This window comes from Schistocerca cancellata, chromosome 1, assembly GCF_023864275.1.
Source record: "Schistocerca cancellata isolate TAMUIC-IGC-003103 chromosome 1, iqSchCanc2.1, whole genome shotgun sequence".
In the NCBI taxonomy this organism is placed as follows: domain Eukaryota; kingdom Metazoa; phylum Arthropoda; class Insecta; order Orthoptera; family Acrididae; genus Schistocerca; species Schistocerca cancellata.
This window is the reverse complement of record NC_064626.1, coordinates 15090756-15162844: the sequence shown is the minus strand read 5'-3', so window position 1 is coordinate 15162844 and position 72089 is coordinate 15090756.

Sequence of the window (72089 nt, the reverse complement as noted above, 5' to 3'; positions counted from 1 at the left end):
CTGGCGTAGCGGTAATTTCGTTTATAGTCCACTGTTCAGAGTCATAACTAAAATTCGCAGAACAATATTAGGTAACCGATTATCATCAGTTTCATACACTGAAGAACCGAAGAAACTGTTACACCTGTCTAATTTCGTGTAGGACCACCGCGAGCACGCAGAAGTGCCGCAACACGACGTGGCATGGACTCGACTAATGTCTGAAGTAGAGCTGGAGGGAACTGACACCATGAATCCTGCAGGGCTGTCCATAAATCAGTAAGGCTACAAGGGATGGACATCTCTTCTGAACAGCACGTTACAAGGAATCCTAGATATGCTCAATAATGTTCATGTCTGGGGAGTTTGGTGGCCAGCGGACTGAGAAGAGTGTTCCTGGAGCCATTTTGTTGCAATTCTAGACGTGTGGTGCGTGGCATTGTCCTGCTGGAACTGCCCAAGTCCTGCGGAATGGACAAGGCACACGAATCGATGCAGGCGATCAGACAGGGTGCTTACGTACGTGTCCCGTGTCAGACTCGTGTCTACACGTATCAGGGGTCCCATATCACTCCAACTGCACACGCTCCACACCATTACAGAGCCTCCACCACCTTAAACCTTTTCCTGCTGACATGCAGGATCCATGGATTCATGAGGTTGTCTCCATACCTGTGCACGTCTATTCGCTCGATACAATTTGAAACGAGACTTGTCCTACCAAGCAAGATGTTTCTAATCATCAACAGTCCAATGTCGGTGTAGACGGGCCCAGGCGAGGCGTAAAGCTTTGTGTCTTGCACTCATCAAGGCTGCACAAATGGCCTCCGGCTCCGAAAGCCCATATCGATGATGTTTCGTTAAATGGTTCGCACGCTGACACTTGTTGATGGCCCAGCAGTGAAATCTGCAGCAATTTGCGTAAGGGTTGCACTTCTGTCATGTTGAGCGTCGTTGGTCCCGTTCTTGCAAGATCTTTTCCCGGCCGCAGCGATGTTGGAGATTTGATATGTTACCGGATTCCTGACATTCACGGTACACTCGTGAAATCCCCACTTCATCGCTACCTCGGAGATGCTGTGTACCAACACTCGTGCGCCTGCTATGACACCACGTTCAAACTCATTTAAATCTTGATAACCTGCCATTGTAGCAGCAGTAATCGATCTGAAAGGTGCGCCAGATGCTTATATAGGCATTGTCGACCTCAGCGCTGTATTCTGCCTGTGTGCATATCTCTGCATTTGAATATGCATTCCTAAACCAGTTTCTGTCGCACTTCAATGTATAACTTAAACGATTAAGCAATGTTATATCTATCATAATTAAATGTCGAATGGTGCCGGCCAGGGTGGCCGTGCGGTTCTAGGCGCTACAGTCTGGAACCGCGTGACCGCTACGGTCGCAGGTTCGAATCCTGCCTCGGGCATGGACGTGTGTGATGTCCTTAGGTTAATTAGGTTTAAGTAGTTCTAAGTTCTAGGCGACTGATGGCCTTAGAAGTTAAGTCCCATAGTGCTCAGAGCCATTTGAACCCTTTATGGTGAATGGAGTGACATCTTGTGGCAGTAATTGGAGCTGCGAGCTGCTGCGAAATCCGGTTCGCCCGGCTATAGCGCCAGTTCGGTGCGAACTACATTTTCTGTCTGACCTTTCCCCACATTTCCCTTCGAACTCCTTAAACATTAACCCTAGACCAAAAATGTGTCCTTATCGGCCTAATGTAAGACGAATCATGCAGGACAATCTGTTTCGGAAGTCAGCGGCAGCTCGCGCTGGGCGTTCACTAGTGGTAGCTCACGCCAGTGGTGGTCTGACAAATACCTACTGTGTCCACAAACTTTGTTCGTCAATGAGTCTGTCTATCAGTGAAACCAATATTGAAATTCCTATGATGGTTCCTGAGGTTAGCCTGAATATACAGACAGAAATCGTGACAGGGGGCTTTAATTAGTACAATTATATCAAATAAAGACATGGTTGGAGACAGTGCCTGTTATATGGAATACAATGTTGATGATGTATGGCAACCACCTGCAAAGAGGTTTCAGGTTACTTTATTCAAAAAATACCATTACCAGTTTCGAATTTATGAAATAATTGTCAGAGAGCTTTCATGTTCTCGTCAAAACATGCGATGTATTGATTTACTGGTGAGCTGCCCGTAGGATAAACTATAGTTCACAGTTACAAATGTGAAATGAAGATGTTTGCACGATAAACTTGTTTTAGAATTCAAATTATGTGAAATATCTGTCTGTAGCATTTCTTTCAACGGTTTTCTTCCAAAGAATCATATTTGCAATGTTGTTTGTATATCTATTATCATATACATCGGTTTGCATTACTGTACACTTTCATTTGATCGAAAAACGACTTTCCCATATGCACCACATGTTTTGATTCACAACGTATGAAAACAGAGTTTACAAAGTGTATGAGTATCAAAGGTGGTACAATACAACGATAAAAAGATATGGCATTTTTGGGAAAGGAAGAGTAAAGTACAATTGCCTTTAACTAAAAAAATATTTTACACTATGTGTTGGGCATTGAATACAGAAAAATAAACGATATTTTGTAAATCACAGCGTTACAAACTTATTTTAGAAAACAATAGAGAAACAATGTGCATAAGAAAGTGTGTGAAATCCTTACGTTCTATTTCAACAGTGATGGTCATAGGACACTAAAATTTATTCATGTTTAGTGTCATAAATAACATTGACTATTACAGATACATACAATATTATAAGATGTGTTGCCTGACCTGTCGATAGGTGTAGAAACAAGTGTCGCTGGGATACTATCTGACATTTACATCAATCATACAGAACAAATATACTTCTCAACTAATCAACAAATGACAAACAACGTAATGTACTACAAAGATATGTTGATGTCACAATCTTGTTTTTTGATGATGCAGACAGCACAACTGATGCATTGGCAGCAGAACTCAGCAAAATGGATACAAATATTAAATTAGTTGCTGAGCACAAAAAATGAGAGCATCAATTTTCTCGATCGTAATATAAACCACAAACATTAACTTAAAGTCTATAGAACACCCACCGCCACAGATGTCAGCATTGGCAACTCATCATGCCATCCCACTCTACACAAAATGTCATGTTTCAGAGCCACCGACACAGACTGCAAAAATTAGTTATCAATCATGAAGATCAAGAGAATGAAATCACTGTAATTAAAACAGTTTCTCATAACAATGGATATTACCATATAATTATAGACAAACTCCCCAACGAAATAAAAACAAAATGAACAGTTCACATGACATTCACTCTGAAACAAATCACCCTTCCACAGAAGCCAGATCTAAATATACAGCTGTCCCATATATAGGTTCATAATAATACAAAATAGCAAACTTATTTAAAAAGAAGAATATTAAAATTAGCTTCTCTACTAATAATAAATTGTAGCAAAAAGAGATCCATGATGTAAAAACTTCCAAAGTCCGCTACAGTAAAATTGGAATATACAAGCTCCATTATGATTTGTGCCCAAAATTCTACACTGGTCAGACAGGTAGAAGTTTAAGATTATATTCAAAGAACAACTTGATGCTTTCAGGGTTGGCAACTTGAACAAATCTACAGTTGCAGCTCACATTGCTGAAGTTAACCATTCAGAGAGAAACATGGAGAGAAACATGAAAACTTTGCATTTAGCAGAAAAAGGAGCCACAACGAATCTGACAGAAGAAATCGAAATACACACAGACAAACGCACTTCCCCTGATAATATCCTTAACTAGCAGACTAAGCTGGCTAACACACCTTTCCTGAAAAATTTCTAGAAATTACCTTCGTCATTCACATATTTCATTAAAAAATGTTTCTACCCCTATCTGCATATGAAATACCAAATCTTAGTGCATGTATCAACAATAGTCAGTATCATTCACTGCAATAAACATAAATAAATTTTAATGTACTATCATCGTCACTGTTCAGATAGCACATAAGAATTTCACATATTTTCTTATCCATATTTGTTTCTCTCTCATTTAAGTTTGTAATGCTGTAGATCACTAAATCGCATTTATCTGACCGTATTGAATGCCCTACATGTAGTGTAAAATATTTTTTTTCAGTTTAACAGAATGGTTATTTACGGTTCCTTTCTCGAAGTGCTATATCTTTGCATCACGGTATCACAGCATCTTTGATGCTCATGTACTTTGTCAATTGTGTATGAGTTTTCGTATTTTGTGAGTCAAAACATGTGGTGCATGTTTCAAATTTGTTTTGTGACCAAACAGAAGTATTTAGTAATGTAAATTGACTAATGTGGTAGTGAAAATACAACATTGTGAATATGATACGTTGGAAGAGAACTGTGGAAATAAATGCTCCAGCCGAATATTTCGCATAAGTTGCATTGTACGAGGGTCACTCCAAAAGAAATGCACACTATTTTTGTAAAAATACAGTTTTCATTCTGCATGTATGAAAGTTTTAAAGTGTGTAGATACATCCTGCTTGTTTTCAAACTTAGTTCAACATGTTCCCGTGAGTGGCGCCGTCACAGCATGTCTTCAAGATTGCTGCTACACTTGACGTTCGTCAGAAGCAACGTGCTGTCACAGAATTCCTGTGCTGTGAAAACTAGACAGTGGGAAACACCCACAAGAGGTTGAAAAAGGTGTATGGAGATGCTGCTGTCGATCACAGTACAGTTAGTCGGTGGGCAAGCAGGTTACGTGATGAAAGCGGGCACTGCAATATTGAGGATTGTCCTCGCAGCGACAGGCCTCGTACTGCACACACTCCAGACAATGTGCACAGAGTTAGCGAATTGGTGACTGCTGACTGACGCATCACAGTGAACGAATTGTCACGCTACGTTGGGATAGGGGAAGGAAGTGTTTGCAGAATATCGAAAGTGTTGGCGTTAAAAAAGGTTTGTGCCAGGTGGGTTCCCAGGATGTTGACAGTGGCTCACAAAGAAACAAGAAAAACGGTATGCAACGAAATTTTGGAGCAGTACGAGAATGGTGGAGATGAATTTCTTGGAAGAATTGTGACAGGTGATGAAACATGGCTCCATCATTTTGCACCAGAGATGAGGAGGCAAACAATGGAGTGACATCGTGCAAATTCAGCCAAGAAAAAAAAAATTCAAAAACACACCTTCTGCTGGAAAAGTTATGGCTACGGTGTTTTTCGATTCCGAAGGACTCTTGCTTGTGGGCATCATGCCAAGTGGAACCACCATAAATTCTGATGCATATGTGACGACACTGAAGAAACTTCAAGCTCGAATGAGCCGTGTTCGACCACATCGGCAAAAGTAGGATGTTTTGCTGTTGCACGACAATGCACGGCCACATGTCAGTCAAAAAACCGTGGAAGCAATCACAAAATTCGAATGGACAACACTGAAACACCCGCCTTACAGTCCTGACCTGGCCCCATATGAGTATGATCTCTTTGGGAAACTGAAAGACTTTCTTCGTGGAAGAAGGTTTGAAGATGATGACTCCCTTGTGCCTTGTGCACGATGCCAAACAGTGGCTCCAACAGGTTGGTCCAGAATTTTACTGTGCGGGTGTACAGGCGCTGGTGCCAATATGGCGTAAGGCAGTTGAGAGGGATGGAAATTATGTGGAGAAATGAAAAAAAAATATTGTTCCTGAAGGATGTATCTACACACTGTAAAACTTTCAAACATGTAGAGTAAAAGATGAGTTTAAAAAAATAGTGTCCATTTCTTTTGGAGTCATCCTCGTTACAGAAGTCTGTGGCACAACCATCTTTATTACACACTTGTAATTGTGAATTACTGTTTATCCTAGGGCAACACATCAGTAAACCAATGCATCATATGTTTTGACGAAAGCTTGAACGTCGTCTGACGATTAATTGTATAAATTCGAAACCAGTAAGGGTATTTTTTGAGTGAAGTAACATAAGACCGATTTAGGCTGGTTGATGTACACTACAACATTCTACTTTAATTAACGTACTTATGTAAGAAGAAGAAGACAGCTTGCCATGTAGGCTCTTTTTGATATCGATACACTCCGCCCGTTATTAGCGTCTTTGGCCGCAATAGCTTCTCGAGCGGTTTGCAGCCTGCAGAGGGCAGGTGTGTGGGTCAGCGGGTGCACTCTGGAAGTGGCGGGCCGTTGAGCGGTGTGTGTTTGACAGCGGCTGGACCTGCAAACGCCGTGACGTCGTGGCCGACCTATCCTTGGCCCTCTCCTAAAAGTTGCGTTTTTGGTCACTGCTGGTTCGGTGGGATTGAGTGTCGGCTTGGGCCGTGAAGCTTTCTCGTCGGAAAACCTAGCTCTGCGGGACGGACGGAACCCGACATGTTCTCGCCATTTGAATTTGCAAGAAGCCTGTGCCCACTGTGGTGCGCGGTTGGGTTCCTGTCTGCCGGGTTCAAGACCCGGGAGCAGGGGCGTCCGCTGAAGAGCACTCGTCTGCTGTCGTCAGAACACCTAGTTGATGGCAGCCCGTAGCCGAGCGGTTCTCAGCTCGCTGCGAGGAATTACGGTGAGCGTCTGATTATGTTGTGCCGCGCACTGGCTGTTCTAACTAGCCATCCTAGTTATCCATCGTGACATGTAAACATCTTCATTCACGAGTGCTTTAAATGATCTCACTCAGTTTACGTTTCTGTCAGTGTGGCTAAACTAGTGGTGTTCGAGGTGTATCACTAAATCTAGCCTCATTTACAATTAAAAGTTGTTGTTTATTTTGGAATCGGGTCCTTAGTGCGTAACGTTCGCCTTTTTGATGTGTATTTAGATTACCTATTTGTGTTGGAAATGAGAATTGTTAATTAGTGGTTTGTATGTTACAGGATAGCTCGAGGTATCTGTTGTTTACATTGCTGGTCCGACCGAAGAGGCCTGTGTACGATAAATGACTCTACTGACAGTGCGTGTCTCTCTAGTGGCGATCGCCACGACACTTGGCTGCTTGATTCAGCCACTCCCACTTGTACCATACTGTGAATTCAATATTGTCATGTTATTCTGCTTGCTTGGACCCAGAGTTCTTTCTTCTAATTATCTTGTAACAGTAACGTGATTGTCGATGGCTGATGTTAATGACTTATTAGCTATTTTCAACTAGTTTGGATAAGAAGAGAATAGAAGCTTTCGAAATGTGGTGCTACGGAAGAATGATGAAGATTAGATGGGTAGATCATATAACTAATGAGGAGGTATTGAATAGGATTGGGGAGAAGAGGAGTTTGTGGTACAACTTGACTAGAAGAAGGGATCGGTTGGTAGAACATGTTCTGAGGCATCAAGGGATCACCAATTTAGTACTGGAGGGCAGGGTGGAGGGTAAAAATCGGAAAGGGAGACCAAGATATGAATACATTAACCAGATTCAGAAGGATGTAGGTTGCAGTAGGCACTGGGAGATGAAGGAGCTTGCACAGGATAGAGTAGCAAGGGGAGCTGCATCAAACCAGTCTCAGGACTGAAGACCACAACAACAACAACAACAGATATTTTCAATGTTTTTGAAACTTGTAATGTGGAATATGAAGGTTAATTTTATAGAATTCTGATCTGATTAGACCTCTGTGCTAAACATCTACTAATTTTGTTTTACTTAGTATTATTCTCAAAAATTAATTTTTTAAAATTTAATTCAGTCATTTATGAAAGTCGTGTAACATCTATCAAGAGTTGCGTTGTTGGAAATTAATTTAATTAAATCTGGTGGTGGGCGCTCAGATTGTCTTGCATCATTTTCTGTGATTTAATAAAATGGTTCATGTTTTTAATAAATATGTTAACAAATTTGTGGCCCAATATCGTTCCACTCAACACCAGCTCGCTGCCACATTGCAGGGACATGCATCTAGACAGATAGGTGTGCAAAGAGAAAGTACTTGGAAACGCAGCATGTACTCCTGTTGTACCGCCGGCCGATGTGGCCGAGCAGTTCTAGGCGCTACAGTGTGGAACCGCGCGACCGCTACGGTCGCAGGTTCGAATCCTGCCTCGGGCATGGATGTGTGTGATGTCCTCAGGTTAGTTAGGTTTAAGTAGTTCTAAGTTGCAGGGGACTGATGACCTCAGAAGTCAAGTCCCACAGTGCTCAGAGGCATTTGAACCATTCACACTTCCAGAATTCAGACAGCCTAAATGTAAGTGACGTCATATCACCGACGTGCGGTCCGTAGAATGAGGAAGTGTTCCCCACTACACTTGACTTACGTCCCTCTTGGCTACACGCCACACAGAGCACACGGTGGTAGTCGTCCCACACCTCTAAAATTGTGAATCGTGTTGTTTGCGGATCGACGGCAGCAGTACGGCTCCGTGTGGCGACCTAATTCTGGCCGCCTATCGCCGCAGAGTGCAGAAATGTGGGTTATTGCCAGCCGCTGCCGCGACGGTCGTTAAAAAGGCCAGCTCCGCTGTTCCACGGCAATAAACGCCGCGTAATTAAGCTCCGCGAGCAGTCGATAGCTCGTTCCGCACGTGCGCTTCCGACAGCCTCGCCAGAATCGCAAACTCCCACCCACCTCACCGGGGTAAGCAGCTGAGGTTTTTCTTGTTTCTTGGCTAGATCGGCAGGGACTGGTTTTCGCAAACAGAAGCAATCGTATGAGAATTGGAGCAACGAACTGCGCTGGATATCCTGTCGTCATACAGGGGCTTACGAATAACCCTATTGAACACTGTAGTACTGTATCAAATGCTAAATGCCTATTGCCTATTGCACTGTAAGCGAAGTTAAGCGTATATTGAAATTAGTTAGATCGATTTTAGGTTCAAAACAGGGTACGACATGAAAAATATAAAATGATGTTGATGGTCTGTGACCGTGGAGAGCAAGGCAGTGGCCGAATACACGAAGGGGACGAGCTGCTGGGGCAAGTTGACCCCTTTACCGACCTTGGAAGTATTGTTACCAGAACCTAGAAAGCAGAAAGTAAACTGTAGAAGTGGTCGTACAAAGATGGGTGTAATGCAAGTGAAGAAGATTCTGATATCTAAAATTAACAGTCTACATTTGCGGAAAGGTTTCTGGAAGCGCGCTTTTTAGAGTGTGGAAATGAGTGGATGCGAGAGCTGAACTTTGGGGACTCAGGGGGAAAAATGTTTTCTTTTGGGGTGTTGCAGGTGGATAACTCGGCCCGAACAGGCCTCGGAGGGTCCAACGGTAGCGACTGGCCGCCGTGTCGTCCTCAGCCGACAGGCAGCACTGGGTGCGGGTCGGAGGGGCCACACTGGCCAGCACACCGTTCTGGTGGCCGCAGTCAGTTTTCGTAGCCGGTGCCGCTATTTCTCAGTCAGGTGGCTCCTTCCTTGAAATTGGCCTCTCAAGGGCTGAGGACACCCGGTTTGCCAGACCCGGACGGTCACCCATCCAAGTTTCATCTACATCTATGTGATTACTCCGCTATTCACAATAAAGTGCCTGGCAGAGGGTTCAATGAACCATCTTCATGCTGTCTCTCTACCGTTCCAGCCTCGGAACGGCACGCGGGCAAAACGAGCCCTTAAATTTTTCTGTGCGAACCCTGATTGCTCTTATTTTGTCGTGATGATCATTTCTCCCTATGTAGGTGGGTGCCAACAGAATGTTTTCACAATCATGAGAAGATCCCGTCGCAACGAGAAACGCCTTTGTTTTAATGATTGCCACTCTCTTTCACGTATCATGTCTGTGACACTATCTCCCCTATTTCACAATAATACGAAACCAGCTTCCCTTCTTTGTATTTTTTCGATGTCACCCTTCAGTCCCACCTGATGCGGATTCCACACCACACAGCAATACCCCAGAACAGAGCGAACAAGCGTAGTGTAAGCAGTATCTATGTTGCACCTGCCAATGAATCGCAGTCTTTGGTTTGCTCTTCCCACAATATTATCTATGTGATCGTTCCAGTTCAGGTTATTTGTAATTGTAATCTCCAAGTATTTAATTGAATTTACAGCCCTCAGATTTATGTGACTTATCGCGTAATCGAAATTTAGCTGATTTCTTTTAGTATTCATGTGAATAACTTCACAGTTTTCCATATTCAGGTTCAATTGCTACTTTTCGCACCATACAGATATCTTATCTAAATCATTTTGCAAGTCGTTTTGATCGTATGATGACTTTACAAGACGGTAAATGACAGCATCATCTGCAAACAATCTGAGACGGCTACTCAGATTGTCTCCATGTCGTTAATATACCGAGTGATCAAAAAGTCAGTGTAAATTTGAAAACTTAATAAACCACGGAATAATGTAGATAGAGAGGTAAAAATTGACACACGTGCCGGGAATGACATGGGGTTTTATTAGAACCACCCCATATTGCTAGACGCGTGAAAGATCTCTTGCGCGCGTCGTTTGGTGATGATCGTGTGCTCAGCCGCCACTTTCGTCATGCTTGGCCTCCCAGGTCCCCAGATCTCAGACCGTGCGATTATTGACTTTGGAGTTACCTGAAGTCGCAAGTGTATCGTGATCGACCGACATGTCTAGGGATGCTGAAAGACAACATCCGACACCAATGCCTCACCATAACTCCGCACATGCTTTACAGTGCTGTTCACAACATTATTCCTCGACTACAGCTATTGTTGAGGCATGATGGTGGACATATTGAGCATTTCCTGTAAAGAACATCATCTTTGCTTTATCTTACTTTGTTATGCTAATTATTGCTAGTGTTATCAGATGAAGCGCCATCTGTCGGACATTTTTTGAACTTTTCTTTTGTTTTTGGTTCTAATAAAACCCCATGTCATTCCAAGCATGTGTGTCAATTTGTACCTCTCTATCTACATTATTCCGTGATTTATTCAGTTTTCAAATTTATACTGACTTTTTGATCACCCGGTAATCAGGAACAATAGAGTGCCTATAACACTTCCTTGGGGAACGCCCATATATTGCTTCTGTTTTACTCGATGACTTTCCGTCTATTACTACGAACTGTGACCTTTGACAGGAAATCACGAATCCAGTCGCACAACTGAGGCGATACTCCGTAGGCACGCTGTTTGGTTAGAAGACGGTTGTGAGGAACGGTGTCGAAAGCCTTCTGGAATTCTAAAAATATGGAATCAATTTGACATCCCCTGTCGATAGCACTTATTACTTCATGAGTGTTTCACAAGAACGATATTTTCTGAATCCGTGCTGACTACATGTCAATAAATCGTTTTCTTCGAGGTACTTCATAGTGTTCGGATACAGTGTATGTTCTAAAACCCTACTGCAAATCGACATTAGTGATATATGCCTGTAATTCAGCGGATTACTCCTACTTCCCTTTTTGGATATTGGTGTGACTTGAGCAATGTTCCAATCTTTAGGTACGAATCTTTGGCTCTGAGCACTATGGGACTCAACATCTTAGGTCATAAGTCCCCTAGAACTTAGAACTACTTAAACCTAACTAACCTAAGGACATCACACACACCCATGCCCGAGGCAGGATTCGAACCTGCGACCGTAGCAGTTCCGCGGTTCCGGACTGCAGCGCCTGAACCGCTAGACCACCGCGGCCGGCGGTACGAATCTTTCGGTAAGCGAATGGTTGTATATAACTGCTAAATATGGAGCTATTTTATCAGCATACTCTGAGAGGAACCTGACTGGTATACAATCTGGACCGGAGGCCTTGCCTTTAATAAGTGATTTAAGCTGCTTTGTTACACCGAGGATATCTACTTTTATGTTTCTCATCTTTGCAGTTGTTCTTGATTGGAATTCAGGAATATTTACTTCGTCTTCTTTGGTGAAGGAGTTTCGGAAAACCGTGTTTAACAACTCTGGTTTAGTGGCACTGTCATCAGTGACTTCACCGTTGTTATCGCGCAATGAAGGTATTGATTGCGTCTTGCCACTGGTGTCTATGACCAGAATCAGTATGGGTTTTCTGCCAGATTTCGAGACAGAATTTCGTTGAGGTAGTTATTCAAAGCATCTCACATTGAAGTACGCGCTATATTTCGAGCTTCTGTAAAACTTTGCCAATCTTGGGGATTTTGCGTTCTTTTAAATTTGGCATGCTTTTTTCGTTGCTTCTGCAACAACGATCTGACCCGTTTTGTGTACCATGGGGGATCATTGCCATCACTTATTAATTTATGTGGTATTTGTCTCTCAATTGCTGTTGATACTATCTCTTTGAAAACATTCCACAACTTATCTACACTTACATGATCAGATGGGAAGGAGTGCAGACTGTCTCTTAAAAAGGCATTAAGAGCATTTTTATTAGATTTTTAAAAATAGATATACTTTGCGTTTCTTTTTGATGGTTGTAGGTGTTACGGTATTCAGCCTAGCAGCAACTGCCTTGTGGTCGCTAAACCCTGTATTTGTCACAACACTCACTATTTGTCCAGAATTATTTGTTGCTAAAAGATCAAGTATCCTTTCGCAACCATTTGCGCTTCGAGTAGGCTCATGAACTAATTGTTCAAAATAATTTTCCGAGAAAGCGTTCCATACAATTTCAAATGATGTTTTATGCCTGCCGCCGATTTTAAACGTATACTTTTTCCAGCATATCGAGGGTAGATTGAAGTCACCACCGACTATAATTGTATGAGCGGGGTACTTATTTGAAATGAGACTCAATTTTTCTTTGAACTCTTCAGCAACAATGTCTTTTGAGTCGGGGGTTCGGTAAAACGATCCAATTAATAGTTTAGTCCGATTGTCAGGTATAACCTCTACCCATACTATTTCCGTGACATATATACTTCAATTTCGCCACAAGGAAAACTACCTCTGACAGCAATAAATACTCCACCACCAACTGTATTTAATCTATCCTTTCTGAACACTGTTAGATCGTTTTAAAAAATTTCGGCTGAACTTATTTCCGGCTTTAGCCAGCTCTCTGTACCTACAACTTTTTGAGCTTCAGTGTTTTCTATTCGAGCTTGGAGCTCTGGTTCTTTCCCAACACAGCTACGACAATTTACAACTACAATACCAATCGTTTCTACAACTACCTTACTGTGTTTTACCTGCCCACTTTTAGACGGTAGTTCCCTGAGACCTTCTAACCTAAAAAAGCGCCAGTCCCTTCCACACAACCCCCGATACCCGTGTAGCCACCTCCTGTGTGTAGTGGACTCCTGACCTATTAAGCGGAACCCGGAAACTCACCACCCGATGGCGCACGTCAAGGAATCTGCAGCCTCTACGGTCACAGAACCGCCTGAGCCTCTGATTCAGACCCTCCACTCGGCTCTGCAGCAGAGGACCGCAGTCGGATCTATCGGCGATGCTGCACATGGTGAGCTCCGCCTTAATCTCGGAAGCAAGGATGGCAGTCTTTACCATTTCCGCTAGCCGCCCGAAACCAGACAGAATCTGCTCCGATCCTAGGCGACACACGTCATTGGTACCGACATGAGCCACCACCTGCAGTTGGCGGCACCCTGTACTCTTCATGAAATCTGGAAGCACCCTTTCCACATCCGGAATGACTTCCCCCGGATTGCACACTGGCTTCCTTCCCCTCCTTGGCAGCCATGTTCCTAAGGGGCCCCATTACGCGCCTAACGTTGGAGCTCCCCGCTACCAGCAACCCCACCCTCTGTGAATGCCCAGACCTTGCGGGCCGAGAAGCTTCCTCTGGAACAGGGTGGACGACTACACCCAGCTCAGAGACGTCGTCAGCCACAGGTAACGCCCGAAACGTCAGACGAACTGGGGAGGCCCTACGATCGGCCCCTCGGAAATTTTTTCGCTGCCTGCCAGGCTTTGGAATAATCTCCCATTCGACCACGGATGAGGGGTCAACCTCAGTGCAAGCAGTCCACCCAGGGAGGTACAGCAGTAGACCGATCGGAGGACACGTGAGACTCGCTCGACGACCCTCGCATCCCCGCGTCCGATCCCCCACAGCGACGCTCCCTGGCAGCAGCCTCAAGCTGTGTGTCGGAAGCCAACGCAGCCAGAAACTGTGAGCGAAGGGTCGTCAGCTCAGCTCGCATCTGTACACAACAATCACAGTTCCTATCCATTACTGCACTCCTCCTGTTTGAAGCTCGTAAAAAAAAAAAAAGAAAATGTAGAAAGCGAACGGTGTACTCGCCTTAGTAGTAGCAGGAACTAGCGGTGCGCTGTCGCTGACGGTATAACTGACACTAGCCAAGGCAGACAGCGCTTAAGTTCGGTGATCTAACGGAAACCAATGCTACCATTGCGGCAAGGCCGTTTGCTTCCGGGTGGATGCTGAAATCCAAATAGATTCATAAGACAGCAAATGACGACGTCGTAGGAACAGCGGCCAAGACGTCCGTGAAAATGTTTTGTAGAGGAAAGATTGCACAATATTGACCACCTTTTGAGGCTTGACGGACACGTAAGTGTCTTATGTCAAGGTAAGGAAAACCGCGGCTGGAGTACAGAGATCAAATTATGAAAGACTAGCTGCGCGTCGCTGTCTTATACGCAGTTAAACAGTTATTTATAAAAAAAATGTTATTGCCGAAACTCACTATCCACTCATAAGCGCCACCAAGTTATGTCTTGGAGGAACTGAGGTGCAAACAACTTGCGGCCCAGCAGACCGCGCCATATACACTACTGGCCATTACAATTACTACACCAAGAAGAAATGCGGATGATAAACGGGTATTCCCCCTTGCCGTTGATGGGGAGGCTTGCGTGCCTCAACGATACAGATAGCCGTACCGTAGGTGTAACCACGACGGAGGGCTATCTGTTCAGAGGCCAGGCAAAAGTCTGGACGATTGACTGATCTGGCCTTGTAACACTAACCAAAATGGCCTTGCTGTGCTGGTACTGCGAACGGCTGAAAGCAACGGGAAACTACAGCCGTAATTTTTCCCGAGGGCATGCAGCTTTACTGTATGATTAAATGATGATGGCATCCTCTTGGGTAAAATATTCCGGAGGTAAAATAGTCCCCCATTCGGATCTCCGGGCGAGGACTACTCAGGAGGACGTCGTTACCAGCAGAAAGAAAACTGGCGTTCTACAGATCGGAGCGTGGAATGTCAGATCCCTTAATCGAGCAGGTAGGTTACAAAATTTAAAAAGGGAAATGGATAGGTTAAACTTAGCTATAGTAGGAATTAGTGACGTTCGCTGGCAGGAGGAACAAGACTTTTGGTCAGGCGAATACAGGGTTATAAATACAAAATCAAATAGGGGTAATGCAGGTGTCCGTTTAATAATGAATAACAAAATAGGAGTGCGGGTAAGCTACTACAAACAGCATAGAGAACGCATTATTGTGGCCAAGATAGAAACGAAGCCCACACCTACTACAGTAGTACAAGTTTATATGGCAACTAGCTCTGCAGATGACGAAGAAATTGAAGAAATGTATGATGAAATAAAAGAAATTATTCAGATAGTGAAGGGAGACGAAATTTTAATAGTCATGGGTGACTGGAATTCGGCTGTAGGAAAAGGGAGAGAAGGAAACGTAGTAGGTGAATATAGTTGAGGCTAAGAAATGAAAGAGGAAGCCGCCTGGTAGAATTTTGCACAGAGCACAACTTCATCATAGCTAACACTTGGTTCAAGAATCATAAAAGAAGGTTGAATACATGGAAGAACCCTGGAGATACTAAAAGGTATCAGATAGATTATATAATGGTAAGACAGAGATTTAGGAACCAAGTTTTAAATTGTAAGGCATTTCCAGGGGCAGATGTGGACTCTGACCACAATCTATTGGTTATGAACTGTAGATTAAAACTGAAGAAACTGCAAAAAGGTGGGAATTTAAGGAGATGGGACCTGGATAAACTGACTAAACCAGAGGTTGTAGAGAGTTTCAGGGAGAGCATAAGGGAACAATTGACAGGAATGGGGGAAAGAAATACAATAGAAGAAGAATGGGTGGCTTTGAGAGATGAAGTTGTGAAGGCAGTAGAGGATCAGGTAGGTAAAATGACGAGGGATAGTAGAAAGCCTTGGGTAACAGAAGAAATATTGAATTTAATTGATGACAGGAGAAAATATAAAAATGCAGTAAACGAAGCAGGCAAAAAGGAATACAAACGTCTCAAAAATGAGATCGACAGGAAGTGCAAAATGGCTAATCAGGCATGGCTAGAGGACAAATGTAAGGATGTAGAGGCTTATCTCACTAGGGGTAAGATAGATACTGCCTACAGGAAAATTAAAGAGACCTTTGGAGAAAAGAGAACCACTTGTATGAATATCAAGAGCTCAGATGGAAACCCTGTTCTAAGCAAAGAGGAAAAAGCAGAAAGGTGGAAGGAGTATATAGAGGGTCTATACAAGGGCGACGTACTTGAGGACAATATTATGGAAATGGAAGAGGATGTAGATGAAGATGAAATGGGAGATATGATGTTGCGTGAAGAGTTTGACAGAGCGCTGAAAGACTTAAGTCGAATCAAGGCCCCGGGAGTAGACAACATTCCATTAGAACTACTGACAGCCTTGGGAGAGCCAGTCCTGACAAAACTCTACCATCTGGTGAGCAATATGTGTGAGACACGCGAAATACCCTCAGACTTCAAGAAGAATATAATAATTCCAATCCTAAAGAAAGCAGGTGCTGACAGATGTGAAAATTACTGAACAATCAGTTTAATAAGTCACGGCTGCAAAATACTAATGCGATTCTTTACAGACGAATGGAAAAATTGGGGAAGATCAGTTTGGATTCCGTAGAAATATTGGAACACGTGAGGCAATACTGACCCTACGACTTATCTTAGAAGCTAGATTAAGGAAAGGCAAACATACGTTTCTAGCATTTGTAGACTTAGAGAAAGCTTTTGACAATGTTGTCTGGAATATTCTCTTTCAAATTTTGAAAGTGGCAGGGGTAAAATACAGAGAGCGAAAGGCAATTTACAATTTGTACAGAAACCAGATGGCAGTTATAAGAGTCGAGGAACATCAAAGGGAAGCAGTGGTTGGGAAGGGAGAGACACAGGTTTGTACCCTCTCCCCGATGTTATTCAATCTGTATATTGAGCAAGCAGTAAAGGAAACAAAAGAATAGTTCGGAGTAGGTATTAAAATCCATGGAGAAGAAATAAAAACTTTGAGGTTCACCGATGACATTGTAATTCTGTCAGAGACAGCAAAGGACTTGGAAGAGCAGTTGAACGGAATGGATGGTGTCTTGAAGGGAGGATATAAGATGAGCATAAACAAAAGCAAAACGAGGATAATGGAATGTAGTCGAATTAAGTTGGGCGATGCTGAGGGAATTAGATTAGGAAATGAGACACTTAAAGTTGTAAAGAAGCTTTGCTGTTTGGGGAGCAACATAACTGATGATGGTCGAAGTAGAGAGGATATAAAATGTAGACTGGCAATGGCAAGGAAAGCGTTTCTGAAGAAGAGAAATTTGTTAACATCGAGTATGGATTTAAGTGTCAGGAAGTCGTTTCTGAAAGTATTTGTATGGAGTGTAGCCATGTATTGAAGTGAAACGTGGACGATAACTAGTTTGGACAAGAAGAGAATAGAAGCTTTCGAAATGTGGTGTTACAGAAGAATGATGAAGATTAGATGGGTAGATCATATAACTAATGAGGAGGTATTGAATACGATTGGGGAGAAGAGACGTTTGTGGCACAACTTGATTAGAAGAAGGGATCGGTTGGTATGACATGTTCTGAGGCATCAAGGGATCACCAATTTAGTATTGGAGGGAAGCGTGGAGGGTAAAAATCGTAGAGGGAGACCAAGAGATGAATACACTAAGCAGATTCAGAAGGATGTAGGTTGCAGTAGGTACTGGGAGATGAAGAAACTTGCACAGGATAGAGTAGCATGGAGAGCTGCATCAAACCAGTCTCAGGACTGAAGACCACAACATCAAACGGGTATTCATTGGACTATGACATGTGATCACATTTTCACTCAATTCGGGTGCATAGACCCTGAGAAATCAGTACCATCTCTGGCCGTAATAACGGCCTTGATGCGCGTGGGCATTGAGTGAAATAGAGTTTGGATGGTGTGTACAGGTACAGCTGCCCACGCATCTTCAACACGATACCACAGTTCATCAAGAGTAGTGACTGGCGTATTGTGACGAGCCAGTTGCGCGGCCGCGTTTGACCAGACGTCTCTATCGAGACGTGGCTGCACGATCCGTTACAGCCATGCGGATAAGATGCCTGTCACCTCGACTGCTAGTGATGCGAGGCCGTTGGGATCCAGCACGGCGTTCCGTGTTACCCTCCTGAACCCACCGATTCCATATTCTGCTAACAGTTATTGGATTTCGACCAACGCGAGCAGAAATGTCGCGATACGATAAACCGCAATCGCGATAGGCTACAACCCGACCTTTATCAAAGTTGGAAATGTGATGGTACGCATTTCTCCTCCTTACACCAGGCATCACAACAACGTTTCAGCAGGCAACGCCGGTCAACTGCTGTTTGCGTATGAGAAACCGGTTGGAAACTTTCCTCATGTCAGCACGTTGTAGGTGTCGCCACCGGCGCCAGCCTCGTGTGAATGCTCTGAAAATCTAATCATTTGCATATCATAGCATCTTATATATATATACTTCTTGTTCTCTGCCTGTATGTAGAGATTTATGGCTCTCGATACACGCAGGCAACTAAAGTAGTTCGTGCGAAAGACGTGGTGTGTCCAGATGAATGCCTGCCACTTTTAACGTTTGCCCTTTACTGTTATTTATAGTGATCGAGAAGGTTACTTCCAAAGGGAACTGAAAGCGTTTGAACTGGAAAGGCAAGTTTGTTGGGATGATAGAAATTTGTGGTATCAACATCGTCTCTCCTTTAGCTGGACCAGTGATGGTGGTGGCTTGCACGACATGCCTCCTCGGTACGTTGATGCGTATCCTGGAGCCACTGCACAATCTTGGTCCATCCAGGTGGCGCATTACTACGACAGGCGCACCCACCTTCATCTCCAAGTTGTGGGAGGCACCCCCGGCAGCCTAACGAGTTTAGAAACTCTGCAAGGTGCCTGGTAGCGTCGTCCCTTGTCATCACTCTATCGTTTGGCTTCAAGGTTCTCACCCAACCACGTACTTGATCAATAATCGTTTTATTCATGTTTCCCTCCGATTCAATCTTGGGCGCCGGTATTGCTCTTCCACATAACGACTGCCCGAGTTTCGGAATTAAGATAGCCTATGTGTTAATTCAAGGTACAGGATATCTCCAATCCGAAGTCCATTCAAATCCGTCCAGCCGCTTCAGCATGGAGAACAACGAAAAATAAGGAATTTGTAGTGGAAAGGCAACTTTTATGTCATTTATAAGTGCAACAACGTCATCTGCCCCCACGGGTGTGCCTGTTACGAGCAGACATGGTCCCATCTCATTATTAAGTCCAGCCTCACCAAAAGCCCACCGGGTTCTACACGTTAACGCGCGACGCCTCTCTGGCTCTCTGGCGTGCAGCGTTTAATTGGCGCCCTCGTTGTGACTCCTCAAGCGTCTCAGAACTTGTAACATACACATAAAGCTCAGCAGCTAAAATGGAGCGGCCTTATAAGAAAGTATGGATTCAATACTTCGAGACTATATGGGCATTGCATTTGCTACGTTGAACCGTGTCATGTAGGACATATTAAACAATAAAAGAATTTTCACAAAAAGGATAAAAGTCAAAAGTCACAGAGTAAACAATTTTTTCTGGGAGTAACTATATCTCCACACTTCGCCTTATGTCCTTCAGATCAATACGTATGATGTACTACACATTTTTAAAAGTATTCTGTGTGTTAAGTCATGGTATAAGCTAATTCCATTCGACATTTCTACCAAATCCGTCGAGCCGCTTCGGCATGAAAGAATAACAAAGATACTCTCACACAAACTTCCGCATTCACAGAATATATGGGATACGGTAAGATCTGCACAGCAACGTGAAGAAGTGAAGAACGACACGCAGACTCGAGATATTCTGATGTCCGGATTATTGGCAATCATTCCTCAGATATAACGTTAAAACAAGGACGTCATCATCGCATAGCAATGGATTTCCACGTACACCATCTGATCAAAAGTTTTAGGACACCTAATAGTAGACATTAATGTGGGGTGTGTCCACCATTCGCCTTTATGAAAGCTTTAATTCTCCTGGGGACACATTCAGTGTAGTGGCTGAATGTCTGTGCACTAGGCAGCTCATTGTTCGTCAAAAGCTGAAACCAGTGGTGGTGATGTTGGACGCTGGCATCTGGAGCAAAGTCGAGATTGTATGTGGTGCCAAACGTGTTCCATTAGTCTGAGGTCGTAATTCTGCTCAGGTCACACCATTTCAGGTATATTGTCCACAAACACAGACGCTGATTTAAGTGCTCTAAGATGTGGTGCATTGTCATGCTGACACAAGAACCTATTATCTCCAGACTGTTCCTCTTCTGTACGCAGTACACAGTGCTATAAAATGTGTTCGTATACTTCCGCATGTAGCGTTTCTTTTAGCGCAGTAAGGGGACCAAACCCTGACCACGAAAAGCACTCCCATACTGTAGCACCGCCTCCCCTGTGCCTCTGTGTCGGCACTACACACGGTGTCACGTAACTTCTCCAGACATTCGTCAAACCCTGACCCTTCCGTCCCAGTGCCGAAGTGTATACCGTGATTCACCATTCGAGATCAGCCATTTCCAGTCATTTGGTGGTAAGTGGCTTCGCTCTCTGCACTGACTACAGAAATGCGTGGCTCTAACTCCCTACGCACAGTCATTGTGCTAGCTGGACTGTTGGTAGCCCTTTGGAATTCAAGTGTGTTTTTTTCCCCCCGCTTATAACACGTGACTTTTTACAATCACTCCCCCCTCTCCCCACGCATTCCCGAGTGGTTCCCATACATCAGTACATGAGACCTGACTAGCCTCGGTTTAGGTGCGGTTGTTACTTGGCGTTACCACTTCACAACCACATCACCAACAGCCGACCTCAGAAGGGTTAAAATGTCGCTGTTGGATTCCTTACTCAGATGGCATCCAACGACTAGCCAATATTTGGAGTCACTGAAGTCTTCTGACTGACCCATTCTGTATACTGAAGGTGGAGAGGGGAAGAAAGGAAATGGGAAGCAGGGGATCACTGCTGTCGTCTCCATCGGGATATTATGCGGAATCAGCTGTGAAAAGTGAAAATGTGTACTGGACCGGGAGTTGAACCCGCGAACTCCTGCGACATCCAGGACACAGCTTTACCGCAACTGCGCGGTCACCTCGGTACGCCTCAAGGCCGACCGACACTCCCATCGAGCGCCACCTGTCCGTCGTCCCTTCCCCTTCCTTCCGTGCTCGCTACTCTGACATTTCCACACAAGTTCGGACGCATTAGTGCATCTGCACTGAACAAGGTGGATCCATTGCCCATGTAGGCCAATCACATTATACGAATGCCTGGCGTCTGTTGTCCAAAAGAACAGACACCACCCATTCAAATAATTTGACCATTCTTTGCTGGTGTTGTGTACATAGTTCCGCGTAGTCAGCGCGTACACAACTTTCTCACTAGAGCGCGCCCCGCTAAGCACAACAGCGCAGGCGCAGCACTCGTCTGTCTCCGCACTACGAGGTGGCGCTGCCATAGAGACACACCAAATTCCAAAGTTCCACGATTTCTTTTCCCCATGTTACTCTTTAAGTCTCCGATTTTATCGCCTGTTTTTTATTATTTATTCTCTTGATCTTTCTCACAAAATCTGTAGGCTGAAGAGCGGCATACTAAGCTGCTGCCAGCCCGCCCCCTTCGGGGGGAATTGAAATTCAATTCAGAAAAAAAAAAAAAATTCTGCTTCCGCCGATCCACGTATTAATATGTAACGCAGCCAATGAGATTGCTGCTAACGTAGAACCTTTTCTACTCACCGATTGCACTCGTGCACTCGTGCAGTGATACTTGAATGCATGAGGTATTATAACGAGTGTACAGACCTCCGATTAGTTCCGACTCCTCAAACTCCTCTCTGGCCGGACGTGGGGGTTGCACCCGTCCTCCACACCTACAAATCCTTAATCCGTCCCATCCTCTGTTATGCCAGTTCTGCCTGGATATCTGCCCCCCCCCCCCAAATTCTATAAGTCCCTCCAGATCTTTGAGCGTCATGCCCTCCGCCTCTCCTTCCGTATACGCCTCCCGTCCTCCATGCGGATCCTCTATGATCTCATTCCTTTCCCCCATCTGCTCCTATTCGTCGAACATATCCACATCCTCTACACCTCCCGCCGTCTTGAACCCCCTCACCCCCTGGTTGCTCCTCTCCTCTCTGATCCCCGCCCCCTGCCACGTCTTCACAGTTGTGTCCCCCCTACCCTCCATCTCTACACCCTACATCTCCTTGCCCAAGGCAGCTTACATCAACTCCCCCTCCCGGATGATGCCCTCTCTCCCTCCATTTATCCTTCCTATCAACTCTGATCCTCAACCCCCCTCCTTTCCTCCGTCCTTTCCCTGGGCTCCCTCTTCCTCCCCCCTTCCATCCTGTGTTTTCTCCCCACCTACCCTCTCCCTATCTCTTTTCTCCCCCCCCCCCGTCCTTTTAGACTCCCCTCCTCTGCCTTCCCCACTCCCAGGCACGTCTGCTCAGCACCCCCCCCCCCCCTCATCTGTCTCATCATCATCAACTGGTTCCTTTCCCCCCTACCCTTTCACTTTTCCCCTCCTTCCTCCCCCCTTTTTCCCGTCATCTGACCAGTTTTCCCCCCACCTGCTCTCGGGTGTGGTATGTCATATTTGGGCCATTTTTTTAGTGCAGTGTTTAAGTGAGTGTTCAGTGTTGTGCGTCTTTCCACAGTGTTGCGAACAGAAATCATGCTGTCGCTGGGTGTGCATTTTATCTCTCTTGCGAACAGAAACCAGACTGTCGCCGTGTTTTTTAATTGTCTCTCTCTTATTTTTTCTGCTTCCTGTGTCTTTTATTAGCATCATCCACCCTGTGTTTTTATGTTTTAAGCTCCAGTATTTTCTGCCATTTTACCTTTAAGTCACCGATTTTATCGCCAACTGTTATTATTTTTATTATCTTCCTCTTTTTAAAACATTTTCTGTAGGCTGAAGAGCGGCGTAATAAGCTGCTGCCAGCCCGCCCCCTTTAGGGGGAATCGAAACTCAATAAAAAAAAAAAACCTCCTGTTAGTCATTCTGCATTTGTCTGCAGCACTCTGTACCAGTCTGCATTTGTCTGTACCAGTCTATAGTCAAGTTTCTGTCTGCGCCTAATAAGATTACCATATTCCTGTACATAGCCATGAAGAGAAATGTATAGACACTTTTGTCAAGTATCAGAGATATATGTGAGAATAAGATTAACGTACCAATGCCAAAGGAACTTCAGATTGTCAATTGTAAATAGCGTCCAGAACCAAGTTAAGTAATTTTATGCTTGTTATTATTTTAATAAATGTGTGTGAAAATTAATCAAGTTCTGTTTAAAGTTGGTCACCGTCAATCTGCTACTCTAAGCATGCAAGTGGCATTTCTATCGTCTGACCTAACGGCAGAAGATAAACACGCCACGATAAGACCATGAGACATATTGCTGACCCTCGCCTACTTCGTTAGAGCGACGAGTCAAATAATCTGATGGTGTGTGTACCGAAGGTATTACAGTACGCAACACAGAACTCCCTGCCTCCTATCATACTGGCGTACTGGCGGGGCCTCTCGTGACAACTGGTGGACAGAAACTTCCTGGCAGATTAATACTGCGTGCCGGACCGAGACTCGAACTCGGGACTTTTTCCTTTCGCGGGCAAGTGCTCTGCCATCTGAACTACCCAAGCACAACTCACGCCCCGTCATCACAGCTTTACTTCCGCCGGTACCTCGTCTCCTACTTTCCAAACTTCACAGAAGCTCTCCTGCTCACCTTGCAGAACTAGCACTCCTGGAAGAAAGGATATTGCAGAGACATGGCTTAGACACCGCGTGGCGGATGTTTCCAGAATGAGATTTTCACTCTGCAGCGGAGTGTGCGCTGATATGAAACTTCCTGGCAGATTAAAACTGTGTTCCGGACCGAGACTCGAACTCGGGACCTTTGCCGTTCACGGGCAAGTGCTCTACCATCTGAGTCTGGGTCCGGCACACAGTTTTAATCTGCCAGGAAGTTTCATATCAGCGCACACTCCGCTGCAGAGTGAAAATCTCATTCTGGGTACTGGTGGTCAGTTCCGCAGTTCATGGCGGTGTCCAGATACTTTCGCCCAGATAGTGTATCTCTCCGTTCCTTCAGTGTCAGGAAGACTAGAACTTTACACATTGCTTTACTTTGTCGAAGTAATAAAAAAAAATGTATAAAGTTTTAGGAATAGAAGGAATGGTGGAGAGAAAAAGGGGAAGAGCATAAAAGGAGACAAATATTCAGAAATGAAAAGACTGGCTATGGACAGACAAAAGTGCAAGAGGCTTAACCCATGACAAGACCTGCCGTAACGCAGAATACCACACTACTACTCTTTTGTCTGTAATGCAGTAGTTTATTGTAGGTTCCAGAGGTCTTACAGACCAGCTGAGATAAATCGGCTTACCTTCTTAGGCTTGTGGGATGTCCGATCCCTGCACCTGTGAAGTTATTCGCGACGCCCGACACGTGGGACAGGCGAATGTAGAGCGCGACAGGCCGGGCGAGACTACGACGTGCGTGGCGCCATTTGTACACGTCACGCGAACAATGGCTGCCAGGCACACCGCTATAAATGAGCCCTCCGCCGTCGCTTTCCATAGGCCACCGTTCAACAGCGGTTCTGGGAAACCTCGGCGCGTCGCACTCGCTACCATTTCCCGGCCATCGATTTCACACCAGTTGATCAGGAGATCACGAAGAGAAAATTACTGACCAGCCGGCGTGCACCGGGCCTGACCTTGACTCGTCTGTTGGGCTGCTTCGTACACTCTGCTGTCGTACTCAGACTACGCCTGCCAACAAAGAAACGTCCAAAATTCTAGTATTTTATTTTTGCAGGTTGGCTCACACAAATGATATAATAACCGGTTTCGATTTCTAACACTGTAATCACCAGATAATTTGAATAGACTACAGTGTAACTCGTCAAAGCTTGTGGATAGAACTTTAAGTAACATACTATTCAAATCATTTCATGATGAACTAGAAATTGTATGTGGTACATGTAGAACATGAAACAACAGATGGAATAAACTGTCTCGCCCTAAAAAATCTCTAATAAAACCGAAAGCATAGTCTCCAAATTTTCAGAAAGCCAGCACGTGCCATTCGTAACTCTTCCTGCCACTCAGACCAACACAAAAATGCGTTATTCAGATCTGTGGTTAATCGCATGCTTAATATACGAACGAGTACAATTGAAACGCAATAAAGCAACAAAAATTGCTGTCAGTTGCCTGCAACAATGAATGCAGTACCGCTACAATAGGTGAACTAATTCGTGCGACAAAACTAAACAAACCGATTGCTGAAGAACCATTGACAAAGAAGGAAAACAAACGTGCAGGCCTACCACCTACCTTTCCGTGATGATGATGATGTTTGGTTTGTGGGGCGCTCAACTGCGTGGTTATCAGCGCCCGTACAATTATCCAATCTTTGCTCAGTCCAATTTCGCCACTTTCCTGGATGATGATGAAATGATGAGGACAACACAAACACCCAGTCATCTCGAGGCAGGTGAAAATCCCTGACCCCGCCGGGAATCGAACCCGGGTACCTACCTTTCCGTGTCTGGGTATCGCGGTCGGTAAGAGAAATGCCGGCGAAGGGCAAGCGTCACAGGTTCGAGTTGTGGTCTGCCACACAGTTTTAATCTACCACTAAGTTTCAAAACAGCGCACACCCCGCTGGCAGCGAAAGATTTATTCTGTAAAAGTAATATTTGTAAACTATTGAAGATATCGAAGCCCAGTTTCCTAACAAGTGGTACTAAGCAAGTACTATACTAAGAATTTTTTTAAAAAAATGAGCAACGATTTTTTGTGAAATTCTTACACTTTTGTAAAAATGAAATTATCGTGTTTGTCAAAGTTTACGATGAATGTTTTCACGAAAGTGGAGGCAACCTGATTAGAATAATCGGACAGTTACATAATAACTGATATTTATCTATGCAGATTCAAACTGTTATACCTACTTGTATTTTTTAAAATTAAGAACGTGTCTTTGTATATGCAAACTAATACTACCTTGCCTAAGACACTCCATATGAAATCACTGCAAGCATAGGCTTGTGCATAATGTACTTAGTATACAGTGTCACTCAGTCGCCCCTACCAATAGGTTCTAAGCAGCCCACAATGCCTTCAGATACTATGCGCAAGATTTTCATATTCTCGCGCTCGTTTCGCACGAAGTCGTAGCCCTACAGAGAAAATGAAGAGTACCTTTCTGTAGGGAACTTAATGTACTGAAATTTTGTACTGGGGTATATTTTCCCACTAGAGACTGTGTTTTTCGGATTGTTCAAGAAAAACGTACAAAAGTGACTTTCAAAGGCAATTTTCTTGAATAACACGAAAACGGTATCTCCAGTGAAAATGTATCACAGCACAAAATTTAACTGCATTAAATTGCCTACAGAAAGGTCACTTGTAGGTTGCATAAAATCTGTCAGAATCACCCTATGTTGTTCTAGCGAGAGTGCTAAGCTTATCCTGTCAGTTTACTTTAGTTCAAATTTTAAGTCAGTGCTGTGCAGCTGTAACTGTTACTGAATATATGACCAATATCGTCTGAAGCCAAAATAAAAAGAATGAAAAGTTTATTAAAAACCTAGCCGGGCAAAGTACAACACGTAAAAGCCTGACACATAACACAGCAATATCCTCGCCATTACCGGATACACACCACATAATGAGAGTGAAACATCGGAATTCCATGGACGTTATACTTCACGTTTCCCTGCTGTTTTAATGCATTAAAATGTATCAAAACTTTTACAGGCTTCACATGTCAGTTTACTCCTCTTTCGAAAATCTCCGGAAGCTCATACAAAAAGTGCATCGCACCATTAAAAGAAAAGCTTACTTGCATCTGCATCACAGAAGTTAATAAAACTTACCATACGTTAAAATAATCGCTTATGGTCCGCCTCTTTAGCCGATTGGTCAGCGCCATGCAGCGGACCCGTGTTCGATTCCCGGCTGTGTCGGATCGGAGATTTTCTCCGCTCGGAGACTGGGTGTTGTGCTGTCCTCATCAGTTCATCGTAATCGACACGCAAGTCGCCCAGAATGGCGTCGGCTGAAAACACTCGCAACTCGGCGACCGAATTTCCCCAAGCGGGGACTCCCAGCCATCAATGCCATACGATCATTTAATTTGATCGCTTGTGTACACAACACAATTTATTGCAGATTTTGTGCATATATCTTGCACGTTTATAAAATATTTGGTGCCGTAGCTACGTAGGACAATTTGTTCGTGTGCGCATCTAATTGGTTATAGCATGTACTAGTATAGTCAGTGTTCAGAGTATGAATTAAGTCCCCTGAGATGAAACTCAGAGAGCTTGACACCGAGACTCGCGGCTGAAGATGCCCTTGTGACGTCAGAAGCTCGGGTAAGAAAACAAGAGCCGCCGTGTCACCGCCATCTGCTGGTGCAAAGGGCACTGCCTCGCAGCAGGACAAGTAAACGGCTCTGTGCTCGCAGAGAAACCGGCACACGTGTGGCTGCACGGCAGCGATGTGCGCGTTAAGCCACACATCTGCTGGCAACAGTACATGCACATTCACTCGCTTCATCTTCGTCTTTGTTCAACTGTAAGGCATGTGCCTGTTGCTTGCTCTCTTTCGGTGCCCCTATTGTCTGTTGTTACATCGAAGGGCCAAAGAAATTGGTATAGGCATTCAGGTACAGAGATATGAAAAACTGGTAGAATACGGCACTGCAGTCGGGAACGCCTATATAAGACATCAATTGTCTGGCACAATTGTTAGATAGGTTACTACTGCTACAATGGCAGGTTATCAAGATTTAAGTGAGTTTGAACGTAGTGCTGTAGTCGGCGCACGTACGATGGTACACAGCATCTCCGAGGTAGCGATGAAGTGGGTATTTTCCCGTGCGATCATTTCACGAGTGTACCGTGAATATCAGGAATCCGGTAAAACATCAAATCTGTGACATCGCTGCGGCCGGAAAGAGATCCTGCAAGAACGGGACCAACGACGACTGAAGAGAATCGTTCAACGTGACAGAAGTGCAACCCTTACGCAACTTGCTGCAGATTGCAATGCTGGGTCATCAGCAAGTGTCAGCGTGCGAACCATTCAACGAAACATAATCGATATGGACTTTCGGAGCCGAAGGCCCACTTGTGTACCCTTGATGACTGCACGACACAAAGCTTTACTCCTCGCCAGGGCCTGTCAACACCGACATTGGACTGCTGATGACTGGAAATACGTCATTTCGTCGGACGAGTCTCGTTTCAAATTCTATCGAGCGGATGTGTACGGGTATAGAGACAACCCCATGTATCCATGGACCCTGGATGTCATCAGGGGACTGTTCAAGCCGATGGAGGCTTGTGTAGTTGCAACGGTGTGGGACCCCTAATACGTTTAGATACGACTCTGAGAGGTGACACGTACGTTAGCATCCTGTCTGATCACCTGCATCCATTCATTTCCATTGCGCATTTCGATGGACTGCGGTAGTTCCAGCAGGACAATGCGACACCCCACACAATTGCTACAAGGTGACTCCAGGAATACCCTTCTGAGTTTAAACACTTCCTCTGGCCACCAAATTCCACAGACATGAACATTATTGAGCTTATCTGGGATGCTTTGCCACGTGCCGTTCAGAATAGATCTCCACCTCCTCGTACTCTTAGGATTTATGGACAGCCCTGCAGGATTCATGGTGTCAGTTCCCTCTAGTACTACTTCAGACATTAATCGAGTCCATGCTACGTCGTACTGCGTCGCTTCTGCGTGCTCGCGGAGGCCCTACACGTTATTAGGCAGGTGTACCAGTTTCTTTGGCTGTTTCGTATAGTTTATGTTTCATCTCTCTAACTCTTTTTTTGGTCTGCCTGTTGATCTTACTGCTTTTGGCCGTCAATTCATTACTAATTCATAATATTAGAAGCAAATATAGCATGACAAGTTTCAGCAGTAACTATCTGTCAATCTCAGATTTTTAGATCTACAATAACGTTAATATAGTAACTTGCGTGATCGTTTAACAATTATACAGAAGGAACCGTAATATATGTATAATAAAAATACTTACCTCTCAGAAATACAGTAGCGCTTCAGTCTCGTCGGCAAACTAAACACTATCCAGTGAAAACAATGAAGCCCCACAAAAAATGGTTCAAATGGCTCTGAGCACTATGGGACTTAACATCTATGGTCATCAGTCCCCTAGAACTTAGAACTACTTAAACCTAACTAACCTAAGGACAGCACACAACACCGAGCCATCACGAGGCAGAGAAAATCCCTGACCTCGCCGGGAATCGAACCCGGGAAGCCCCACACCGAGTTGTCACCACCACCAGCAATGGCGGGTGAAGTTTTGACAATGCGAGTCACTCGCGCGGGCAAATGTCCGAAAAATTAACAAACAAACGATGGCCGAAGAACACGAGATAGAAGCCAATAGGCGATTTGTCAACAAGTGCCCATGGAAACCTTAACAGTTTTGTAGATGTATGTAGAACTTGCTAAACAAAATATTTTAGAGCCAATAAGTAGTACAGGTACGTCAGTAAAGATGGTGCTCCGAGGACAGCTCAGGAAAACTGAGCCGATGCGCTTCAGAGCCCACGTTACGTGGTTTCAAGCTTGGCCGCCAGGCGACGCCAGCGCACTAGGCCAACGAAGAGCACATGATTATTTCGACTATTTACATAAAAATTGTAAACCATGTTGTTCGAAGAGATTTCGGAACTGGAGCCGGTCATCATAAAGCTGAATACCTGCCAGTCATCTCCAGGTGAACCAATCTTGGATGTCTCTCCTGACTGGCGGCTGCCCAGTTGAAATATCGTGGAGTGAAGTTTACGATGACCTGCTGCAATCCCGAAATATCTTAGAACATTTAATTCGCCTGAAAGAATTTCACATTAAAGCATGTTATATACCAAAACTGTAAACAGGAAAGCAGTTTCAACTGCACAGTAATTATCCACACGGCTCACAGCACGAAACAAGTACATAACCAATCGTAGGGTCGAATAGATTGCAGATATCTGATTACTGCAGGTTGTCCGCAATTAATGTTTGAGTTTCAAAACGTGCAGAAAGAGAGCCACTGCTCGGAACGACGTCAGATTTGAACAGCACGTTATCAACGAAGGGGGCAACGTCACGAAACAAAAAATTCAATGAAAATTTTACTAATAGATGGTGCTGTAAACTTCTTAACATGAATGGGGTCGACTACGAATTACAGATGAATCTCAATACGACGGCGGTGGTCTGAGTTGCACGCTGCACCATCCGCACCGTTCAGTCAGCTTGACTGCACAAGTTCGGCAGTCAACACTTGTGGCACAGTCAGATATGTAGGCCCATCTACCACATCGGACGAGAAAAATAGATTTTCATTCTCCTGGGTCTAAAACCGCATAAATATCAAAATGACATCGGTTTCTAATTGTTGTGCGACTGGCGCATGACATGTTCAATATGCTGTCCACCGTTTTGCGATACAAAAGAAGAAACTGCATGCTTTACAGGAGATCGGAGCGGCTCTGGGCTCATGTTCAGAATGCGTTGCCCAATGCATCCCTTCAGCTTCGTTCATAACTGGTGCGCTGAACCCAACATGTTCCAGTTGACACCACAACCAGAAGTCACTCGGATTAAGATCAGGTGATCTGGACGGCCAGCCTGTAAGGCAATCAATCTGAAAGGCCTCACCAGCAACCTCTTCGCAGGCTGTGCAATGGTGCGGCGGGCGCCATCTTTTATAAAAATGGTTCTACCCAAACATCCACGCTGTTGAGAGGGTGGAATGACGTTCGTGCCCAAAAGACTCATATAGCGTTTACCCGTGACGGACAGATAACAGGACGCAAAGCATTCATCCCATCGAAAAAATACGGCCCTACGATAGAGAATGCCGCCAACCTGCACCAGACGGTCACTTTTGCAGAATGAAGTGGTACCGGTTGATGTGCGCTCCAATTTTCCGTTGCACATATTCTGGAATTCTGCTTATTGACATATGCTTGGAGATGGAAACGGGTTTCCTCTGTCCACAGAATGTTCGATGATCATTCACTGTTCACTAACATGCGAGCAAGACATTCCACATCAAACGTTTGTCCTGCTAGCAGGTCGGGAACTCTTGAACGTGGGTGACTTTGTATGGATAGCAATGCAGATTGTTTCGTAGGATTTTATGCAACGTAGTCGCAGGCGTGACCAGCGGTCGGGCAATTCCCAGAGCACTGCGCCTTTGCACACCACCACTCGTCCCCTCCAGCAGTGCTGTGGTCATATCTTCGACAAACGTCGGATCAACTACTTCCTGCCTCTGCTACATTGCACTTCACAATAATCTGTCTGTTCGAATTTTGTTATCATTTTCTCATAACCTTAGCAGACATCAGACCAATGCCTTTTTTCATGCTCTTGAGTGTCCGGAATTTCTGCAGGGCTTCTGATGCACAATCATCGTTCTTGTAAAAGCGCAATCCTTCACGGAGGCGGTCACGTTGGGTGTCTCGGCCGAAAACTGAGGAACAGCCGTGTGCCCCGCGTCTGTTAGTGTGCATATTCTGACGCTTACAGTGCCATCTAGTAGTCAAATTTCCGCTAGTTTCTCTTTTCCATAACGTTCCCCCTGGTGCCAAAACAAGCTATTCAAATTTGATGCGATTCTGAGCAGCGGTTCCCTTCCCACAACGTTTTGTAACTGGAAATTCAGTTGTGCACACCCTGTATACCGAATCCCATCGAAATGAATGTGATGGTAGGCTCATAACTAAAGCAAGGGAGATAATGTATTTACATAATTCAGAGTCAGTTAATGGAAGCAAATGGACATATCTTCGTAGTGTGCACGAACTTAATAGTTACAAAGTACGAACTAATAAAGGAGCTGGGAGTACTGGATTCATGAGGTAAATCATATAGTAACAGACGGTACTTTCGTAAGATAAATATTCCAAAAAAGGAACAACCTTCGTGGGAGAAGCCAGGGGAGGGGGGGGGGGGGTGATGGGACGCAGGTAAGATGTGGGAAAGGGAGGAGGGAAGAAATTAAAAAAAAAAAGGCAAGTGATGTAGTAGAACTATAGACAGGAGCAAAGTTCCAAGTGAAAGATGAACGTTGACATAGTTCGAGATATAACAAACATTGTATATATACAGGGTCATATAGATACAGATTTGCATAATGGTAAACACACAACTAGACAAAAAGAAATTATTACGTTACGTAACTGACAGCTAACAAATCGAAATATATGAACATTGTTTGGTACTGAACAGATACTAAGATACGTTGTAGGCACATGACATAGTATAACATCTATAAAAGCGATGTAACAAAACAACTGCATAACGCTGGGTGCATGAAACAGTGGGTGGTACTTTCGTAAGGTAAATGACCTAAAGTAACCAAAAAAACCAACTGCGGAGGGGTGTAAGGGGAGCGTTGATCAGGAGGAGAAAGGAAGAGGGGAGAATGGGGAAGGGGTCGAAGGACGGAGATGCAAAATAGGTTTTTGTGGGAATAGCAGCTTATTATATATAAAATATGTACGAATATAAAAATTTTAATAAAACTTAACAATAGAAGATGATAAAAATCTTTCGTGACTATGACACGGCTTAAAGCGTAAAATCAGATAACCAGATTTAGGCTCGATTACAGATTTCTATGTTTCCTCTATATAGGTACATAGGTATCTGTAATCTGTTCGCCCCAAAGTTATGGTTATGAATTTCTTTTGGTAGTGGGATGTATTATGGCCAAGAAAGATTTTTATTATATAACATTTGCTTTTAACTTGTATTATAGTTTGTATATATTGTATACTGAAGCTCCAAATATACTGGTATAGGTATGCGTATTCAAATACAGAGATATGTAAACTGGCAAAATACGGCGCTGCGATCAACAACGCCTATATAACAAGCGTCTGGCACAGTTGTTAGACAGGCAGTGCAGCTACAATGGCAGGTCACCAAGATTTAAGTGATTCTGAACGTGGACTTGTAGTCGTCGCACGACCGATGGGACACAGCGTCTCCGAGGTAGTTATGAAGTGGGGATTTTCCCGTACGACTATTTCACGTGTGTACCGTGGATGTCACGGAAAAGATCCTGCAACAACGGGACCAACGACGACTGAAGAGAATTGTTCAACATGGCACAAGTGCAATCCTTCCGCAAGAATTGCTGCAGATTTCAATGCTGGGCCATCAACAAGTGTTAGCGTGCGGCCGGCCTGAGTGGCCGAGCGGTTCTAGGCGCTACAGTCTGGAACCGCGCAAACGCTACGGTCGCAGGTTCGAATCCTGCCTCGGGCATGGATGTGTGTGATGTCCTTAGGTTAGTTAGGTTTAACTAGTTCTAATTTCTAGTGGACTAATGACCTTAGAAGTTAAGTCCCGTAGTGCTCTGAGCCATTTGAACCATTTTTTGTTAACGTGCGAACGATTCAACGGAACATCGTCGATATGGGCTTTTGGAGCTGAAGGTGCACTCGGGCACCCTTGACGACTGCACTCCTCGCCATGCCCGCCAACACCGACACTGGACTGTTGACGACTGACTGGAAACGTGTTGTCTGTCTGCTGGTTAGACGAGTCTCGTTTCAAATTGGATCGAGCAGATGCACGTGTACTGGCACGGAGACAACCTCATGAATGCATTTGTGGTGTCACCGCCAGACACCACACTTGCTAGGTGGTAGCCTTTAAATCAGCCGCGGTCCGTTAGTATACGTCGGACCCGCGTGTCGCCACTGTCAGTGATTGCAGACCGAGCGCCGCAACACGGCAGGTCTAGAGAGACTTCCTAGCACTCGCCCCAGTTGTACAGCCGACTTTGCTAGATATGGTTCACTGACAAATTACGCTCTCATTTGCCGAGACGATAGTTAGCATAGCCTTCAGCTACGTCATTTGCTACGACCTAGCAAGGCGCCATTATCATTTGCTATTTATCTTGTGATGCATGTACCGTCAGACCGATGTTCATCAATTATGGATTAAAGTTAAGTATTCCCGAAGCTACGTACTTTTCTTCCTACTATAAACTCCTATAACTGTTCCAGACCTCACGCCAGCCTGCGTGAGCTTAAACGCGTGCTTTTCGGCTACCGGTTACAGTGGCTTGGCTGTCTTGCCAAGTCACAACAGCATTGAACCTTCATGTCAACAGGGGACTGTTCAAGCTGCTGGAAGCTCTATAATGGTGTGGGGCGTGTGCAGTTGGAGTGATAAGGGACCCATGGTACGTCTAGATAGGACTCTGATAGGTGACACGTACGTAAGCATCCTGTCTGATCACCTGTATCCATTCATGTCCATTGTGCATTCTGACGGACTTGGACAGTTTCAGCAGGACAATGCGACACACCACACGTCCCGAATTGCTACAGAGTCACTCCAGGAACAATCTTCTGAGGTTAAACACTTCCGCTGAACACCAAACTCCCCAGACATGAACATTATTGAGCATATCTTGGATGCCTCGTAACGTGCCGTTCTGAAGAGATCTGCACCCCCTCGTACTCTTACGGATTTATGACAGCCCTGGAGGATTCATGGTGTCAGTTCCCTACAGCACCACTATAGACATTAGTCGAGTCCATGTGCTACTTCGCGTTGCGGCAATTCTGCGTGCTCGCTGGGGCCGGTGTACCAGTTTCTTAGGCGCTTCAGTGTAGCTTCTGGCACTTTTAGTTAATAATGGCATCCGTCCATCCTTGAGGGATGATGGTGTAACACGCTTGGTTCAGAGTCTGCAGCGTCTGCTGTGGCTAAAAAGTCACACTCGAGAGTGGCAGTCCCTGCTGCAGTTTGGACATGTGACATTTGAGGGACTTCGAACAGAAGCCGCTCTGTCTCTTCGCTTTGTCCTCTTCCTGATTTGTTCCTGAGAGCTTGACGCCGTTGCGCACAGTTACTCGCCACTTGACACGGCCATCTGCAATGCTTTCCCAGCGACTTGGATTGATTCTGGTCTCGGTCAGGTCTCTCTTGCAGACATCCTTGAAACGAAGTTGTTTCGGTATCCGTTCAGGATCCGTGCGTCTGACATGTCCCAACCATCTTAGACGTCGATGACTCAGGAGTGCAAAGATGCTGGTTGTGCTTGCACGACGAAAGACTTCGGTGTTGGGTACTCTGTCTCTCCAAGAGATCTGAAGGATCTTCCGGAGACAACGGAGATGGAAGCTGTCGAGTCGAGATTCATGCGTAGAAAGAGTTGTCCATGTCTCACAGCTATAGAGAAGGGTGCTTATAACACAAGCGTTGTAGACTTTTAATTTAGTTTTTGTGGTAAGCAGTCCGTTGTTACATACTCTGTTTTTCAATCTAGCCATGACAGATGATGCCTTTGCGATTCTGTTAGTAATTTCAGTGTCCATGGACAAGTTGCTACATATTGTGGATCCCAAGTAGGTAAAGTCATCAACTACCTGGAGAGGATTGCCATCAATGCTGATGGATGGAAGGTTGGTAGTGCTCTGCGCCATGATCCTAGTCTTTTGAAGGCTGATGAGTAGACCAAATTTTTCACAGGCATGTGATAATTTGTTGATTATATACTGCAACTCATCTTCTGTGTTCGCTACTAGAGCTGCATCGTCCGCATATAATAACTCACAGATAACAACTGTATTTACTTTGGTCTTGGCCTTGAGGCGAGCAATGTTGAAAAGATTTCCATCAGACCTCGTATGTAGATACACTCCCTCCTCACAGTCTTCAAAGGCAAATCTGAGTAGAAGGGAAAAGAAAATCCCAAAGAATGTAGGAGCTACGACACACCCCTGTTTCACACCGCTATTGACAGGGAATGCTTCTGATGTTTTACCGTTGAAGCAGATTGTTGCTTGTGTTTTCTCATGGAAAGAGACAATTATCTGTAGTAGTTTAGGTGGGCATCCAATCTTCTGCAATAGTTTGAGAAGCCCATTTCTGCTCACTAAGTCAAACGCTTTAACAAGGTCAATGAAAGCAATGTAAAGTGGCCTCTGCTGCTCACGACATTTCTCTTGTAGCTGTCTTAAGGAGAAGATCGTATCTACGGTTGATCGGCCGGGCCTGAAGCCACACAGAGATTCTGGAAGCTAAGATTTGTAATCGCATTAGGATGACTCTTGCATAAGCTTTCCCGGCTACACTTAGTAATGAAATGCCTCAGTAATTGTTACAGTCACTTCAGTCACTTCTGTTCCCTTTCTGTTTATATAGAGTAACTATCCTCGAATTCCGCATACTCATCGGGACATAACCTTCTTCCCAGCTGGTTGTGATTAGTGAATATAAATGTTTGAGAAGAACAGACTTATTATACTTAATAACCTCTGCAGGCATCCCATCTTCACCTGGGGCCTTTCCGTTAGCAAGAGAATCTATTTCTCTACTAAGTTCTTCCATAGTAGGCACTTAGTAATGAAATGCCTCGGTAATTGTTACAGTCACTTCTTCCATAGTCAGTTAATAACGGTAATAATAAAAGGTGAAACGAAACACAATAAGAGCACATTTAAAACCATTTAAAACATGATGCCAAAATCACCGCGATTTGAAAAGAAGCATTTTCTGGCACCAAAAATTGGAAGGCTCTGTCCTGGGGTAGGGAGTCGTTGTTGAACAGGAACATGTTGGTCAGCGAGGAGGGTAAGAACGTGGTGGTGTAAGGATGGAGGACTGGTGCATAATATCGATGGGTAGGAGCGGCTGTTTTGACAGAAGATGGGGTGAAGTGGAGGAGGGGGGGATATGGTGAGGCTTACAGTTGGTGGCGAAGTGGGGTAGGGAAAGAATGGCAAACGGAGAAAAAAGAGGGTAAGGAAATATCTACAGAGAAGGGAGAGGGAGCCCTGATGAAGTAGAATGGGTGAGGTGGACAGAACTGATACGATGGGTAAATTTCGGTGCAGAGTTCATTATGTGGGAGGGGTAGATGGTTGAAGTTTCTTTAAGTGAATGTGTGGAGAGAGTGTAGGTGTAGACTTGGTGGAATGTGTTGGCAAAGGCACAGCAGCTTATGAGAATTTGAAAGTAGAGGAGAAACTATAGTATTGTCAGAGACGAGTTTGCAGATGCTGTAGTTGTTTGGAGGTACTCAGTGTGTGTGAGAAGAGGTGGGTATTTGATGACTTTGTAAAGGATCCGTGTTTGGGAAGGGAAAGTAAACAGATGTGGAAGGAGAGGCATAGCATATGGCGTTCTAGGATCTGGAGGGACTTACTGAACTTGAGTGGGGTGGAAATCCATGCAACATTCGCATGGTAAAGCATGAGTCAGATCAAGGATTTGTGAGTGTTGAGGACAGTGGAAAGGTGCAATTCCCAAATTAGGCCAGTTAATTGTTTTAGTAGTTTTAATCTATTGTAGCGCTTCTGTTGTAGGTAAGTTTTCCACGTTAGTTTCCAGGCAGTGGTTAGCCCAACATATTTTAATGTATTAATTAGCTGGGTAGGATAGTTGTAAATGGTGAGGTTGAAGTTCTGAAGATGGTAGGTGTGGGTGGTGTGTCCTATAATTATTGGCTAAGTTTTGGAAGGGTTGATCTTAAGAAGCAATTGTTACACCAGGAGGTAAACTGATTGAGGTGGATTTGGAGGGATCGTTGGGATTTCTAGAGTGTAGGATACAGACAGAGGAATGTAGTGTCATCACTATACTGAAGGATGTGAACTGGTGGAAATGGTTTTGGCATACATGCTATGTAAGGGAGATAGGGGAGAGGTGAGAGGATGGACCCTTGGGGCATGCCTGCAGTGGCATGGAAGATGTGGGAATTGGTGGTGTTCATGGTGATGAAAGATGAACATTTAGAGAAGAAGGATGCAGTGAGGCAGACATAATTAACTGGAAGTACATAAGTCAAAAGTTAGAAAAGGAGACTACAATACCTTACGTGGTTGTAGGTTTTTCGGGGGTCGGGGCAGACAAAAAAAGGAGATTTGTGGGTGTTGAATTGGTGGGATAGAAGATGGGTGAGGTGCAGGAGATGATCATCAGAAGAGAAGGTGGGACAGAAGCCACACTGGTTAATAGGAAGGAGGTAGTGCTGGTTCAGGAATTGATGGATGCGTCAGGAGAGGAGGGATTCGATGACCTTGCTAAACACTGAGGTGAGGCACGTGGGTCAGGAGGAGGAGGTGTCAGTAGCAGGTTTGCTGTTTGAGGAAAAGTAGTATTTTGGAGTTTTCCTACAGTGCAGGATAGTAATCGTGGAGACAGTAGTGGTATAAAGAGTTGCAAGGGTGACTAGAACGGAGATAGGGCATTCTGTAATGTGTTATTAGTTAATGTGGTCGTGCCCAGCGGATGTGTTATCTGTGAAGTACTTGTTTTATGTCATGTGCTGTGATCGGGGTGTTTAATTCTGTGTGTAGTATGTCGTCTATGTACTGAAAACTGTGAGTCATGGGTGAGGCAGCAGTGTTTTTACGTTCATGGATAGTAAGGAACAGATAGTAATCAAAATCAGGGATGGAGGAGATGTCAGAGAGATAGAATGGAAAATGGTCAGCTTTGCTCAGGTTGTCAGTAAGGGATAATTGTTACGAAGGAGAGGGTAGTGACGGATTGAATGAGTGTCAGTTAGTCACATACTTTCCAGTGCGTGGGCCGTGTAGCGTCGAGTCTGGCGCATGTCTGTGTTTTTTGGCATTCAGTCAGTTCGGTTATGAAGTTTTTCGCGATGGAATCCTTGCATAAAATGCTTTCTGTTCACTTGTGGTGTCAAATTCGGGTAAAATTCCAGGCTTTCGATGATGCCCTCCATCATCGTCGTCAGGGACTAAAACTGACCGTCGTGAACTGGCGAGGTCCCTGTGTGTGTGTGGCAAGAGTTGCGTGGAGACAGACACCGATCATTGCGTCGAGCATCGGCGTCACCTTAGATACGGGCGTTTGGTTAAACCAGCGGCGGCAGAGCACAGCACGTTAAATAAGCACAAGGTTTTGTTTGAACAAACGAGAATACATGCTCACACATCGATCTATTTGGACTCTTTGATCAGAGAAGCAATTGAAATTATACTTTGTGAAAACAACTGCAATAGAGACACTGGCAGTGCACTTAGCAGTCCGTGAAAGCGTGCGCTTGAGATGGAAAAAACACAGAGGAATGAATACTTCTCGCAATTCACCACCTGACGTGATGGATAGTGCTACAAACAATACCAAATAGAGAGCAGAAGCAAAATCTATGGGCTTAAATGGTGCCACATTTGTATGCGCCATTAAGACATAATCCAGCCAATCGGATATCATTCTGTGGGTATGAAAGCGGGAACCTCACCAGTTCACAGCAGTCAGCGTTAGCCCCTGACGACGTTGATGTAGGGTATCAGCGAAAGCTTGGAATCCTATACCAATTTGACATGGAAACTAAACCGAGAACTTTTTATGCATTTAGTCGATTCCTTTGCTGGTGGTGAATGAGTGTATTCTGCTCACGAATCCTTAGGAAGGAGCAGCATAAGCGATTGGATTCTCACAGAAGGAGTAGGGCTTGGGTGGGAGGAGGGAGGGAAGGCGAAAATGGGGTTTTAAGGCCTTGTTGGGGATTTGGACGGATGTTGCGTTTGACAAGGTCTGCTGCAGGAAGGCCGTGGCATGGAGGATACCATCACGTTACTGGAAGGTTAGGGGTGACTCCCAGTAGGCATTCCAGTGGGCACAGGAGAGCTCATGGATAACTTTTGGGTGGAGTCTCGCTTGGGATGCACGGGGGTGAAGTTGTGTGTAGGAGACGGTCACGAGAACAGGCAGGTGGTCACTTCCAGTCGGAGTGAGGACTTCTACAGTGAGGTTCTAAGATGCTACTCGAAGTGGGTACAAAAGGCATGTTCGCAACGGAAAATATTGAACGCTAAAATGATGATTTGGCCCTGTCTGACTACCCCCCAAGCAGATCTTAGGATCTCTTAATGCTCTTTGACATATAAATTACAACCTCAACATAAATGAATGATTAAGGCAACTGATACTACTAAATGGTAAATGTTGTTTCTCATTATAAATGTATTGTAGATTAAAAAACAAGCCTTTATGTTACAATTGTCTATATTTCCTTACTGAAAATTGCTGATCAATTGCCCAACTCTGCCCCTTTTTTTGGCCACGCAATCTAACATAAATAATGCGAAATGACTGACATTGTCTACGTTCCAAACACTAGAATACACTACTTTCAAAGACGACCTACTGTGGTGTGGAATCTCAGTGGAAATAAATTAGCGTGATCACAGCTGTTTATCTTTATAGCCCTAATAAGCTGAAGCAATTAGCAATATCACCGTGTGTACTGCGTGCGGTTCGTCGGAGTGATGGTTCTCGTACACGTATGTGACGATAGAAGAACTACAGCCACAAAATAAAACTCTTTCGACACTAGGACAGCAGAATGCGGTCTTCTGACTAATATACTCTAATACTGTCGTCTCTTCTCTGTGTTCTACAGACGAGAAACACGAACGGCCAGCCACAAGGACAGAGTTCAAATAACGTCTTAACGTAAATATAGGCAGAAGAAGTGCTCTCAATTACTGAACGCTGCGTAATCAACGACGACTTCCAATCCGGAGGCGAAGTCCAGAATCGTATAAGTTCGCAACAGTACAGTGCCTAACCGTTCTAACTATAAACTCTCCTGAGAGCAAAGACAGCAAGTCCGCCTGTACCAACAAAGCTGATACTGAGCGACCGTCACACTCGGGCGCTCAGAAACGGAAGACCTCTTCCTCTCCACCGTTGGCTTTCCAGCAAGACTCGGTTCCCCTCCCTCGTAACTGCCATATTCTCGAAACCCTGGAATATTCTCCCTCTCTACAGCTTCTTCCGAACGCCAACCAACCATATTTTAGTCCAGCGCGGAAAGTTTGCGAGGGAATATCTATACTCGTACAATGGCACGATTCTGAGAAAAATCCTTGGAAAATAACCCAGCCTGCGTGATTTCCAACGTGACGCTTCCTCGTTACTCTCAACTGATTCCACGATTTGCAATGTTTCCGGTTATCATTCCGGTCCCACTACAATACCGGGTAGCTGCGAGTCTATTGTGCTCCAGCGCTCAGCTGCCCCAACGTCTGTCTTGCTACTTCCTGTGTTTAAGCAGGACCAACACACCCATGTGGGCCTTCCACCCAGGGCTTGAGTTCCGCTTGCCGTTTCATCTCCACTGGCGTTCCAACCTCTACTAGTATAGGCAATCATTCATTACGCCATTTTGATAATAAAGACACTCCGTCACCTTTCATTCAAAAGTGTTAACAATTATTTACAAGGTGTACGTGACAATGTCAGTCTCTTTAAATATTCATATATACGATGTACAAACTATCAAATGATGCCTAATTGTGGTTGTAGATCACAGCAAAGTATGTAGATGAGTGCTTGTAAGGTGCGAAATTATAGCCACCTTACAAGGTGTCCAAAGAGGTTGGAAAATGCTAGAACGACATATGGTACAGTGTTGCTTTCAGGATGGGCGTGCTGTGGGATGGTGACAGCGTCACTGTGGAGGGAGTCTGTAAATCGACGCCACTGTCGGATTTCAGCAGGGAATTCTGTTATATTGAGATAACCGGTAATAATACAGATGAATAAGGTACCGTCGATTTGTGTAAGGGAATCATAGGAGATTTTTAGGTCAGATGTAGATAGTAGCACAGGAAACAGTCAGCGTTTTGAAGAAGAGGCTAAGGATAAGGAGTTTGGTGGGGTTATTGAGTAAGGGTTGTGACCAAGCAGAGATGTTCTTGTGGTGGTCGATTGCAACCTCATCTTTGGCCAGGGGATATAGGGAGAAATTCAGGTGTTGTGGCATGGTTAGAAGAACGTTCCACTAACGACGAAGATACCGCCACTGTGATGAGAAAGGGTGTGTATTAAAAGTTGCTTGCTGGCGGCAGGGAGTGGATGTTGTGGTATTGAACGCTGTATTGTTTTACACCTATATGGGAGCCTAGGAAGTGGGTTGTGGGGCTGAGGGGATGGAGAGGTTTATATGAGCGTGTTTAGAAGAGTGAAAAAATAAAATGGTTTTGGGAGTGTGTGGCTTGGTTACTGAGATGGAAAACAGAGTGGGCTGCAAGAGAAATTTGCTGTGGTGTATGCGGTCGCTGGAAAGGGTGGATATTTTGGAGGCCGATGAAGGGCAATCTGATGATACCTTCAGCAGCAGGAAGTGAATAGAGAGAGAGTTATTGGGATGGATAAGATAATCGGTAGGACAGATGGGTACAGTTAATTCTCGTTTGGTGGATAGGGATTTGGCTTTGTGTTTGGTAGAACAATTTGGGTAAGCCTCATTGAAGGTATTGCAGTTGGGAAGAGAGGAAATAGGAGGCTTCGCAATGAGGACAGGTTGGTGGATTTTTACAATCTGGAGTGAGGGGGTCATTATAGAAAAGAAATTTTTGGCGCTTGTAGACATGGGGGAGGGATCTGGAGGATTCGACTTCATGATGACAGTAATAAGTCAGGGCATATGTACATGTAACACCTATATTTAGTAATCATAGATACGTATTTGTAATCTATGCGATACTGTACGTCGCTCGGAGTGGCCACGCGGTCTGCGGCGCCATGTCACGCATTGCGCGGCCCCTCCCGCCGGAGGCTCGAGTCCTCCCTCGGGCATGTGTGTGTGTGTTGTTCCTAGCATAAGTTGGTTTAAGTAGTGTGTTAAGTCTAGGGACCGATGACCTCATCAGTTTGGTCCCTTAGGAGTTCACACACATTTGAACATATTTCGATCCTATGCCTGGTAATGTACTTGTTTTGTGCTGTGAGCTTTGTCAGTGTCCTGTTTATAATATTGGTATGGTATAAATTTTTTTATGTAAATAGTTGGTTAGTGCTCTCTTCGAAATAATCGTGTACATATTATTTGTCTAAGTGCGGTGGCGCCACATGGCGGCCAAGCTCGAAACTATTTAACATGGGCTCTGAAGTGCATCGGCTCATTCTTTCTGAGTTGCCGATGCATCATCTTTAGTGATGCTTCTGTTTTTGCTCATGTACTCCTTATTGGTGGTATGGATACTTTATTTAGTAAGTTTTATATATGTGACAAAAATTCTCCGTAATTTTTATTATTCAGGTAATATGGTCCCTTGTGTATATATGTTTATGATCGTGCAAATTACTAAATTAACGTTATTCTATCCATAAGTTGTAGATCTGACAATCTGAAGAAGCCAACTAGTTACTGTCGAAACAGGTGATGAAATAAACTATTTCACATCAAGCGATGTTGGCTACTAATTACAACATTATTACAACATTATAATTGCCCCAACTAGCTGTTTAAATTCATTTCTGTTTTAGGCATTTTATTTTCATTCATTCTCGTGACATGGTCTCTAGATTTATTTCGACACTCCTTGATCTGTTCGTTTATGCTTTTATGTCCCAGTTCTTGTCTGATTGTTGTACTCCTTATCATGTTAGATGGTCTATAGCTAATTGCTCTTCTTAAAAATCTCATTTCCGCATGTTGTATAATTCGTTGTCTTCAGCTGTTACTTTCAAAATCTGACTGGCATAGAGTATAGATGGTGCTGCTCATGTCCTGTACAACTTCATGATATCTTTCACTGTATTTTTATTCAGTATTCTGTATATGGCCCATTACTATAACAAACTTTCAATTTTTTTGATGTGTCTTCGTCATTTCTCAACGAGATGATGTTTCCCAAGAAGTTAAATCCATTTACTCCCACTCTGTTATCTGGTCGTTTATTACAGTTGTGCTTGAGACTTAGTTTTCCCGTCGTGCGGTATCGTTCTCGCTTCCTACGCCCGGGTTCCCGGGTTCGATTCCCGGCGGGGTCAGGGATTTTCTCTGCCTCGTGATGGCTGGGTGTTGTGTGCTGTCCTTAGGTTAGTTCGGTTTAAGTAGTTCTAAGTTCTAGGGGACTGATGACCATAGGTGTTAAGTCCCATAGTGCTCAGAGCCATTTGAACCATTTTTTAGTTTTCCCTTTAAAACCCATGACTTTTGTTTCTGGATCGTGATATTTAAGTTACAGCTCTCGGCAGTAATATTTAATTTACAAATGAGAAATTGGTCATCAGCAAAGAGTGTTTTCATTAGATGACTTCGTGAGTTAAAGTCACAGGTGTAAAACTATTTGTTTTGGCCATTGTCCAAGCATTATCAACATAGATATTAAAAAGAGTCGGAGACAAATTTCACCCTTTTCGTAATCCTAAATTACTATCGTCGTGTTTAGTACAGAAAATGGCGCTGTTCATGTATTCATTTACTAACTGCAACAAATACACTTTGCGTAAGACGTGTATTAGATGATTAAACCAAATTTGTGTGAGTATATTCAGAGTACACAGTAACTGATAACAGACCATAATAATGTATCGAGCTCATGGGCGACAAGTATAAATCTTTCAGAATGTGGAGGGGAAAAAGAGTAAACAACAGTAATAACATATTAATGTTGCTATGAAATTACCGTCTGGTTATGCGATGACTTCCGTAAGATAAATATTAAGAAATACGAAATGTGGCATTATCACCTGACAAACTACAGTATCTGTGGTATAATAAAGACGCTGGATTATATGTGCGGGTTACCATCTTATAGAGAGTCCCTGGTTGTTCTGTAAATTTTCCTTTCCTGATCAAAAAATAGAGGTGATATAGTTGCGCAAAGGTGTTTGAATCCGCAAAGTTTCTTGTACAGTATTACTTGCTGTTCTTGATACAACTGGCACAGAAAGAATAGATGATTTAAATCGTTCCCCGTTACTGAGCTTCATGAATGTTTCGGGAACCCTCGGACATCTATTTTGTGGAAGCGACTGGGGAACTTTCCGTGATGGAATTTCAGCTATGTGGTCGTCCGCCTCGATTACTGCGGGGTCAACGCAGCAGATTGCTAACCGAAGCGACCTGGGTTCGACTGCCGGACGCGTCTGAGATTTTCTCCTTTCGAGGAGTGGGTGTTGTGTTGTCCTCACCTTCGTAACATCGCAACTGGCGCGAAAATCGCCTGAATGACGTCACATTAGAAGTCTATGTAACATAATTCAAAAAAATGATTCAAATGGCTCTGAGCACTATGGGACTTAACTTCTAAGGTCATCAGTCCCCTAGAACTTAGAAATACTTAAACCTAACTAACCTAAGGACATCACACACACATCCATGCCCGAGGCAGGATTCGTACCTGCAACCGTAGCGGTCGCGCGGTTCCAGACTGTAGCGCCTAGAACCGCTCGGCCACTCCGGCCAGCTTAACATGATTCAACTTGGCCGAACTGAATGTTCTGAATTGTTCAAACACACTGTATCTTCTACTGTTGACATGGATGTAAGGGCATCTAGCATAGTCGTATTTATATTAAAAAAAAAAAGAAACAAGAAACTACGGTCGGTCTTTGGTGTTGGCTGCCGTAAGCCACTTTCCTCGCTGGACTAAAATATGGTTGGTTGGCGTTCTGAAGAAGCTGTAGAGAGGGAGAATATTCCGGGGTTTCGAGAATATGATTCACCTTCTGCAGTTGCGAGTTCAGTACTGGTGGCCCCTCTATTGACGTGTTCTTCTAACTCTTCTTCAGATGTTTACGTGACGGGCATCACGTTCTCCTGACGCCCACACAGTCACTGTACTAGAATTCCCGTGCCTAGCAAACAGTAAACATTTGCTATCTGCCTTTGTCAACTCAGGGCCCACGTCACGAAAAGCAGTCGCTCGCTCGGCACCACAGCAGACTCTTTCTAGATTACTTTCGACCGAAATGCCATGTTTTATGGAACACATCGCTTATTTTGAATCAAAACACATCAGTATCGACAAAACTTCAGTTTTCGTTTTGTATTATCACGTAATAGGGGAGAGAGTGTGGCAGATATGATACGCGAGTTGGGATGGAAGTCATTAAAGCAAAGACGTTTTTCGTCGCGTCGAGATCTATTTAGGAAATTTCAGTCACCAACTTTCTCTTCCGAATGCGAAAATATTTTGTTGAGCCCAACCTACATAGGTAGGAATGATCATCAAAATAAAATAAGAGAAATCAGAGCTCGAACAGAAAGGTTTAGGTGTTCGTTTTTCTCGCGCGCTGTTCGGGAGTGGAATGGTAGAGAGATAGTATGATTGTGGTTCGATGAACCCTCTGCCAAGCACTTAAATGTGAATTGCAGAGTAATCATGTAGATGTAGATGTAGACCTGTTGAGGCAGTTGTAAAACTGTTTCGTCTGTGTTTCTAAACAGCAACGAAGATTAGGTCTTAGCGTCCAGTCGACGATGGAGACAATTGTAGATTGTGATGGTACTTACCGCCTCTGTATTTAAGGAGCAACCTTTGAATAATGTAGCTGACTGGGTCTTGCAACATCTTTGACCAACGTTGTCTTAGCTATTCGAGAGGGTATTTCATCTCGGTGTGTGAGAAATGAAATTATAGACTGTGCCAGAGGTAACGTGTAATATCGTTTCTTTAATTTCGTGTTTCATATTTTTCAAAGCAACGTAAGGAGTGAAGCCTCCTACTTGTTACGCTTTTGCTTTCCGTCTGTCTTCATGAAGGAAGTCATTTTTCTTGCTCTATGTGTTTTGGTATAATAATAAGATTATTTAAGTTCAGACATTTTTTCTTTGCTACTAAAGAGATTAATATGCCTTACTGCGCGTGGATAAATAATTCTATTATGTTTCAGCTATTTAATTACTTCGAAATTCTAATTATTCTTGTTCATTTATGTATTCCTATTGTGGTCACTGCAATGCACCCCACTTCCGAACAATTAGCTTGCTATTAAAGTTCAATCATTTTCTTACACGTTTGTTCTTTTGATGGGGTACATGACAAGACGGAGGACGAGCTAACACTGGAAAATGGTGTGTAAGGAAATATGTGGAACTGAAATTGGCACGTAGTACTGTGGTGTCCTAAACTTAAAGAAAACTAAAAATGGCTGCAATGCGAAATTACTGCAATGTCAGTGTTATGCACCAGTGTATCAGTGTCCAGGGTCACCACTTTGAGCACCTTTGAATGTTCTGCTCCTGGGCAATGCTACAGGAGAGTCAAAGTCAATTTTGTGTTATGTTTTTACTTGGTTTTCATTTGTTTTCTGAAAACTCCAGCAGGTAGACGAGTTTGTGATCCCGGACTCAAAGTCAATGTTGTGTTGTATAATTAACAACGTTGTGTTTCAGTGAGTGGTACACTGTGATACATTTTTGAATAGGTCTTTAGGAGAGGAAATGAATTACCGAATAAAAAATACAGGGTGCCATTTAAAAAAGTCATACCGCTGTTCATATATTTGTAGAAAACAAAGCTACAACGAAGGAAATCATGCTGATTGATGTCCCCCTGACGGCTAAAGAACATTTTCTTGAAACTTTTTGTAATTAGCATCTTTACAAACAGCTATTTATCGTGGTCAAGATAAATGGGACACCCAGTATAGTGTGAGTTCTTTTATCTCAAAAACTTCACAGCGGATTAAAAAACGGAGAAATAAATGTCTAATATTTTTATACCTGCTATCTGATGATACCAGTGTTGACCCCTCCCCGCTGCTCTACCCTGATGGGGTGGAGCACAGGACAGCTTAGAGATATTAAATAGCTTTTTCCGCAATTACTGACTACATGTGATTTTTTTCTTTTACACAATTAATTTATCTGGAGATAATACCATTTTGGAAGTCTATTTTGTTATTTGTCGATTAAATTGCCACCCATCGCGCAACGACAGAAGGGTTAATACAAAAGTTACTTATTTTTATCCATATAATCCGAATCTAGAATGGAAATGGGATGTTCGTATTTAAGACTTCAAAGTTGTCCCATGTTCCAATCCCCCTCCCCTGGCGATGGGACAGGGGGTCAACATTGGTTTCACCACACACCATTTTTAAAAATACTGCACACTTATTTTTCCGTTTTATAATCTGAGGCGTAGTTTTTGAGATATTTCATTGTCCCAAGATAAAAACAAAACTCACCCTGCATACACAGGACGATTCAGCTGCCCCTGTCTCTGGCGTTTTTTGCAGTCCGTAGTGTTATAGCTGCCCTTGATAAACCACACGAAAGAGTTTCATATTCTCTTGGTCGCTATGCGCAAACTATTAGTCCTGCAAGAAAACATAAATGGGTCCATTTTGTAGGAAATTTAATGTAGATAAATTTGCAACTGGGATACATTTTCGCTAGAGGCCGTACTTTTCAACCGACGTTCAAACACTCTCATACTCCCGCACTCTGCCCCCCCCCTCCCCCCCCCCCCCCAACGGTCAGAATTTCTAGTATGTTGCTCATGGAACTCCTTCCTACCGCTGTACTAATATTTGCGACTGCATGAATTATTTCCCACATTTGAACTTTTTTAGGACTTCATAGACTTGCTTTATTACGCCACTGGCTTTGCCCTACTACTCCACTGGCTTAGACGAGAAATTACAAATTGAAAATTTCATCTAACAACTTTGTGAATTTTGATAGCATGAAGTAAGCAATTACATTGTATTTGTCAGGTATTCTGACTACGAAACCACTGTGCTTGTGGGGGTTAAGTTTGGACTGAACTGTCAACTTAACTACTTTTAGCGTAACGTTTACAAAGGTCGTTTTTCCTTCATTAACCTCAAGGCAAATTTAATTTAATAACGTTCACAAAGTAGTCGACTATCCTGGCAGCGTAATGGCTCTATCAATAGAGTTCAAAAGAGTTGAATATGGTGAATAGTTTGTTTACTCGGAAATTTTTGTGTAGAGGCAGGAGGGAACAACAACTGGTAAAGGATGAAAGTGGGTGTGCAGGTCCGTTTGAAGGTCACTTTTGAAAGTTTTCCTTGAATAACACGAAAACCGTGGCGTCCACGGAAAAGTATCCCTGCAGAAGATTTATCTACATTAAATTTCCTACAGAAACATTCCATTCATTTTTTCTGTAGGACCAACACTCTGGACATAACGAGCGAGAGAATATCAAAATCTCAAGCGTGGTTTGTGAATGAAAGCTATAACATTCCAGGTTGCATAAAACTACTGCGGTAGGGGCAGCTGACTCATACCGTCTGTATACACTGCCGGGAAAAAAATTAATACCCCTATAGAGATTAATTGTTGCAGCAGTGTATATGGAATACATAAAATGACCACATTTACAGATCAGTCCTGAGGTACCAGGTATCGATCCATGCTGAAACACCCATACTAATATGTGGTGTAGTCTCCATGGGTGGCAATGCAAGTGACGACTCTGGCATCAGATGGCGAATACTGCACTGAGCTGTGTTATTGCACGCCCGCTCGACGTGTTGACGTGCTTCTGTAGCAGTTGTTGGTTGACGAGTCGCGCGACTCAATTCTCGTCCCATCATATCCCACACGTACTCTGCTGGAGGCGAGTCCGGAGGTCGTGCCGGCCGTGGAAGTCGCTGCACGTCTTGCAGAGCAGGCTGAGTTTCACGGGAAGTGTGTGAGCAAGCATTATCCTGTTGGAAAAACGCATCCCCTTCCTGTTGAAAGGACGGCAAAAGAACGGGTCTAACAACATTCTACATATACCGGGCCCAGGTTAGGATCCCCTCCAGTAACTCCAAATTTGAACAAGAGTTGTAGTTTATCGCACCCCAGAGCAAAAGGCCTGGTGTGTGTCTCGGACGAATGCACTTTGCGAGACAGCACTCGGCCAGGTATACGACCATCACCTGCGTGCAGGCAGGCTCTGCTGTCATCGCTGAAGATCACGGCGCGCCATTCCCTCTTCCAAGTGATCCTCTGACGTCATGGGTGTCCGTGCTCGTGGTCCTCCTGCTAATAACCGGTTCACAATAGTTTGTGTTGACACGTCTGGGCTCATAAGCCATGCAATGGTACGATCTGCCAATCCTGTGCCCACAATACGACTGTCCTGGCGGGCGTCTGTGCTGCGTGGAAGTCCAGGACCTCGTTTACGGGTGCGAGAATGTTCACCTGACTACTGACATCATTGCGCAACTGGTGCAGAACGTCCAACTTGTGTGGAACTTCTCTGAGAGGACCATCCCGCCACTCAGAACACCACAATTTGACTCATTTCTAAATCGCTGTGTTGGCTGTGAGAATGACGAGTGCATCTCCACGGCATGGTTGCCTGCTTGCTTCACACGTTTGCACCACACTGAACCTTCTGGCTGCGAGCATTCCCTATTAGCTATGCCACTTCTCTATCTGTTGGCGGGCGACGTTGAAGCCAGTATCAGTACATCTGTTATCCCCCAGGTGACGTTTGCCGTCATCAGATCAAAATCAACGTCGTCTTTCCTGGCCTAGGAATATAGATATGTTGTTTCCGTAAGCGCGTGCAAAATTTTTACGGGACACAGAGGATGCTCCACCGAACAATTTGAGGTAGGGAACCTGGGGTCGGAGAAGCCAACTTAAGGAGATAATAGGTATAAAAACACTTTATTTACATTTTTTATTTACATTAGCTAACTGTATACCATCACTAACACAATGAATTGACCATCTGCATTGTAACAAGTTTCTTTAATTTACATCTATGGTCACAATCTTTTTGTTTAACAGATTACCGGTTTCGGTCTTTAATTACCATCATCATATCTGTTTCATAAAAATGAAACATCTTTTTTGTTTAACAGATTACCGGTTTCGGTCTTTAATGACCATCATCAGATCTGTTTCATAAAAATGAAACATATATGGTGAGTGTCATTAAAGACCGAAACCGGTAATCTGTTAAACAAAAAAGATTGTGACCATAGACGTAAATTAAAGAAACTTATTACATATACGGGTGACTGTGTTTTTTCGCGACGATATCGCAGCTTGTGCATCTGAATTGTATTTACGAAATGTGCTGAAACTCACGGCCATCAACCTCAATCCAAGCATGACATCGGCGAATAAGATTCTCACGCACCCTGACAAATATGGTCTATTTCAGTCAGCTACAGTTCTGGCAAATACTTCCATTTCCGTATCCACTGGGGTCTCGTACCCAAGTGACTTCAGATATCCCCGTAGGAAATAATCTAGGGGATTCAGGTCAGGTGACCTCCCAGGCCACGGAATAGGATCTCCCCTTCTAATCCAGCGACCAGAAAATACTTGTACTGCTTCATCGTACTGTACTGTACCACTGTGAATACAACCTGTGGTCTAGGGGTAGCGTCTTTGATTCATAATCAAAACGTCTTCGGTCCCGGGTTCGGTCCCCGCCACTGCCTAAATTTTGATAAATAATCAGCATTGGCGGCCGAAGACTTCCGGCATAAGAAGTCAGCCTCATTCTGCCAACGGCCTTGTCAAAGAGGGCGGAGGAGCGGATAGAGGTTCAGGGCATTCTCTTGTCCTACGGTGGGAAATTGCCCCTAAAGGCAATGATCGACGACATGAGGATGCAGAAGGCAATGGAAACCACTGCATTAAAGACACGTAACGTGTATCCACAGGACATGTGGCCTGTATTTGAAGAAGCGTCATGATGATCTCTCCACTGGCAAAAGATTCCGGAATAGTCCCCCATTCGGATCTCCGGGAGGGGACTGCCAAGGGGGAGGTTATCATGAGAAAAAGATTGAATAATCAACGAAAGGATAACGTTCAACGAGTCGGGGCGTGGAGTGTCAGAAGCTTGAACGTGGTAGGGAAACTAGAAAATTTGAAAAGGGAAATGCAAAGGCTCAATCTAGATATAGTAGGGGTCAGTGAAGTGAAGTGGAATGAAGACAAGGATTTCTGGTCAGATGAGTATCGGGTAATATCAACAGCAGCAGAAAATGGTATAACAGGTGTAGGATTCGTTATGAATAGGAAGGTAGGGAAGCGGGTGTGTTACTGTGAACAGTTCAGTGACCGGGTTGTTCTAATCAGAATCGACAGCAGACCAACACCGACAACGATAGTTCAGGTATACATGCCGACGTCGCAAGCTGAAGATGAACAGATAGAGAAAGTGTATGAGGATATTGAAAGGGTAATGCAGTATGTAAAGGGGGACGAAAATCTAATAGTCATGGGCGACTGGAATGCAGTTGTAGGGGAAGGAGTAGAAGAAAAGGTTACAGGAGAATATGAAAGAGGAGAAAGACTAATTGAGTTCTGTAACAAGTTTCAGCTAGTAATAGCGAATACCCTGTTCAAGAATCACAAGAAGAGGAGGTATACTTGGAAAAGGCCGGGGGGTACGGGAAGATTTCAATTAGATTACATCATGGTCAGACAGAGATTCCGAAATCAGATACTGGATTGTAAGGCGTACCAAGGAGCAGATATAGACTCAGATCTCAATATAGTAGTGATGAAGAGTAGGCTGAAGTTCAAGACGTTAGTCAGGAAGAATCAATACGCAAAGAAGTGGGATACGGAAGTACTAAGAAATGACGAGATACGTTTGAAGTTCTCTAACGCTATAGATACTGCAATAAGGAATAGCGCAGTAGGCAGTACAGTTGAAGAGGAATGGACATCTCTAAAAAGGGCCATCACAGAACTTGGGAAGGAAAACATAGGTACAAAGAAGGTAGCTGCGAAGAAACCATGGGTAACAGAAGAAATACTTCAACTGATTGAGGAGAGCAGGAAGTACCAACAAGTTCCGGGAAAATCAGAAATACAAATCGCTGAGGAATGAAATAAATAGGAAGTGCAGGGAAGCTAAGACGAAATGGCTGCAGGAAAAATGTGAAGACATCGAAAAAGATATGATTGTCGGAAGGACAGACTCAGCATACAGGAAAGTCAAAACAACCTTTGGTGACATTAAAAGCAACGGTGGTAACATTAACAGTGCAACGGGAATTCCACTGTTAAATGCAGAGGAGAGAGCAGATAGGTGGAAAGAATACATTGAAAGCCTCTATGAGGGTGAAGATTTATCTGATGTGATAGAAGAAGAAACAGGAGTCGATTTAGAAGAGATAGGGTATCCAGTATTAGAATCGGAATTCAAAAGAGCTTTGGAGGACTTACGGTCAAATAAGGCAGAAGGGATAGATAACATTCCATCAGAATTTCTAAAATCATTGGGGGAAGTGGCAACAAAACGACTATTCACGTTGGTGTGTAGAATATATGAGTCTGGCGATATTCCATCTGACTTTCGGAAATGCATCATTCACACAATTCCGAAGACGGCAAGAGCTGACAAGTGCGAGAATTATCGCACAATCAGCTTAACAGCTCATGCATCGAAGCTGCTTACAAGAATAATATACAGAAGAATGGAAAAGAAAATTGAGAATGCGCTAGGTGACGATCAGTTTGGCTTTAGGAAAAGTAAAGGGACGAGAGAGGCAATTCTGACGTTACGGCTAATAATGGAAGCAAGGCTAAAGAAAAATCAAGACACTTTCATAGGATTTGTCGACCTGGAAAAAGCGTTCGACAATATAAAATCGTGCAAGGTGTTCGAGATTCTGAAAAAAAGTAGGGGTAAGCTATAAGGAGAGACGGGTCATATACAATATGTACAACAACCAAGAGGGAATAATAAGAGTGGACGATCAAGAACGAAGTGCTCGTATTAAGAAGGGTGTAAGTCAAGGCTGTAGCCTTTGGCCCCTGCTCTTCAATCTGTACATCGAGGAAGCAATGATGGAAATAAAAGAAAGGTTCAGGAGTGTAATTAAAATACAAGGTGAAAGGATATCAATGATACGATTCGCTGATGACATTGCTATCCTGAGTGAAAGTGAAGAAGAATTAAATGATTTGCTGAACGGAATGAACAGTCTAATGAGTACACAGTATGGTTTGAGAGTAAGTCGGAGAAAGACGAAGGTAATGAGAAGTAGTAGAAATGAGAACAGCGAGAAACTGAACATCAGGATTGATGGTCACGAAGTCAATGAAGTTAAGGAATTCTGCTACCTAGACAGTAAAATAACCAATGACGGACGGAGCAAGGAGGACATCAAAAGCAGACTCGCTATGGCAAAAAAGGCATTTCTGGCCAAGAGAAGTCTACTAATATCAAATACCGCCCTTAATTTGAGGAAGAAATTTCTGAGGATGTACGTCTGGAGTACAGCATTGTATGGTAGTGAAACATGGACTGTGGGAAAACCGGAACAGAACAGAATCGAAGCATTTGAGATGTGGTGCTACAGACGAATGTTGAAAATTAGGTGGACTGATAAGGTAAGGAATGAGGAGGTTCTACGCAGAATCGGAGAGGAAAGGAATATGTGGAAAACACTGATACGGAGAAGGGACACGATGATAGGACATCTGCTAAGACATGAGGGAATGACTTCCATGGTACTAGAGGGAGCTGTAGAGGGCAGAAACTGTAGAGGTAGACAGAGATTGGAATACGTCAAGCAAATAATTCAGGACGTAGGTTGCAAGTGCTACTCTGCGATGAAGAGGTTAGCACAGGAAAGGAATTCGTGGCGGGCCGCATCAAACCAGTCAGTAGACTGATGACCAAAAAAAAAAAGGGGGTCTGTCGTTGATTCGTAGCACGCCCTGTCATGGGACAGTGTATATACGATACAACACAGCCATCTAATGGACAAGTAAAGTGAAGAAAACCTGCATCATGACTTCCTGGTAACCGGGCTCATTCTTCTTGTTTACTTGCAGCAAATAAACAATGTACATGTAAATAAACAGTGCACCGTGTGTAAACTTCTACGCATGTTAGTTGTAAATAAGCTGGAAAACAGTAATGCTAGACAAAGCGGTAGTCATGTTTACTCCCATATCTCCTTAAGCTGGCTTCTCCGACCCCGAGTTCCTACCTCAAATTGTTCATTGGAGCGTCCTCTAAGTCCTGTTACATTTTTGCAACCTCTTACGGAAACGCCCTGTATATTGATCGCTTGTGGCTCAATGGTCTATTGCAAGTCTTTCACTTGGATGGCACTTTGGTGACTTCGTGTTCCTTATCGGCTGCAGGTAAGAACTGGGGATAGCTAACCTACAGTTTAATGTCCTGGCGACTATTCGTATCTGAGAGGTAAAGGAAGACTAAACGTTTTCCGTGGTCTGGCCGGGATCCGATCCCGCGAGCTCTGAGTTTCCACTGACGCCTTTAGCACTAGACTACCAAGCCCGATAACGCTGAAGATATCAAATAACTAATGGGGATGTATTGAACTGACGTGAAGCGAAAAGAAATTTATGAAACTTGTATAAAAGAATGTATTGGTTGACAGAAAACATGCTGAAAAATCAAGGAATCGTCAGTTTGTAACAGAGGGAAATGTGACGGTTCTAAATGTAGAGGGAGACGAAGGTTTGACTACAGCAAGCAGCTTCAGATTGGTTTAAGCTGCAGTAGCTATATAGAGACGAAGAGACTTGGAGAGGATGTACCAGCGTGGAGAGTTGCATCAAACCAGTCTTCGAACTTAAGAGGACAACAACAACACTGCTTAAGAAAATTTTATTTTATTTATTTTTATTTAGCGTATGGCATCTACAGAGTAAAATTGCACACATAGTATTAATTAATCTAATAAACGAATTACAAATATATTATTAAATGATTCATTGCAAACAACAATATGCGAAAGATTAGGGAGACGGCCACTGCAGCTATTACAAGTCCACATCTAAGCACGTCACCCATTGAACAGCACGTGCAGTAGCATTCATGATATCCCTCCATTCTCCTTCAAACCTCCTCGCAGGACATTCGAAGATCAGGTGAGGGTTTGTTTGTTCTTCTGCACCACTGTCGCATCGTGGGTCATCAGTGACTTTCCATTTGTGGAGAATGGCCTTACACCTGCCGCGGTTAGACCTCACACGATTAAGTCTGCACCAATTTCTTCTGGGCATTTGCATTCCTTCCACCGGTATCGAAGGATGAACATCAGTGATAAGAGGATGGTGATTACTCAGCGATCAGTATTGCCTCCATTCCCTTGCTATGTCGTACCTTTCTCGGAATTTGAGGACTTCCTGGGTTTTAGGCGGGTAGTTGGTACATGGTCCAATATTTATCGGATAGGTATATCTTCAGAGACAGAGGCGTCATTAATTTTCTTCCATTCTCGGATAGCTGCTTGTTGCCTTCTGAGGGAGGGAGGAGCTATATTGCAAAGGGCATGAAGCCAGGGAAGTGGAGTTGATTGCAGAGTTCCTGAGACAATCCTCATGGTGGTATTAAGCTGGACCTCTGTTTTCTTCGTGTGTGTGCTCTTGTACCAGACTGAGACGCAGTATTCTGCCACCGAGTAAACAAGAGATTGTGCTGCGGTGCGTAGGGTGTTAGCTTGAGCTCCCCTGGAGGTTCCAGTCAGCTTTCTTAATATGTTATTTCGATTTTTTATCTTTTGACTGGTTATTTCTAGGTGTTTTTATTGGTTAGTGACCGGTCAAGAGTGATTCCTAGATATTTTGGATGACTGTTGTGCGTCAATCGCTCATTGCAGAATGTTACTTGTAACTCTCGTCTTGCCTCATGATTGTTCAGGTGGAATACGCTCACCTCAGGTTTATTGGGATTTGGGCAGAGCCTCCATTTCGTATAATACTGGTTAAGAAGTTGAAGGTCCGTTGACAGAGTAGCTTCCCCCCGCTTCGAATGTCTTGCTCTGAGTGGCTATTGCAATGTCATCTGCATAGCACAATTTTTGCGATTTAGTTGCTGGCATGTCGCTCGTGTATAGGTTGAAGAGAAGGGGAGCCAACACTGATCCCTGTGGGAGCCCATTGTTTATTGAGTAGGATTTATTCGTAGATTGACCTACGTTCACTCTGAAGTAGCGATTTTTCAACATGTTTTCCAGAAGCTTAGTTGTCTTGTGGCAAGGGATCGCTTTTTTCAGCTTGAGTATGAGTCCGTTGAGCCAGATGGTATCATAGGCGGCCGAGAGGTCCACAAAAGCCACACAGGTTTTTTGGGCCCTTTGAAAGCCCGACTCAGTGTATGAGGTTAAGGCAAGGACTTGTTCACAGCAGCTCCGTTTGTTCCTAAATCCTGCCTGGTCTGCGGGAATTAGTCTATCTATGGAGTCATATATTCTGTTATACAGCAGTCTTTCTAATAACCAGAATGAGATTGTGCGCTGATATGAAACTTCCTGGCAGATTAGAACTGTATGCCGGACCGAGACTCGAACTCGGGATCTTTGCCTTTCGCGGGCAAGTGCTCTACCAACCGAGCTACCCAATCACGACTCACGTCCCGTCGTCACAGCTTTACTTCCGCCAGTTTCAGTCTTTCTAATAGCTTGTAGCAAATGCTCGATAGGGCTATTGGCCGATAGCTAGCTGGGTCATCCTGTGGCTTTCCTGGTTTTAAGATTGCGAGGATTTTGGCTGTCTTGAACTGATAGGGAACCCGGCTGATGTTCATGATGTCACAGTAGAATTGTCTAAGCCATGCACGGGCGGAGGGGTCCAGGTGCCTGATGAATTCAGGGCACCTCCGTCTAGACCGGCGGCTTTCCTCAGTTTAAAAGATTTTATCGCGTTATTCATTTCCAAATCTGTGAAGGGAATAGAGAAATCCGTATGTTGTTCGAGTTGGCTGTCGATAGTTTTAATCTCTGCTTTAATCTCTTTCTCGAAGATATCGTCTACTGGGACATTTTCCGCCCGTCGTTTTATCTGTAGTCCTACTTGTGAAGGAGATATTTTAGGGTTGTTATTGATCAGGGGAGTTGCTGTTCCCAACTGGCGTAAGAGAGACCATGCCTTCCTGCTAGATCGGGTGAAGTCCAGGTTTTTTGTTGTATGTTCCCATCTTTCCCTTCTGCCTTCATTTATGGCGTTTAGTATTTGGTTTCCTATGTGAGGACCTCCAGTTCTTTGGTATTCGTTATAAAGCATTTCAGCTTCTCGATTCCAACAAGGGATGTATTCGTTCCTATAGCCATGAGGGCTGTTGCGTTTTGCTGCTGCAGTAAGGACAACCACAAACCGTGTATAGTTCTCTGCAGAGGGTGGGACACATCGCAGGTGTGAGTCCACTTCCTTGGCATAAGTTGTCCAGTCTGATTTTCTGAATTCCATCTCGGTTTCTCTGTGGATGTAATTAGGGGGAGTTGCACTCCAAGGCTCAGTAATACTGGGCGGTGTTGTGTGCGGGGGAAACCAGGTAATACCCTTTTAGTATGTGGTAGTGGGTTCATCATTTGATCAGTTGTTATGAGGCATAGATCTGGGTTAGTTTCACTTTGCCAACGAGAAGATCGGAATGTTTTCAGGCCTTTAGCATAATAGGCCAGGTGGAGCCCTAGGTATTCAATCCACTCGGATAAGATCTCTCCATTTTCGTTGTTTGTGGAGCACCCCCAGTTCGTATGGTGGGAATTAAAATCGCCGACATAGACTCCAGGATGCCCAATAGTTGGTAGGGGAGGGTTGGGCCATGTAACATCAGGAGGTTTGTAGACTGTGGTTATTTTTATTCCAGGGACTTGGATTACCATGGATTCCACAGCTTCCCGCACCGCGCAGTCGAACACTTTGTAGTTTTGGATGTCATTCTCTACATATACCATATATCCGTAAACGTCAGATGGGAGATTTCCTACAATTTTGTAGCCATATATTCTCGCTCTAGTTGTGAGTTGAGGTTCATCTGCGGTATGTGTCTCTTGCAGTGCTATAATGTCTATGTGGTTATCTTTAGCTATCCTACTCAATTGTTCGCATTTGTCTCGGCTTAAGCCTTCAAGATTTAGTTGCAAAATACGGACACAAGTTCCGATATCTCTTGTAAGGTGGCTCTATTAAGAACCATTACCTTTTTGCTTTTTCATTTTCCTCTGTAGATTTTCTTGACCGCGAGAGAAATTCATTCTAGTTCGGTCGCGTAGTGTGTAGATTGTTTGCCGTTCTGTTGTCACGGACCGTTGCCCGGGGTACACCGTCTTGGAGGTCGTCTACACTTCGTACCCCGCTTACGAAAATGATAAGTCCACATGCGTGATGTACCCGCAATGTTCCTTAGACTCCTAATCGTCCATGATACCCAGCAGAAATTCCAAATACATGGATAATCCAAACCCAACTCGCACTATTCTGACATGACAGCCTGAAAGCCATGGACCAAGGCAATCAGCTGTATGCAGTATTTCTTGGTTTCTGAAAAGAATTTGACTCGGAGCCACACTAACGATAATAAAAGTATTATTAAATGAGTCTGAGGTTTGAGAGTTTTTTGGCAGGTGGGACACCGCATGTTGTCTTTGATGGAGGGTCATGGACAGAAATGGAAGTGACATCCTGTGTCGTCCTGTGAAGTGTGCTGGGACTCTTGTGGCTCATTTATATATTAATCACATGGCAAACAATATTAATAGTATCATCACACTTTATGCAGATGATGTAGCTACCAATAATAAAAGGGACTCAAGTATTCTGTTATATGTAAGATTTATAAATGGTCAAAGATAGGGGAATTGTTATAAATGTTGAAAAATGCAAAGTTGTGCATTTCACCAAGCACACAAAAGTTGAATCTTATGGCTCCATTATCAGTGAGTCATAACTGGAATCAGTAGTCTCGTTTAGTAATTTGTAGGACTATGAAATGGTACGACTACATAGGCTCTTTCGTAGGTATAGTTTGTGGCAGACTTAGATTAATTGGTCGAATACTAGGAAAGAGAGGAGATTGCTTACAGCTCACTTGCACGTCCAACTTAGAATATGGGATCCACCCCAAATAGAACTAACAGGCGACATTGGACTATACAAATGAGAGGCACGAATGGCCACAGGTTTGTCTGACCTACAGAAAAGTAACGGAAATGTTGAACGGCCTGGATTGGCAGGTGTCTGAAGATCGATGCCAACTGTACTCCCAAAAGTCTACTTACAAAGTTTCCATGAGCAATATCAAGTGAAGAATCTGGAGGTATTCGTCATACACCTACACACTGCCTGCTTACGCATTGCCTGCGTAGGAGTGGTGGAGACAAGATTACACATTACTTATAGAACGTACAGAGCCATTTAAACAGTCATTCTTCCTGCAGTCCATATGGAATTGGGACTGGATGGGAAGTACCCTTTGCCATGCACTTGACAGTGGTTTGCAAAGTATGTGTGCATATACACATTCAGAGTAAATAAATTTCTAAAGTATCGTTAAATTGACGTCTAGCTGGCGAATCCAAAAGTTGCTGGTGTTGCTTCTAAAGAGTCATTCCATGATTATATCCGCACTGTAGTTGTATGTGCAAAGCTCCATTTGTGAAAAGTTTCAGGTGTTCTGGCTGAGTGCTTTTGCTTCGACGATAGGAGATATCTCCAGATTTGAGCCTGACTCTTCTGAGACGTAGTTGGACTTTATGAAGTAGAAGATGAAGGCTGGAGGAAATTCTTGTGTGCTTTCTCACAGGGGCATCAGCGCCTTGAACGTCTGGTGGAGATATTCCCAAAAGTATAGGACCGCAGTGAGGAAGGAAAAAATGCAGGAGGTCCATATTTGTGTGTGTCCCTTCTGAGCTTCTGAGTTGTAGCTGGTCTTGATGAACTGGAAGTTGGTGAAATCCATTGTGCTCTCTCGTGGTGGCGCCAGTGCCCGGAGGTCTGCTGGAGTGATTCCCAACAGTAGAGACCACAATGTGGACAACAAAATGGTGAGGGTCCAGTTTTGAGCCTGTTTCTTCTGAGATGTAGTCGGACTTGATGGACAGGAAGATGCCGATCAGTGAAAGTCGTTCTCAACAGCACGGGATTGCAGTCGTGACGACAGAGCGGAAAGGCCAGCGGTGAGAAAGGCGAGTCAGGGCTGATTTCGCAGAGGGAGGCGGCGTTGGCGGCGGCGGTGGCGTGCAGTCTTGCGCCGCCGGTATTGAGCGGCGACTGACCGGAAGGGCCGGCGGTCGGTATGCAGATTGGGGCGGCTCACGCCAGCGCTGCCCAGCGCCCTTGCGCCCAATCCGTCACCGGGGAGCGGGTCAAGGCGCGCCGCGGCCCAGTCCAGCCGTCGCCACCTCAGGGGTGGCCCGTTTCCCCTCGGGTGTGCAACGTGCGTCACTGCCCCAATTACGAGCGCGCATTCGTCTTCGGCGGATAACCTCTTCGCCGATCGTAAAGTAGACCAACCTATTCCCGGCGGCTAGCCTAGATGTGGCGACTCGGCAGGGGTTCTCGCCTTCGAAGGAGGGCAAACAGCTGCAAACAGCCCGTCTGCCCCACTAACGAGAGACGTCGTAGTGCTCTGTGGGCTTCCCTTCACTGTCCTATCTTAACTGTTTACGATACTGAGTATATTTTTCAATTGAGACGAATCTGGTAGTGTGATATTAAAATTTGGGCTCGAGTGTAATACCGCCTCCCTCACCCTAATTCTTGATTGTGGTGACAGAATGACCTTTATTGAAAGTTGAGGTCTGTGTTAGGTTGGGCGCTGGTAGTTTGTTTGCGCGTTGTAGACTTGGACAAATGTGAATACAATATAAAGATTGAGGTAACACATTGATCTTTAGCACAACCTTTCGCCACGAAAAATAGATATCAATCTAATGAAGGAAGGTCCTCCTAGATCCACAGAAGGAACCCATCAGTCACGAGGGATCAAATGCGATTTCTTCTGTCAGTGGATGAACAATTTTTGTTTCGTTTGTGATCCCTCAGTGGAACATCCGTTATACTGAATTTAACTGACACTTCACATGCCAGAAAGCTGGAAATGATATGTTTCCCAGAGGAAATGATGTCATATTGGCGGTGCCTGAAGTGGCACTGTGGTCAAAAAAACGCAGCCTCTTGGTGCCTATTTTTGCCTATCTGGGAATATTAGAAGCTGGGTAGACGAAATTAGGAAAAAAATTTTCGAAACTTCTCTTGGTTGTTCATCTCTGAGCACATCCCACTCGATGATAGAATTAAGGATAGGTTTATTTTTATTTATTGCCATATTATTTCACGGTAAGTCTAATCTACACCCTTATCGACCCCAATCCGATAGATTTCTGGTTTTCGTTGCCTGCCTGGACCTGTCAGGTAATGTCCTCCACTCTTACACTGAAAGTTGGGGTCGTTGTGATGGTCCGTTTAGTCGGATCTTAATCAGATGGTACGTTTCAGGCTACTATCCTGTATTCTTTGGGTAAAGGCCATTGTAGAAACCCACAACGGGTGGCGGCAGCAGACTAGCCGCTGGGAGAATAACTTATCCCTACGTATATATTCTAGGCCAAAGGGTTGTGTACTGGTGAAGCCAGAAAGCAGGTGAGTGTACAGCAAAGTTAAGCCATGCACGGTGATGGGTGGAAAGAAGTCTCTGCGATGCCTGGAGTGGTTTTGGAACTCCTGGGCTGTTTGTGAACGCCAAACGGCTGCTGCAGTGTGCTGCTTTTCTTTTGAAAAGTACTACTTGTGGTTTCTGGAAGACTGCTATGTTGCGAAATTCATCTTCGTGTAGCTAGTACGGCGACAGTGTAGAAGGGAGCTGAGTGACCGATGGAAACTGGGTTCTGATGATGTTTCTAAAACAATCAATCGAAAGAGAAAAGCATAAAACGTGTGTCGGTGTTTGGGAGGAGGTGTGGAACGCAGGCTGCAGGTGCGGGGCCGGGCGGCACGCGCCTAGTAAATTGGACATGTCTCACGGGAAGATCGTTTTGCAGTGAGACTGGCGACCCTTCTAATTCCAGTTACCTGCACCGATGGATGCTGTTGAAGGCATGTGAACATGAACACTGTTATTTAGTTGTCTAAATAAAGGGGTGATGTGTCTCAAAACTACATTGAGTCAACTTGGCTGCACTAGCCCACTTGTCAGTATGATGTTGCCTGGATGCGTTCAGTGATTCAGTTGGGAAGGATGTCGTAAAGCCGCTGTATCCTTTGCATGTGTATTCTAGCAGGGGCAGATCTGGGGATCTGCCTGTCCGCGGGAGTACCTGAGTATCGTGAGACAGTCATGAGAGACACGTGCCATGTGTGGACGAACATTCTCCTGTGGGACCATGGTATTGTCAGATGAGAGGTAACCATGAGATTGCTGGATGTCTGTGACGTATAGTTGTGGCATCAGAGTTCCCTCAATCACCACCATCCGTGGCCTGAAGCCGTACCCGCTGGCTCGTCCAGCTAAGCAGCCAGGAGAGACACTGTCGTGCCTCTCCCCAGGTGCCCGTCATTCTCCCAATAGCGATTCATCGCTGAACACAGTGCGACGCTGTTCATCGACAGTCCATGCTTCCTAGTCAAGACACCTCTCCAAAAATAGTCGCTAGTGTTGTTGCGTTAACGGCAGTATACGCGTGGGTCGACAGTTCCCAATGGTGCAGGATGACGCAATATCCTGCAGGACGCTGCCAGTGTCTTTTCTCGGATGTCAGACACAGACGTGGGGGGGGGGGGGGGGGAGGGGGGCGACGATGTGTTCGGTGCTCTACACGGCGATCCTCTCTTGTGGTGGTCAGACGTGGCCAGCCGGAAATTTGATGACGAGTATGCCTTCAGACCAACATTGGGCAATGTCATGTCCAAATGCCTCATAGTTGTGGCTACAGCACTGTCCTACTAGCCGGCCAAATGGAGACCCCTCAGAAACTGTCACTTCCTCATAAGGCTGTCTCACACGAGTACGCGGCGCTCCTGTGTCCTTCACAGTGATCACTCCATCTCTGACTCGTCACACCCCCTTACATCTCCTTTCATGCCTGGTAACAACACTAAACACAACAACACTAATGCGCTCTGGTGGAGATTCAACCTCCCACATAGAACTGCAACTCTGCCACTTACGTACTCGTCTATTGTGTGTTCGTATACGACGTTGCATTGACATACAATGATGTGTTCTGTCAGTTTCACTTTTTTTGCAAGGCAGTGTATATACTACCTGCGCACCATTCGTAACCGACATCTGGATGATACACTCAGTCAGAATTATTAGCCAATATACGTAGTGCATAGTCATTATGTACTCCTAGCATGTGTTCACGTGAGTGATATTTATTCGGCAATAGTAATAATTCCGAACGGCTCAGCAGCCTTGTACAAGTCTTTCAATTGGATGCCACTTTGGCGACTTGACTGTCCCTAACCTACTCCAGTTATCCAGCCAGAGAAAAGGGACCTACATTGAACAAGGAATCAGAACCACATATCATTCCTGACGAATCTTCACGTCCCTGAGAGGCGAAGAAATAGACCGTTAATCCAAGACTGAAAGGAGAGAGGAGAAAACTGAGAGATCTCAGGGTTACCAGGATGTCGTCTCCAACTGTGTAGGGTGCCACACAGTGCAACATACAGACGTAGACTCGTGAATTCTGCGCTCCTGTTGGCATGGCTTGCCAGTAAAGTATCACGCTGGAAGACTGTCTTGATTCAGTTTTTACCGACCAACCTGACGGCTTCGAGGGTTTCTTACATTCACATACGCTCAGCTAACTTTACTCCAATACCCTAAAAAGTTAGCTTTAAAAACACGATAAGTTCAGTTTTTATCATGACGGATAATATTAAGATGTAGACCGAATGAAAGTAATCAAATAATTCCATTAACATGACAGGTTTCCAAAGCAAAAAAGGCGTTTTAGACGGAAATACAACGAATGATTTTTTATTTCCTGTTCCTCCAGTTTTGGGCATGCTAATGAGTGACATTATTTACTGGTTAGTTTTTTTGATACTATAAGATTTCTTCTCTGGATCAGATTTTTTCTTCTATTTCAGGTTTTTAGTATTCAGTGCCAACCCAGCATAGATGGTGTGTATAGATTTTGCGAATATTTCCTAGCTTTCTTTGCTCATTTTATTCAGGAAAGTACGTATTTACACTGTCTTGAAAAGAAATTGTAAGATGAACATCGACCAAAGTAAGACAAGCGTAATGGAATGAAGCCGCATTGTATTAGGCGATGCCGAGGGAATTAGAAAATGAATCTGTTTCGCTACTTGGGCAGTAAAACAGCTAATGATGGCCGAAGTAGAGAGGATATAAAACGCAGCTTGGACATAGGACGAAAAACGTTTCCGAAAATTAAAAACTCACATCTAATGCAAATCTAGGAACTATTTTTTGAAGGAACTAGCCTGTAGTTGTAGTTGTGTGCATAAGTGAAACGTGGATAAGCCGTTCAGACAAGGACTGAAATGTTGTGCAAGACGAGAATGTTGAAAGTTAGGTGGGTAAATCGAGTAAGCAATGGGGAGGTACAGGATCTAACTGGGGGAAAAAATATATTTTTGACACAACCTGATTATACGATGGGAACACTCCTTAAGGCGTTAAGGAACCGTTAGTCTGGTAATGGCAAGAAATGTGGGGTGTAAAAATTCTAGAAGGGACCAAGGGATGAATACTGTTAGAGCGTTCAAAGAGATGTAGGCTGCCGTAGTTTTGCAGAGACGCTTGCACTGGGCAGAGTAGCGTAGAGTGCTGCATCAAAGCAGTCTTCGGACTGAAGATCACACAACAACGACGCCTAATAATACGTCGTTAAATAAAAAAAGGTCACATCCACATGCGTATTAACAGTATTTACCCATAGCGACCTTACGTGGAATGACCACATAAAACTAATACCGGAAAAGCAAACGCCAGAGGAGGAATCTTAATGTAAGTCATTCACGAAAGAAGTGTCTCACAAGGCGCTTGTTGGATCGATTCCTTTGTTCATCAGTCTGGGACCCCTACCAGGTAGGACTCATAGAAGAGATAGAGAAGATCCAGCGAACAGTGGGGCGTTTCGTCACGGGATGGTTTAGTAGCGGCGAGACCGCTACAGAGATGCTCAAGAAACTCTAGTGGCAGGCGCTACAAGAGAGCCGTTGTGCGTCACATACAGGTATACAGTTGAAATTTCCAGAGAGTACCATCCGGGAAGAAAAAAATAGTTGAAATGGTTCTGGGCACTATAGGACTAAACATCTGAGGTCATCACTCCCCTAGAACTTAGAACTACTTAAACCTAACTAACCTAAGGACATCACAACATCCATGCCCGAGGCAGGATTCGAACCTGCGACCGTAGCGGTCGCGCGGTTCCAGACTGTAGCGCCTAGGACCGGTCGGCCACAGCGGCCGGCTATCCGGGAAGAGTCGGACAGCATACTGCTTCGCCTCCTCGCTAAATGATCAGAATGAAAAAGTTCGAGACATTAGAGCTAACACAGAGAGTTGCTGAGAAATCATTCTTCTCACGCACTACTCGCGAGTGAAACAGGGATAGCGGGATCGGCCAGTAGTACCAGAAGTACTCTCCACCACACACCAACAGATGGCTTGCTGAGTACTGATGTAGATGACTTTGCACATTTGCTTACCGTTGAAGAGTGAAATTAATCTATGTTTAAAAAATTTTTGGGTTTCTATCAAACGTTTGAGATACAAATGTTTTATGTATTTCACGTTAAATTAATTTATTTGGGTAGAACATATTCTCGAACTCTCCTAATCAGTTATATACGATATAAAGGTAATATCCGGAGTACCACAGGGTAGTGTGATTGGACGTCGCTGTTCAAAATATACACACATCAAAAAACGTTTTGCATCAACCCGGTTCCCAGAACTCCTGAAGATAGACGTTGACTGTGGATACTGTATCACAGACACAGTCCCTTTGACTGTTCAGAGATGTCACTAAACCCGCCCAAAGATGTAAACCTTCATGCACGAGCAGCGCCTATTAGACGGAGGGGATCCGACAGCCGATCAGTTCCAGTCATTCCACGTGTAGTCTGTAGTTGAACCATGCCTGGACGGTCAGTACCGCGGTTTGATGAGGTCTGCATTGTTACTTAGTGCCAGGAAGGGATCTCAACAAGGGAAGTGTCCAAGCGTCTCGGGGTCAACCAAAGCGATGTTGTTCGGTTATGGAGGAGATACAGAGAGAGAAGAACTGTCGATGACATGCCTCGCTCGGGCCGCCAAAGCGCTACTACTGGATTGGATGACCGCTACCTACGGATTATGGGTCGGAGGAACCCTGACAGCAACGCCACCATGTTGAATAACGCTTTTCGTGCAGCCACAGGACGTCGTGTTACGACCCAAACTGTGCGCAATAGGCTGCATGATACAATACAACATCCACACACAGGAACGTTCTCAGGGAGTAACTACAAGGGAAGTTGTCAATAACGGGGCCGCAGGTGTCCGAGAAATTGGAGTTCCTTAGTGTGCGTTGGTCATTGAGCGTCTTTTCGTTGCATTGCTCTTCCTTTCCGTTCATCACCGTACGAAGGATTGCTATGCTGTTTTAGACACAGTGCCCAGTGTGATCTGCGAAGGTGGATTTACTTCTTACGTTTTTTTCTTTTCAATTCAGCGTGTTCCTTGAATCGCTTTTCCAAATTTGTCCCTCTTTGTCAGATGTATCTAGCCTTACAATAAGAGCAGTAATTTTGTATACGCCACAGTTTCGGTATAAGTCTTGAGCTGTGTTAATGTCATGTATTAAAAAAACAAATTTATACGATATGCGATGCGTACACTATGGTTTTTGAAAAAGTTTCTGAGTCTGCACAAGACCTGACCATAGAAAGGAAGCGATGTAAATTCTTCTTACGGTTCCGAACCTCAATCGGTAAAAACGGTAACCTTATTTAGGATCAGTCTGTTGTCCGTCCGTCTGTCTGTTTGTCTGTCTGTCGGATAGTTGCAGACCGTTTTTCTCAGAAGCAGACAGACGTATGAAATTGAAATTCATGCCATATACGGGCATTTATGTCACAAATTCGTATTTTGGTACTAGAAAATACTCATCAAAACGTATATGGTACTAACCGTCGGCATAAAACGAAAATTTGGAAGAAGACAAGTTTAACAGTTCAAGCAACGGAAAAATCCGAAATTGTAAAATTATAGTCACATCATGTGAAAAAAAATTGACATTTGTTATTATATTATCTGTCTGTCCGTTGAGACTCGTTTTTCTCAGGGACAATTTGACGTATCAAGTTGAAATTTATGTCACATACTAATGTTTATAGTCTCGTGGCAGTGTAAATGATAATAAAAGATATTGCTATTTATGTCACATATTTTGATACTCAGAAGTTCATTCAACACAACTTATAAGGAACTAAACGTTGGCCTAGAGTAGTGAACTTTGGCGAGAAGTCAGGTAAAGGAAAAAATTCGAAAATTGTTAATTTATAATTATAACACAGGAAAATTTTTTTTGTCATTTGTTATCCGATTATCTGATGTCCCCCAGTCTGATAAAGACATCTTCTTCTCAGGAACGGGTAGGCGTATCAAGTTGAAATTTATGCACGTAGTAACGTCCAAATGTACGCAATCAAAAGATACAGCCATATGTGTAACACATTTTGATACACGCAAACTCACTCGTCGAAAACCTATAGGGCACTTACCTAGAGTCATGAAATATGGCAAGAGGCACGGTTTGGTAGTACAAGTACAGGAAAAATCATTAAATTGTTAATGTTTCATTAGATAACTAAAAAAAATCTTTTTGTCATTTGCTATCCGACTTTAGAATTGAAACGTTCTCCAAAGTCTTGGAATTGCCGGGACCCACGTCTTGCAAGTATCAATCTCGGTAACAGGCAAGCATCGTCGAGCTTCTCAATTCGTGAGGTGGATGCACTTCTTACATACATGAGTAAGTTTGTGCGAGACCCTCGGATACAGAGTACTGTTCCCCCTTTGGCTGATTTTTTTCCTTTTGTAGTACCTCGTTTTGTGGCAATTGATTCCTTTCAGACTTCGTGACATTATAAACATTATTGGCGACCATGCCGCGATACTGTTATTCCAGGCTATATTTCGCGACCAGCTACCACAGCTTTGTTTTTCTCCTCACATTATCTAAAATATTTACAATCCATCATATTATGCATAGACAATGGCAGACTCACATCCACTCGAACATAGCCAGGGTAAGGAGGCCGAAACCAGTCGTGGACTTCATAAAGTACTTATCAGCAATTCAAGAGCTTTACATTAATTGAACATAAAGTTGTGAAATCAGCACCGTCCTAAAATCGAAAAAATAATGACATGCTTGCCTGATTGTATAATATTACGAAATCAAATTTCAAGTCATTTCGGGACATCTACTGAAGGGACTTCTCCTTCGAGACAGTATCAACGTTCGCGTACGCATTTAACCGCCCTCCACGTGCCTCTGAAGTATGCAGCGTGAACCCGGTCCACACCGTAAAAGTAGTCTGAGTATCTTGGATATTTTCTGAGTACTTAGGTAGGGTGGACCCTCGGTCTCCGGCGTCTGATTACAGTAATGCATTTCGTTTGATTTCTTATTCCCGTTTATCTTTGTATCTACACAGCGTTGAAAATATATGCACTGCAGTGCAAAAATCGACGGTATGTGCTGTGTGTCTTCTTTGCGAAAAAATTACACTGAAGCGCCGAAGAAACTCGTTTAGGCATGCGTATTCAAATGCAGAGATATCTAAACAGGCAGAATACGGCGCTGCGGTCGGCAACGCCTAGATAAGACAACAAGTGTCTGGCGCAGTTGTTAGACCAGTTACTGCTGCTACAGTGGCAGGTTATCAAAATTCGAGTGACTGAACGTGGTGTGATCGTCGGCGCAGGAGCGATGGGACGCACCATCTCTGATGTAGCGATGGAGATTTTCTCGTACGACCATTTGATGAGTGTACCATGAATATCAGGAATCCCGTAAAAAATCAAATCTCAGACAGCGCTGCGGCCGGAAAAAGATCCTGCAAGAACACGACCAACGATGACTGAGGAAAATCGTTTAACGTGACAGAAGTGCAACCCTTCCGCAAATTGCTGCAGATTTCAATGCTGCGCCATCAAAAAGTGTCAGCGTGGGAACCATTCAAGGAAACATCATCGATAAGGGGTTTCGGAGCCGAAGGCCCACTCGTGTACCCTTGACGACTACAGAACATAAAGCTTTACGCCTCGCCTGGGACCGTCAGCACCGACACTGGACTGTTGATAACTGGAATCATGTTGCCTGGTTGGACGATTCTCGTTTCAAATTGTATCGAGCGGATGGACGTGTACGGGTATGGAGACAACCTCATGAATCCATGGACCCTGCATGTCAGCAGGGGACTGTTCAAGCTGCTGCAGGCTCTGTAATAGTGTGTGGTGTGTGCAGCTGGAGTGATATGGGACCCCTGATACGTCTAGATACGAGTCTGACACGTGACATGTACGTAAGCATCCTGTGTGATCACCTGCATCAATTCGTGTCCTTTGTGCATTCCGACAGACTTGCGCAATCCCAGCAGGACAAAGCGACACCCCACACGTCCAGAATCGCTACAGAGTGGCTCCAGTAACTCTCTCTCTCTCTTTTTTTAATTTTATTTTATCATCAGTCGTCTGACTGGTATGATGCGGCCCACCACGAATTCCTCTCCTGTGCTAACCTCTTCATCTCAGGGTAGCACTTGCAACCTACGTCCTCAATTATCTGCTGGATGTATTCCAACCCCTGTCTTCCTCTACAGTTTTTGCCCTCTACAGCTCCGTGTAGTACCATGGAAGTCATTCCCTCATGTCTTAACACATGTCCTATCATCCTATCCCTTCTCCTTATCAGTGTTTTCCACATACTCCTTTCCTCTCCGATTCTGCGTAGAACCTGCTCATTCCTTACCTTATCAGTGCACCTAATTTTCAACATTCGTCTGTAGCACCACATCTCAAATGGCTCTGAGCACTATGGTACTTAACTTCTGAGGTCATGAGTCCCTTACAACTCAGAATTACTTAAACCTAACTAACCTAAGGACATCACACACATCCGTGCCCGAGGCAGGATTCGAACCTACGACCGTAGGGGTCACGCAGCTCCAGACTGTAGGACCTAGAACCGCTGGGCCACTCCAGCCGGCCACATCTCAAATGCTTCGATTCTCTTCTGTTCTGGTTTTCCCACAGTCCATGTTTCACTACCATAGAATGCTGTACTCCAGACGTAACATTCTCAGAAATTTCTTCCTCAAATTAAGGCCGATATTTTATATTAGTAGTTTTGATGTCCTTCTTGCTCCGTCCGTCATTGGTTATTTTACTGCCTAGGTAGTAGAATTCCTTAACTTCATCTACTTCGTGGCCATCAATCATAATGTTCTCGCTGTTCTCATTTCTACTACTTCTCATTACCTTCGCCTCTCTTCGATTTACTCTCAATGCACACTATATACTCATTAGACTGTTCATTCCGTTCAGTAGATCATGAAATTCTTCTTCACTTTCACTCAAGATAGCAATGTCATGAGCGAGTCGTATCATTGATATCCTTTCACGTTGAATTTTATTTCCACTCCTGAACCTTCCTCGATGTACAGATTGAACAGTTGGGGCGAAAGGCTACATCCTTGTACGAGCACTTCGTTCTTGGTCGTCCACTCTTATTATTCCCTCTTGGCTGTTGTACATATTGCGTATGACCCGTCTCTCCCTATAACTTACTCCTACTTTTTTCAGAATTTCGAACATCTTGCACCATTTTACATTGTCAGACGCTTTTTCCAGGTCGACAAATCCTATGAACGTGTCTCGATTTTACTTTAGTTTTGCTTCCATTATCAACCGCAACGTCAGAATTGCCTCTCTCGTGCCTTTACTTTTTCTAAAGCCAAACTGATCGTCATCTACTTCTAAGTTGACACACTTCCGCTGGCTACCGTACTCCCCAAACATGAACATTATTGAGCACATCTGGGACGCCTTGCAACGTGCAGTTCGGAAGAAATCTCTACCCCGTCGTACTCTTACGGATTTATGGACAGCCCTGCAGGATTCATGGAGTCCGTTCGCTCCAGCACTACTTCAGACATTAGTCGAGTCCTTGCCACGTCGTGTTGCGGCACTTCTGCGTGCTCGCGGGGACCCTACACGATATTAGGCAGTTGTACCAGCCTCTCTTGGCTGTCCAGTGTAGTCCATTCACTCACGTGACCTGCTGTTGACAACAACTCTTCGCCCTGAAGCTTGCACGCAGTAATGGTCGGTTTTGTCTCGGGTTTTCTTTATCCGACAATGTTAATTGGAGGTTAAGCGCGATACACAGCACTGTAGACAGGCTTACTGGCAAAGAGTTGCCAGCGTAAGGATTCGTTCCGTGCAGCGGAAGAGCGGCACGGCTCTATCCGTATT